General features: G+C 34.8%; 1 protein-coding gene across 1 annotated transcript; it reads left to right on the forward strand.

Annotated features, from left to right (window-relative positions):
• Positions 1-10,459: 10,459 nt before the first annotated feature.
• On the forward strand, positions 10,460-53,449 carry LOC139860064 (DNA-directed RNA polymerase II subunit RPB2-like). Its single transcript, XM_071848838.1, has 27 exons — positions 10,460-10,468; positions 10,705-10,757; positions 12,261-12,315; positions 12,408-12,512; positions 12,602-12,706; positions 13,010-13,106; positions 40,890-41,224; positions 41,344-41,565; positions 42,237-42,527; positions 47,900-48,162; positions 48,240-48,326; positions 48,798-48,918; positions 49,014-49,058; positions 49,167-49,304; positions 49,388-49,537; positions 49,627-49,734; positions 49,825-49,941; positions 50,151-50,306; positions 50,389-50,493; positions 50,602-50,727; positions 50,836-50,913; positions 51,006-51,101; positions 51,194-51,379; positions 51,555-51,608; positions 51,901-52,044; positions 52,124-52,423; positions 52,913-53,449. The coding sequence occupies exons 1-27, from the start codon at positions 10,460-10,462 to the stop codon at positions 53,447-53,449; spliced, it is 4,083 nt and encodes a 1,360-aa protein (XP_071704939.1).
• Positions 53,450-72,089: the final 18,640 nt, after the last annotated feature.

Raw genomic sequence — 72,089 nt, forward strand, 5'->3', positions numbered from 1 at the left:
ACGTATCAATATTGAGATTCAATATTGCAGAAAAGTACGTAGACTCAACGGAGATGATAAACACTAGATTGACCTCACCAGCATACCCCCGACAATACTCATAACCTCCTTAGTTATAACCCATAATTTCCTTAGCTATATCCCGCTCATAAAACCCGTTTTGAAAACATGCGAGCAAAACCTCGTCGTAGTATTTTATGTATAATAATACTAATAATAATAATAATAATAATGATGAGATTAATAATAATTATAATCTTAACAATAATAATAATATAAATAATTATAAATATATAGAGAGAGTTCGTGAGAATTGAGATAGGAAGAAAGAATGAATCAGAAAACAGCAAACGAGTTCGATTTATAGATGTTTCAGCAAACCACTCCCCATGCGATCGCATGGGGATTATGCTTGAGGGCCATGCGATCGCATGGGCTCTCCAGGCAGCTCACATTCGTTTAACGTTTCCCTGCCGACGGTTTTTATTTAATATATAATATATATTTATTTAATTTATATAATTAATTATATATTATATAATATTCGCGTTGTAACACCCTAGGTAAATCCCACATCGCCCACGGACATGAGTGATCATGGGATTATAAAGTAATACTCAAACTTAAATGACACAATGCGTTTTGGGATCACAAGCAGAGCGAGTGTGCGAGTACGTTGCGGTTAAGTGTGCTCGGGCGAGAGCACTACCAGGATGGGTGACCTCTTGGGAAAGTGCTTCTCTTGTGTGGTCGCCAAAAAAAAGCCGTGCGCCTGCAGGCAAAGCAGACAATATTGTGGTCATGTTAAGCTGAGGTGTTACAGAATGGTATCAGAGCCACTCATGTGCCGTTGGGGTGGTAGGGCAAACCTCATCGAGGACGATGAGTCCCTAAGGGGGGTGAATGTAACACCCTAGGTAAATCCCACATCGTCCACGGATATGAGTGATCATGGGATTATAAAGTAATACTCACGCTTAAATGACACAACGCGTTTTGGGACCACAAGCAGAGCGAGTGTGCGAGTACATTGTGGTTAAGCATGCTCGGGCAAGAGCACTACCAAGATGGGTGACCTCCTGGGAAAGTGCTTCTCGTGTGTGGTCGCCAAGAAAAAGTCGTGTGCCTGCAGGCAAAGCGGACAATATTGTGGTCATGTTAAGCTGAGGTGTTACACAAGTTTATAGTTGACTTGTAATTTTAGTTCCGATGACTTGTACATTCGCTCTCGACTTACGTTCCGGTTCCAGTTTCTTGAACGTCATTTCGTACGCTAAGAAAACTTGTACGTTACGTTACGCGACGTGTACCTTTATCAAAAATTAGACTTATTCAACGATGAATCATATTATAAGAAATATAACTTATATATTGGAGGGTTGTGGTCATTAGCTTTTATAAATTGACGTCTAGTTATATAATAATATTATTTTAAATTAAAACGTTTTATGACTACGTTATTATTACATCTCGTTATATTGTAAAGTATATATATATATAAATATATATATATATATATATATATATATATATATATATATATATATATATATATATATATATATATAAGTTTGAAATATTTATTTAATAATATAATATTTAGTTTTTCAAAAGTAATTATATTTCAAGACTCATTTATAATCGTTTAAATGATAGAATATATTATGTCATATTACGCTTACGTTTTTGAAACACAATATATTTTTGTAATTTATAATATAAAGCTTTAATTAAGTTCTTCAAAATTCATTAACAAGGTATCTTATAAAACGTTTTGATAATAAAGTTTTCTCTAGATTGAAAACGTTTTAGTACTAAATCAAATAAATATTATAGCTTTTGTTTTCCAAAACTAATATATATTTAAGAATCATTTTATTAAAAGGTTAAAATAATGGAAATTGTTATATCGTATTTGAAAAGTAAAATTTATATATAATAGGTTTCAAGTTTTTAAATTACTAAATATTGATGAAGCGTGAGATAAAGTCCAAAGGTTAAATGAACGTATGAAATCATTTTAAGGTAAAACATCGATATTTATTTTCTAAGTTATCTATATCCCATAACTTTACTTTCATCTTAAATAATATTAAAGTTAAATAGTTGACGTATATAAATAGGACATCGAACAGGAACTACACTAACCCTTGTCTAGTTCCCGTTAATTGACACTTTTGTTCTTACTTGTAAATCACTTTACCAATAATTCTGAATATCTTTAAAAAGAACAGATTTCTTAAATCATAATGGACCTTACTACAGAGACCCGTAATCATATCACAATAAATTTGATATCTCAATTATTTGATATTATCTTTTAATTCTGCCGATAAATATATTAAACATATATCGAGGCAAATACGTTCATGTAAAATATTATACGTTTAATACTTTGTTAACATTTTCAAGTTATAAAATATATATATATATATATATATATATATATATATATATATATATATATATATATATATATATATATATATATTCATATCCATTTATATAATGGTTCGTGAATCGTCGGAATTTGGTCGAGGTTAAATGAATGTATGAACACAGTTTAAAATTCTTGAGATTCAACTTAACAACTTTGCTTATCGTGCTGGAATAATATAAAGGTAAAGTTTAAATTTGGTCGAAAATTTCCGGGTTATCACACCTCAACCGCGTGGTTGAGCCCTCAAACGCGTGCTCAACCACGCGGTTGAGCTGTCAAAAGTGTGGGAGCTGTTAGAACAGTCCAGCTCGCTGTTTTCGCGTTTTTTGACCCCAAATCACTTTGCAAGATCTAACACCAAAACCACTTCAAAAAAAAAACATATAAACTATATAGAAGCTATTTCTAACAACAATTGAGCATAACAAACACTTACGATCAAGAATCAAGCATCAAAATCTAACTTTTATGTAAGACCCGAATAATTATTGTACATATGTTAAAAATGGTGTACATAAAGTGTATAATGTGTGCTGTAAATTAAAAAGTCACAGACTGAACTGAGCCTTGTGCGTGCCGCGCATGTTTAAGGGCACGCGCCGCGCACGGCACCTGGGGGCAGATTCTGTTTCTTTTAATTAGATTTAAATGAAGGGCAATTGGGTCTTTTTGCTTGGAGCCGGGATTAGGTCATTTATGGCCAGTTTTGTGGTGGTTGAAACACATTCAACACAACCACCAACATCATCTTCTATCTTACTTCAATTTTAGAGTGAGAAACACTTTGAGAGAGAGAAAGCTCAAATCAAGGAGGAAGAAGCTTGATTCGGGTCAAAGCTCGTGTATTAAAGTCGTTCATCTAGTCACTAGCTATGTTTTGATTGTGGTGGTATGTCCTAACCTTAATTTTTCTTACTTTGATTTATTTAAGGGTTAGGGTTTGGGTAAATGATGAACATAAAACCCATTGTTGGTGATTTTGGGGTTTTTTGGGTAAGATTGGGTCATGAGGACTCAAAGATGACTAACCTAGGGTTTTGAAATGATAAATGAGCTTATGAGTCTTAATTTGGTTAGTTGATTGCTAGCACACCTAGATATTAAGTAAGTGGGTGTTATTTGGGTATGTTGGTGACCCAAATGGGTGTGTTAATCTTGAAATGGGTCAAGTGAGTCTTGGGTGACCTAAGTTGTTAAATGTGTAAGAAAATACACTAACCTTGCCTTAATAAGTGTATTAAGACCATGTTTAGCTAGTGTTGGGGTTTTGGCGGAGTTGACCTAATATTAGGGTTAATAGTGCAAATGGGTCGAAATTGCACTATGAGTCAAAATGACACGAGGATGATGAGTGAGTTGGTTGACCAACTTGATTGTGTGATTGATTATATGCATAATATAATTGGTACGTTACATTGAAGGTTGCAAGCTCGGTTATCATTCACAAAAGGCATTAAGGTGAGTGGAGTAATTATACGTATATGTATATAATTTATTTACTTGTGTGTGTGGGTGGAATGTGGTTTTAAAGTTCGGGCGATCGATACCACATTGCACTCTTTATGTAATAAGGGTTTAAAGTTCGAGCGTCGATACCTTATTATCATGAGTAATGCGTAGGATATGGGTTTTAAGTTCGGGCGTTCGATACCCTATCCTCATGTGTGTGTGGCGTGAAATGTGGGTTTTAAGTTCAGGCGATCGATACCACATTGAGCGTAACAGGTAGTCATAAGTTCGGCCGTTCGATACCACTCAAGGGGCTAGTGATGCATACTAGCGGCATCTGCGTGGCTAACGGTTCATTCGCAAGAATCGTTCCCTTTGGATTTCGGTTAACCATGGTTATGTGTTGTAGTGTAGCATATTATATTGTTCGTGTTATGCTATTGTTTGTGCTAGCTTGTATATTGGAGATTTAGCGTTATGAGATAATTGTGTAAGTGTTTGCAAGTAAGTAGGTTATATATGTATGTGTATAATTATTGTATTCACTAAGCATTTTGCTTACCCTCTCGTTGTTTACCTTTTTAGGCTCCGACGTGGATAAGGGCAAAGGTATTTGTTTGGATTAGTGGCTCTCGGGGGATTAGCTTTTGGAAGTTCGACCAAGATTTAGGTAGTTTAACCCCAAACACCATGCTCTAAGTGTCGTTTGGAAATTAAACTTTTGTGGTCGAAACTTGTATTTTGTACAAAATTCGTAATTCGGGACGATGTGGGCCCGGTGTTGTAAAACTCGTTTTTATTTTGGGAATCTCTTATTTTTACTTATTATAACGTCTTGTGAAAGTCGTTTCATCTAAAAGTGTCGAGAAGTGGGAGATCTTTTTGCCCAAGTTAAAAAATCCGGACAGACCCTTTTTGCGCGCCGCGCACAATGAGGGTCGCGCGCCGCGCACCCCTCTGTATAAAAAAATTATTTTTTTTTGTTTTGTTTTCGGTTGGATAACGGGTTGGGTCGTTACAAGTGGTATCAGAGCATGGTCTAAGGGATTTAGGCGACTTGAGATAGGTGCCTAGACTTAGACTTTATTGTGTATGCGCTTTATGCGGGACTTGTAGGATTACGGGTCAGACAGGGATTGGTTAGTGCCTAAGTTTAGGTGAACTAACTTTGCGCTAATTGTTTTGTGTTGTGTTTGCAATCATCAAACGAGATAGACGTTGTACTATCAAGTTGATGCGACGTGCTCGCGTAACAATGACTAGCTACCATTGTTACGGGTTCAAATCGTGTCAAACAAGCGATGTACAATGATTGTTGAGCAAGATGGGTCAGTGAGGTGTGTATGTATATTTATGTCATGTTCTTTCGTTTCGTTAATTAACCTATTTCATTTTATAGAATGAAGATGAGAAACGGGCATGATACCGATAATGGAGGCCCGAGCGAGGACTACGAATTCACGGCCAAAGTAGAGGCCATCTTCAAAAGTCAAAAAGCGGAATTTGTCGCGGATGTTAAAAAGGTCTTCCAAGAATCGGTTGATGGGCAAGTAATCGAGTTAATCAATGAGCGAATGAATGCCGCAATCGTAGAGGCATTAGAAGCTAGAAACATTTATCCTCGTGGTGAAGGGGGTGATGGTAATGGTGGACATGGAAGGCGAGACTTCCATTATAAAAATTTCAAGGATGCTCAACCTCCTATGTTTAATGGGGTGAGAGATCCGTTGAAGAGTACATGTTGGGTTTTCGACATTGAGGGGGCTTTCCGTACCGCAGAATGTCCTCCCGAGAAGAAAATGAGATATGGTTCTAGCATGTTGCGTGAAGAGGCGAAGTTGTGGTGGGATGATAAAATTCAATTGTATGGTGAAGAACAATGTATGAGCTTGTCGTGGGAAGAGTTTAAAAAGGAGTTCTTTGATGAATATCGAACTCAAACCGACCTTAATACAATCTGGGATGAGTTACGCGATTTGCGACAAGGTTCGATGGACTTGGTTACTCTCAAGTCTACCTTCTTGTCAAAGACTCGCTTTTTTCCGGAGTATGTGGGTGGTGACCGAATGTTGATGCTAGATTTATATCGAACTTTAAGTGATGAGTTGAAACGTAAGATTAGTCGGGGAATGGCTAAGTCTTTTGAAGAGTTGTATGAGTTGGCTCGGGGTTTCGAACTGGAAGTCCCAAAAAGAAATGATTTCTCTTTCACTAAGAGAAAATTTGATGGTTCGTGTCATTCGAACTTTTCAAACAAAAAGAACAAGAAGGGTTCCGAAAGTGTTAATAGCGTGAAGAAGGGTGGTTTCGTAAATTTTCTTCCTACTTGCTATAATTGTGGGCAAAAGGGGCACATCTCCCGTGATTGTCCAAAGCCGCCTACAAACAAAATTACATGTTTCAATTGTCAAAAAGAAGGGCACCGAAAGACGGAGTGTCCATATTTGTATGGTGATCAAGTGAAGAGGTTAGAGAAAGCGGCGGGTATGGCTAGGGGATGAAACTATTTGATGACCAATGATGAAGCCAAGCAATCCAATGAAGTTGTCTCAGGTACTTTCATGGTGAACTCTAATCCGGTAAGGATACTATTTAATAGCGGTGCTAATTTGTCTTTGTGTCTCCAAGATTTATGCCTAAACTTAATAAACCGCTAGCTAATTTAAGTCATCCGGTAGAAGTCGAAATAACGGATGGTAAGACGGTGCTAGGGGTCGATGTGTGTAAAATTGTGATTTTATATTTGGTGCCGAAATTTTAAAATCGATCTTATCCCAATGACATTGGGTGAATTTGACATCGCCGTTGGTATAGATTAGCTCGATCGTTATAGAGCCGATATTTCATGCCATGAAAAGTCCATTCGTGTAAATACCCCAAGTGGGGGAGAGTTAATTATTCATGGCGAGAAACGGAGAAGACTTATACCATTATGCACTTATGCACGGGCACGTCGTTTCCTTAGTAGTGGTGGCATGACTTTTCTTGCCCATGTAGTTGATACTCGTGAAGAGCCCCATCCATTCGTGAAATTCCGGTGGTTAATGAATTCGAAAACGTTTTTCGGATGAATTACCGGGTATTCCAGCGGAAAGACAAGTTGAATTTTGCATTGAGTTAGTTCCGGAGGCTACTCCCATTTCTAAAACTCCTTATCATTTAGCACCAACAGAAATGCAAGAGTTATTGAACCAAACCCAAGAGTTGCTTGAAAAGGGTTTCATTCGACCGAGTGCCTCACCATGGGGTGCTATGGTTTTATTCGTGAAGAAGAAAGATGGTAGTATGCAGATGTGCATCGATTATCGGGAGTTGAACAAAGTGACGATCAAGAATCGTTATCCATTGCCTCGGATTGACGATTTATTTGACCAACTCCAAGGCGTGACGTATTTTTCTAAGATTGACTTACGGTCTGGCTATCACCAAATGCAGGTCCGTGAGGAAGATATTGAGAAAACAGCTTTTCGAACTCGCTATGGGCATTTTGAATTCGTAGTAATGCCTTTTGGTCTTACGAATGCACCGCTGGCATTCATGGATCTTATGAACCGAGTGTGCCAACCTATGTTGGACAAGTCGGTAATTGTGTTCATCGACGACATTCTTGTCTATTCTAAGAGCATGAAGGAACACGAACACCATTTGCACGAAGTGTTGAAGACGTTGCGGAAGGATAAGTTGTATGCTAAACTCTCCAAGTGTGAATTTTGGCTAAGGGAGGTTCAATTCCTTGGCCATATTGTGAACAAAGAAGGTATCCAAGTGGATACAGGGAAGATAGAGATGGTAAAGAGTTGGGAACAATCGACTACACCTACAGAAATTCGAAGTTTTCTCGGATTGGCCGGTTATTATCGTCGGTTTATCCAAGACTTTTCCAAGATCGCTTCTCCATTGATAAAATTGATGAGGAAGAAAGTAAGATTCAATTGGGAGAACGTGCAATAAATTGCTTTTCAATTGTTAAAAGAGAAGTTGTGTCAAGCTCCGATCTTGGTGTTACCGGAAGGTGTAGAAGATATGACGGTTTATTGTGATGCCTCATTAAATGGGCTTGGGTGTGTTCTAATGCAACGGGGTAAAGTCATCGCTTATGCCTCTCAACAATTGAAGGAACACGAAAAGAGATACCTGACTCATGATCTTGAATTGGCGGCGGTGGTGCATGCGTTGAAAATTTGGCGCCACTACTTGTATGGTGTCAAGTGTACGATTTATTCGGATCATAAGAGTTTGAAACATCTTTTTGATCAACGAAATTTGAATTATCGTCAACGTAGGTGGATCGATGTGGTGAAAGATTATGATTGTGAGATACTTTATCATCCGGGTAAGGCGAATGTGGTCGCGGATGCATTAAGCCGAAAGATTCAACATCCGGTGATACGAGTACGATCTTTATTACTAACGATTTTCTTGTAAAGCTTAGTGAGATACAAATTGAGGCTTTTGTTAACAACAAGCATGAAGAACGAATCATGGGGCAAATGGAGTTTATTACCTTAGGCCCGCATGGTTTGTTGTCCTTTCAAGGATGAGTATGGGTGCCTAAGATGGGTGATTATCGACAAGTGCTACTTGATGAAGCACATAAGTCAAAGTATTCCATTCATCCGGGCATGACGAAAATGTATCTCGATTTGAAGAAAGAGTATTGGTGGCCTGACATGAAACGTGATGTTGTTAAGTAGAACAATGCGTTACGTGTTTGCAAGTTAAAGCCGAACACCAAAAGTTGTATGGTATGTTACAACCGTTAGAGATTTCGAAATGGAAATGGGAGCATATTACCAAGGATTTCATTACAAAGCTACCAACGACGGCGAGAACCCAATTTGATACGATTTGGGTGATAGTTGATTGGTTGACGAAGAGTGCTTTGTTTCTTCCCATTCGGGAAACTATATCGTCAAAGACTTTGTCTAAGTTATTTATCAAGGAGGTGATATCGAGACCTGGGGTTCCTATATCCATTGTTTTGGATCGGGATACTCGTTTCACGTCTCGGTTTTGGAATAAGTTTCATGAAGATATGGGTACTGAATTGAAGATGAGCACGGCGTATCATCCTCAAACGGACGGTCAAACTGAGCGTACAAATCAAACGTTGGAGGACATGCTACGGGCGTATGTTATTGATTTCGGTGGTAGTTGGGATGAGCACTTACCTTTGGTGGAATTCTCGTACAATAATAGTTATCATACTAGTATCGGGATGCCATCTTATGAGATGCTTTATGGGCGTAGGTGTCGAACTCCGATTTGTTGGGGTGAAGTGGGTTAAAAGGAAATCGGGAGTATTGATTTGGTCTTAGAGACGAATAGCAAGATTGAGATGATTCGGGCTCGATTAAAGGCGGTGCAAGATAGACAAAAATCCTATGCCGATAAATGTAGGCGACCGATTGAGTTGTAATAAGGTGACATGGTGATGCTTAAGGTTTCGCCATGGAAAGGTATTATTCAGTTTCAAAAACGAGGAAAGTTAGCTCCTCGGTTTATTGGACCATTTAAAATTTTAGCTCGTGTTGGTGAAGTTGCTTATCGTTTGGAATTACCCGAAGAGCTTGTGGGGATCCATAATACATTTCATGTTTCCCATCTCCAAAAGTCTCTTGCGAATGATTCATCATGGGTGTCATTAGAAGAGATTGAGCTAAACAACGAGTTAAAGTATGTTGAAGAGCCAATTGCTATACTCGATGAAAAGGTGCAAATGTTGAGAAATAAAGAAGTGAGAACTTTCAAAGTTCAATGGCGTCGTAGTAAAGGTTCCGAGTTTACGTGGGAACCCGAAAAGTTTGTGTTGGTGTACCTTCCCGCTTGTCATGCGGCTTGGATCGCGAGGACGCGCTCCGATTCAAGTGGGGGAGTGTTGTAAGACCTGAATAATTATTGTACATATGCTAAAAATGGTGTACATAAAGTGTATAATGTGTGCTATAAATTAAAAAGTCACAGACTGAACTGAGCCTTGTGCGCTCCGCGCATGTTTAAGGGCGCGCGCCCCGCACGACACCTGGGGGCAGATTCTGTTTCATTTAATTAAATTTAAATGAAGGACAATTGAGTCTTTTTGCTTGGAGCCGGGATTAGGTCATTTATGGCCAGTTTTGTGGTGGTTGAAATACATTCAACACAACCACCAACATCATCTTCTATCCCACTTCAATTTTAGAGTGAGAAACACTTTGAGAGAGAGAAAGCTCAAATCAAGGAGGAAGAAGCTTGATTCGGGTCAAAGCTCGTGTATTAAAGTCGTTGTTCTAGTCACTAGCTACGTTTTGATTGTGGTGGTATGTCCTAACCTTGATTTTTTTTACTTTAATTTATTTAAGGGTTAGGGTTTAGGTAAATGATGAACATAAAACCCATTGTTGGTGATTTTGGGGGTTTGTGGGTAAGATTGGGTCATGAGGACTCAAAGATGACTAACCTAGGATTTTGAATTGATAAATGAGCTTATGAGTCTTAATTTGGTTAGTTGATTGCTAGCACACCTAGATATTAAGTAAGTGGGTGTTATTTGGGTATGTTGGTGACCCAAATGGGTGTGTTAATCTTGAAATGGGTCAAGTGAGTCTTGGGTGACCTAAGTAGTTAAATGTGTAAGAAAATACACTAACCTTGCCTTAATAAGTGTATTAAGACCATGTTTAGCTAGTGTTGGGGTTTTGGCGGAGTTGACCTAATATTAGGGTTAAGAGTGCAAATGAGTCAAAACTGCACTATGAGTCAAAATGACACTAGGATGATGAGTGAGTTGGTTGACCAACTTGATTGTGTGATTGATTATATGCATAATGTAATAGGTACGTTACATTGAAGGTTACAAGCTCGGTTATCATTCACAAAAGGCGTTAAGGTGAGTGGAGTAATTATACGTGTATGTATATAATTTATTTACTTGTGTGTGTGGGTGGAATGTGGGTTTAAAGTTCGGGAGATCGATACCACATTGCACTCTTTATGTAATAAGGGTTTAAAGTTCTAGCGTCGATACCTTATTATCATGAGTAATGCGTAGGATACGGGTTTTAAGTTCGGGCGTTCGATACCCTATCCTCATGTGTGTGTGTCGTGAAATGTGGGTTTTAAGTTTGGGTCATCGATACCACATTGAACGTAACAGGTGGTCATAAGTTCGGGCGTTCGATACCACTCAAGGGCTAGTGATGCGTACTAGCGGCGTATGCGTGGCTAACGGTTCATTAGCGAGAATCGTTCTCTTTAGATTTCGGTTAACCATGGTTATGTGTTGTAGTGTAGCATATTATATTGTTCGTGTTATGCTATTGTTTGTGCTAGCTTGTATATTAGAGATTTAGCGTTATACTTTGCGATGGTATGCTAATTATTTTGCTAGCGTATATGAGGTAATTGTGTAAGTGTTTGCAAGTAAGTAGGTTATATATGTATGTGTATAATTATTGCATTCACTAAGCGTTTTGCTTACCCTCTCGTTGTTTACCTTTTTAGACTCGGCGTGGATAAGGGCAAGGGTATTCGTTTGGATTAGTGGCTCTCGGGGGATTAGCTTTTGGAAGTTCGACCAAGATTTGGGTAGTTTAACCCCAAACACCATGCTCTAAGTGTCGTTTGGAAATTAAACTTTTGTGGTAGAAACTTGTATTTTGTACGAAATTCGTAATTCGGGACGATGTGGGCCCGGTGTTGTAAAACTCGTTTTTATTTTGGGAATCTCTTAGTTTTACTTATTATAACGTGTTGTGAAAGTCATTTCGTCTAAAAGTGTCGAGAAGTGGGAGATCTTTTTGCCCAAGTTAAAAAATCCGGACAGACCCTTTTTGCGCGCCGCGCACAATGAGGGTCGCGCGCCGCGCACCTTTCTGTATAAATTTTTTTTGTTCTGTTTTCGGTTGGATAACGGATTGGGTCGTTACATTTTACTCAAGAACACAAAAATGCCATTTTAACAAAGATTCAAGCATTAAAACTCATGATTCTTACCTTAAAAGATTCAGTAAATCACAAGGAACAAGAAGAAGTAAATGATTTGAGCTCTAGATCAAAGATTAAGAATTATGATTTGATTAGGTGAAGGAGTGAAGGTACGGTTGTGTGTGTAAGTTTCTGAAAAATGCAAGAGAGAGATAGACACAAGTCTTTTATTTGGGATTAAATTCTATACTATGCAACACACGGGTATTTATCAGTTATCTGAAATCTTTCGTACATCATCTGGCAACCCAAACGAAGTCCAAATTAAATAAACAAACCTGTTCTGGACCCTTGTCACAAACTATTCCTAACCACATCATCAAATAATCATAAATGTTAAATTAAAATAAAAAAATATAATAACACAACATATACTTAAGGGCAAACTAGTAATCTTACAGTTAAGCCCACTTGAGGATGTTACAGTATCTCCAAATCAGGATTGTCTTCATAGTCAACAAGTAAGTAATACCTATCGATTGGAACCCTTTTTGTTTCGATTACAACTTGATTTTGGTTGTTAGGGTTTATTTTTTATTTTATTTTTTTGCAGGGTTGGTTGATTGGAATGGCTGCAACTACTGTTGGTTTAAGTGCGAAAGTTGCTCAACATATTGAAGAATTTCTTCTAAACTATGCATACTCTGAAACATATTTTGTATGATCATTATAAATTATAATAGGGATATTGAAGTAAAACTTATGTAGATAGCACTAATAATTTGTACATGATGTTTTGAGCCGCAGAGGTGTCTAGAGGTGTCAATTGTCAATTTGCTGATGGCTTTCAACACCAACTATGAAGACGCAGGAGTACATGACTATTTTGTGTATATGTTGTTGAAGCCATTGGTATGACTGCTATTAATACGGCCTTATAATTATTAAAGCCATTGGTATGGCTGAATTGTTGAAGCCATTGGTATGGCTGCTATTAGTATGGCCTTATAATTTCATAACACTAAATCACTTGTCATAAAAGTTTTCATTGAACGTCAAATTTTGTTGTTAAGGTTTTGAAATATGGCTATTAAATGAAAGCTTACAAGAAGTTTGATTTTGGTGCTGCCAAGATGTATCTTAGAAACCAACACATTTTAGTTTCTAGGGTAGAGAAAATAAACACTTTGTTAGTTACTTTAATGGTTTTTTTAGCTTATGCTAATTGCAGTTTTTGACTTTCTTTTTTATTGTACTTTATGTGTTTGTGATGTTGTAGGGGATCAAATAGCATACACATTTTCTGCACAAGGTAAGCGAGTACCTATCTCTATAAATAAGATTAGATGCTTTCAAAAGTTGCTACACAATTATAAGGTTTGATTGTTTCAAAACTTTTTTTCTTCCCTCATTCCATTCTTTGTACGTGTTTGACCCCTTATCGAAATGTACACATTGTGTAAAGGAGATATATCATGAAGTTGGTTGCGATTGTAATGATAATCAACTGAAAGATTGGTATAAAGTTCAAGAAATTGAAGAAACCATGCGTCAATTATAAAGGCTATACTTATCTGAAGAACATATTAGGATTATTTTGACATCTAAGTTGAATAATTATAAATATATGGAGCGATAAATATTTGGAGGAAGTTGTAGATTTGTTTAGTCTCTTATATATTGTTATTTCATTTTGGTGTTCATATGTGATCTGAGTTAGATTGTTATTTTTTGTTAGTATTGGTATTTTATACTTTATTTTACTGGGTATTTAGTAAATTTACTACTAATTCTTACTAATGAATGAGTTCATATAACGAAGTTATTAATGGGTAAGTCATACAAACTAACTTAGCTTTCGAGTACTACACATCAAAGCGATGAATCGAGCCAAAAGTACAAAACGAGGCACCTGTATTCTTCCGTGAAGGAAAAAATAAGGCCCAAAGTGTAAACAATAGTGAGACAATTACATATGGTCGATAAAAAATGATATTAGCTTTCGAGTATTCAACTTGGTGGCACTTAACTCTGTAATTAAAAACTTATTTGTTTGGAAGAATCCGAAAATTATCTAAAAATTATATAATTATCTTTTAACAAACCCGTGATTTCACGGGTCTATTAACTACTTAATATTAATATCAATATTAATTTAATAATATTATGAAACAACCCATCCCATTTTTAAACTGGCCCGTAAATTTTTTTCTTAATTACGTTAATATTTAGGTCTCAATTATGTTTCCGAAAACATCTTTAACACAAATAATAAGCTCAACAAACTTTTAAAACATTTATTACATTAGTTTAAATACCCGAACGGGCAAACACGACCCGACTACTTTAATTTCCAACAAAACCGAGCATGGTGATTGGGACTACGCTACCCAATCCTAATCGAGTCCAAAAGCAAAATCTTCTAAAGCAGCCTAGCCAAGATCTCTAATCCTCACGATTACCCGAGCCGCCATCACGCGAACCTATAAAAATGTAAACAACGAGAGGGTAAGCTAACGCTTAGTGAGTGAGAATATACTACATACATATATATATATATATATATATGCATAAAATGGACACGACACACGAATAATCAAATAACACATACCGGAGCATCCAAGCATAAATCAAGCTATTCTAAGCATACCGTACGATCACTAAGCAACAAGCTAATAACATCAACAATAAAGTAAGTTCACCAACGACGATGTGAACAACGCCATCAAGCTACACCCGGAGGGTTAGCTACATCACAACGATACATTAATATATATATATATATATATATATATATATATATATATATATATATGTATATATATATATATATAACAAAGCGTAAACCGCCCAAAGTTAACCAATAGTACAAAGGAATGGTACTCGAATTTTCCATCGGTGTTCGTAACAACCGTTAGTGTACAACAACATATATCACTAACCCTTTGACGGAACGACAACACATATCCGTTCACAAACCGTTAGTGTACAACAACATATATCACTAACTTGGACAACACATATCCGTTCATAAATCCGTTAGTGTACAACGACATATATCACTAACTCGAACAACACATATCCGTTAATAAATCCGTTAGTATACAACGACATCCTGAGATAAATGGCGATCAGAACACAAATTAGTTGACAAAATGGGAAGTCGAGGGAAGTGGAGGGAAGTAATTTTTTTCGTTTTTTTCGAACTTTTTTTTTATGCATCAAGATCACATGAAAATATGAACATTTAAAAAAGAAACTTTGTGATGAATGTTATTATTTTGATGGTAAAATGCTCGAAGAAAATCCATTATGTGATTATATATATATATATATATATATATATATATATATATATATATATATATATATATATATATATATATATATATATATATATATATATATATATATATATATATAATGCTAGTATTGTTAAACTGATAATTTAGTGTAGAAATTATCACTAACTCGGACAACACATTTCCGTTCATAAATCCCTTAGTATACAACGACATATATCACTAACTCGGACAACACATATCCGTTCATAAATCCGTTAGTGTACAACGACATATATCACTAACTCGGACAACACATATCCGTTCATAAAACCGTTAGTGTACAACGACATATATCACTAACTCGGACAACACATATCCGTTCATAAATAAATACGTTACTCAACCACATCTCAGATACCAAATCCCACGCCATCGGGATTATCCATATCACAAGACTATGTGATATCGTAAACACAAAATGTGCACCTCTCCCAAGCGGTCAACCAAAACGCACAACCGTGCTAATTGGACCTATTCAAAAGTCCATCAAATTTACCTATATGTGAAGTGAGCTCTATAGCCGAGAATCACTTCACCCGATACGCACCCATCCTACACATACATATGCACATAGGATATTAACACTCACCTAGAAGTCTTGATGAATGCAACCGAGTAATCCACAACACGCCAATGGACAGTACCAATACCGTTAAAATGATGCCGTTGACGAGTAGAACAACTTTAATACTTGAGTCTTGACCCGAAACAACCTTCTTCTTCCTTAAAACCCACTTTCTTTCTCCAAAACTCACTTTCTCTCACTAGGGTTTGGAAAATGGGAGAAGATGGAGAAAATGAGAATGAGATAAGGTATGGAACTGATTTGGGGCTTAAAGCCCATCCATGATGCGAAATTACCAAAACATCCCCAAAATATCCATTAAAAACGGGTTAAAAATGTCAGTTCTGCTTAACTGTCGCGTTTCGCGACTCCCAGTCGCGTTTCGCGACACCCAAGAGGCGACACCACATACCCAAACGCGATAACTCGATCAGGAAGCCAGTCTTTCACCCAGTCGCGTATCAGTCCACTTTATCGCGTATCGCGACGAGCCAAAACGCGGTAAACACTACTAAAACGCGATGCTGGACCTGATGCACCCCAATTCCACTTTTAAAAACACTCAAAGTCGAATGTGGTTAACTAAATACGTCTAGATGATTAAATACCGACCCTTGGACTCCGTATGACGTCACCAAACGTCATGTTTAGAAAAACAGGGTGTTACATATTAACACATAATGATATTAATATCTTAATGATAAACGATAAATGAAAACAAAAACTTGGTGCTTTTCACGAATACACAGAACAGTTGCCGCAATATTTGACTTTCTTTATTTTTTTTATAGATAGATGATAGAAACAAACGAGAGTTTGACGGTAAATAATATGGAGTATGAAAAAAAGAATAAAAGAGTTTGTAGAGATGGCGGCAGTATATGTTGATAGAGTTTTGAAAAGGTGGATCGGAATAATTGACGGGGCGGCACCCTAAGCTCTGATTACCATGTTAATTTATGAAAAGGTTGTGATATTTTATTAACTGTGATGTCCTCAAACATACAAGCCTACAAGGCATCAGCGTATATAGACAAATACAAAGCAAACCTAATGGGCTAGGTAACTTGAAGACAAAGCAATGCCCTTATGAGCAAAGAAGATTTTTAGCCCCAACGACCTAGGGGTGAGGCATTTTCGGGGAGTCACCAGTGCTTGACTTTATTGATAATAGATGAAGAAGACATAGCAACTGAATCAGAAACAGATGCATGGGCTTACATAGATAACATATGACAAAATATAGATTAAATAAAACAGTATAACATTAAAAAGTGCAACACCCATTTGCACAAGCTTAGTTACACTTGTATTTGTTATGCAACAACGTTTGCTAACATGACTATTATTTAATTTATTATAAGATAAAATGATTAAAAAATTAAACAGCAATTGTAATTAAAATAAAAAATAACTTCCTTAAGATATATTGAAATTACATTCAATAATAATACATGTAGGAAATTCTATTTATAACCTTAGTTATGAAATGTAATAAAAACTATAATTAAATAAAAGACACGCGAAGGTCGTACAAATAAAAAAGAAACATGAAACGCTAACTTAGTTATATTTTTTGGAACCTTTGTAACAAATGTTTATTGAAAACTTGTGTGAAATTAGGCTAACATGAATGAATTTAAAAATGGCAACTAATTATCTAACTACATAAATCACTTATATTATAAATTAGACCTTTACTCATCCTGTGGTGGGTAATGAGCAACGACTATATACCAACATATATATTTGCTCTATGGCTGATTGTGATTGTCTTAAATAAGGGTGTTCATCGGTTTAGTTTTTGATTTGTTCGGTGTATTCGGTTTTGATGTATTTGGTTTTAATTTTTTATTTATCAAAACCGAAAACTGAACCGAACCGAACCGAACCGAACACTGAATTCAAAATTGAAACCGAACCGAAACCGAAAAGCGAATTCGGATTCGGTTCGGTTTCGGTTAAAACCGAAAATCATGAAAAGTTTCAGAACCATGGTAGTATAATTGCGGCGTTGTTGATGTCTTAGTTATTTACAGCCTAAAACAATGATGTACTATTAATATAGTCAAGAATTCGATGATTTATTAATATCAGCTTAATTGTGATGTTTACTTCTTCCGTTTTTAAGAAGAAGATTATAATAATTTGATTAACATAATTTTTGACATATGGGTAGGAACCTATATAGATGATTGGATCCCAAAATATAATAACATTAAAACATAAATATACAAATTAAATATAACAAAAAGTTTGAATTCGGTTTCCCATTTAACCGAATTCAGAATTTTTTCAAAACCGAACCGAAAACTTCGAATTCAGTTTCGGTTTTACTCGATCCGAAAATCGTTTTGTAACTTCGGTTTGTTATTTTCGGGTTGGATTTTGGTTTGGTTTTCGGGTTAAACGGTTCAAACCAAATACTGACCAACCCCTAGGCTTAAACCTTTATCATCTAAAATAAAATGACTTACAAATTAGTAGATTGAAAATTTACTTCGGTATAAGAGGTAAGCAACATAGAGGAGAAACTCATCACATGTAAAGTAACTGTAATAACCCGCCTTTTTCCGTTAACTTATTTTAACGCCGTCTTTTTTTTTTAATAATATCTTTCGTTATCTAAATTCGTATCTTCCGTTGAGTAGCATTTTTATAACATCCCGTCTTTTTCCATTTAATTATTTTAAAGTTCGTTATTTAATTATAACATCTCACGTTTACTCTACGTATTTAAGGTAATTCGTATGGTTAATTCACGCACCCGCTTTTAAACTCGAGGGACTAAACTTACCAAAGGACCAAAGATTTGACTAGGTCAACTAGTCAAACCTTCTCCTCCTCCACTCATTCACCACCTCCCAATTTGATACTTCCATCTTTTTCTCTCAACATCCAAATCAAAAAATCATCATCCATTTTCAAACTAGCAAGCGTTCTTCAAAATAAATTATATATTTGGAATACTTGCATCTTCCTCTTCGATTCCATACCAACTTCATCTCTTTTGGGTAACTTTCCAAAAACTCTAGATTTCTTGTTCTTGATGTTTTTTACTTATAAAAGTGTTAATTAGTGTCTATGGCTCAAGTCTAACATGAATATGTGATTTACTTGCTCGATCTTGTTATTTTGAGTAACTAGCACGAACTTGAAAATGGGTGTGTTTAATCTTGGGTTTTGGGTTGATTAAATGTTGTTTAAATTTTAAAGTGCATGTATTAAATGTGTTACTAGCATCACTAGCTTCAATTTGATGTGTAGGTTGACTTAGAAAGACTCCATTAACATGATTGATGAATTTATGATTTTTGGTTAGGGTTTGATAGAAGTAAAATGAACTTTTGATGCATTGAATGCTTTGAAATATTGTTTGTAGGTGTTTAGTTATATTGTATGCGTAACTACCTACGAAACAGCGCATTATATGTGTGCACTTAATTCCCGAATCATCAATGTGCATTTATGAACTTGAAGCATTTATGATGAACATTAAATGAGCATTCAACTTGGATTTGAATTTTTGTAAATGATGTTTTTGGTAAATGAAATGTGTTTAGTTGTGTTCCTCGTTAAATTACCTTTCCAACGATATAATATACATGTTTTGAATGTTTACGGTTCGTTATTTGCGTTTGAATGAATTTTGGTTCGAGACTTAGACATTTGAAACAGCCAGGAATCAGCTCCCGTGTAATGTCGCGGCGCGACCCATCCTTTGTCGCGGCGCGACGATTGCCGTGTTTGGGGGCTGTTCAACTTGACATTTATACGAAAAATTCTAGCTATGCTACGCACCTCCGATTAACATGTAACTTGTTCTAACATGCTTATATATGATTAATTAGCTCAGAAAAATAGTCCGAGGCCCGACCCGAACATGTTGACTTTTTGTTGACTTTGACTTGACCAAAGTTGACTTTTATTCAAACTTAACCAATACTTTGTTTAAACCATTCTAGTCTTCTTGTATACTTGATTCTTGCATAAAACTTGACAACTTGATTCACATGCTATATAATCGAGTCGTAATGAGCCATAGGACTAATTGAACAACTTTGACCAACCGTGTTTACCGTTACTGATACGACCTACTTCTTTAGGTCAAGACTAGCATTCATTCTTGCACACGTTACTTGTGAAGTAGCTTTTTACTTGTGCACTCAAGGTGAGATCATAGTCCCATCTTTTCAACAACTTTTATACTTTAAAATCATGGGATGAGAAACATATACGTATCATACTTTTATGCTTTGAACACAAGTACGAAAACAAACATTCCACGGCGAGTTAGAACAAAAAGCCTCAATTCAATTATCATTAGTTACGCTTGTAGGGTGTAAACGGGAACTTATGTTGTGTGGATCCATGCGGGCTTGACGCGCCCTCATTCGGACGGTTCGCTATCGTTAGCGGATGAAATATATTTTTGAGTATAGTGTATGTTCTAACACTACGTAACAGGGTACAAAACAGTTAAGTCTTGATAATTGGGTGCTCGCGAACGTACACCAACTTTTGGAATGCAAATGATTTGGATAATCAACTTTATGGAAATATTAAATCATGTGGTTCAAAAACAACGTTTACTAATACACCTATGATATTTCACCAACGTTTTTCGTTGACAGTTTTCTATATGTTTTCTCAGGTCCTTGAACGCTAAGTGGTACATGCTTCCGCACACTATTTTGATACTTTCTTGGATGTCGAGTATACATGCATACATGGAGCGTCTTTTGACTTTACTAAATTGTGTCGCATAGGTTTCATTTGTACTTTAAACGTTGTAATGTAATTAGTCGTTGAACTACCTTTGTAAACCATGAAACATCCTCACATTTGAAATGAATGAGACATACTTTTGGTCAAAAGTTGTTTTAAAGACGTATGACCACGTAACGGGACCTAAGTAGACGGCGCCGTCAATGACGATTTTTTTGGGTCGCTACAGTTTTAATATTTCCCGTTATTTAATTATAACATCTCTCATTACCCTAGCGTATTTAAAATAATTCGTTTGGCTAATTTACGCACCCGCTTTTAAACTCGAGGGACCAAAGTTGCCAAGGGACCAAACTAGTTGACTAGGTCAACTAGTCAAACCCCACCACCACCACTCATTCACTTCCACCTCCCTCATCTCTCTTTTCTCTCTAGTTCAAGAACACCCTTTTCTCTCAAAATCATTCAATCATCTTCTAAATCGTTTTTAGGAAGCTCATCACAAAACAAATTGCATATTTGGAATCCTCTCTTCATCCTCTACGTTTTGATACTAACTTCATCACTTTTGGGTAACTTCTCTAAAACTCTAGATTTCTCTAAATTTGATTTATAGACTTGAAATGGTGTTAGTTAGTGTCTATGGCTCAAGTCTAATATGAATATGTGATTCGTTTGCTCGATCTTGTTATTTTGGTGTAACTAGCATGAACTTGAAAATGGGTGTTTTAATCTTGAGTTTTGGTTGATTAAATGTTGTTGTTATGTTAAAGTTCATGTATTAAATGCGTTACTAGCATCATTAGCTACGTTTTGATGTGTAGGTTGACTTGGAAAACTTCACTATCATGATTATTGATTTTGTGATTTTTGGTTAGGGTTTGATAGACTTAAATATGAACTTTTAATGCATTGAATGCTATGAAACATTGTTGATAAGTGTTTAGTTGCAATGTATGTTTAATTACCTTTGAAATGGCATATCGTATGTGTAAATTAGATTCCCGAATCATGAAATGCATTTTATGAACATGAAACTTTAATGATGAACTTTTAACGATCATTCAACGAGGATTTGGTTATTTTAAATGATGATTTCCATTGATGAAATGTGTTTAGTTGTATTCCTCATTAAATTACCTTTCCAACGATATAAGATACGTGTTTTGAATGTTTGCGGTTTATTATTTGTGAATTGGTGAATTTTGGTTCGAGACTTGAACATTTGAAACAGCCCAAGAATCAGCTCGGGTGTATTGTCGTGGCGCGGCCAATCTTTGGCGTGGCGCGGCGTTTGCCTGAAAAGTGGGTTGTTCAATTTCTCGTTTTCACGTTTAATTCTAACTATGCTACGCACCTCCGATTAACATGTAACTTGTTCTAAAATGCTCATATATGATTATATAACTCAGAAAAATTGTCCGAGACCCGACCCGAACGTGTTGACTTTTTCATTGACTTTGACTTGACCAAAGTTGACTTTTAGTCAAACTTAACCAAAAACTTATGCAATCATTCTAATCTTCTTTTATACTTGATTCTTGCGTGAAACTTGACAATGTGACTCACATGTTATATATTCGAGTCGTAACGAGCCATAGGACTAATTGAACACATTTCGACCGACCTTGTGTCTTACCCGGTATTGATACAACTTACTTGTTTAGGTCAAGACTAAACAACTTTCATTGCACAACGTTTAAAATGAAGTACTTTGGCATGCAACTACGGTGAGATCATAGTCCCACCTTTTCAACAACTTTTACTCTTTAAATCATGGGATGAGAAACATATACGTATTATACTTTTATACTTGAACACAAGTAAGAAAAAAAACATTCCACATGCGTGTTAGAACAAAAAGCCTCAATTCGATTATCATTAGTTACACTTGCAGGGTGTAAGAGAGAACTTATGTTGTGTGGATCCATACGGGCTTGACGAGCCCTCATTCGAACGGTTCGCTACCGTTAGCGGATGAAATATATTTTCGGGTATAGTGTAGGTTCTAACACTATGATAACGGAGTTCGTATACAGTTAAGTCTTGATAATTGGCTGCTCGCGAACAAACAACCTTTTTGGAATGCAAACGATTTGGATAATCAACTTATACTAAATCTTGTGGTTCAAAAATAACGTTTACAAATACACCTATGATTTCACCAACATTTTTCGTTGAAAGTTTTCTATATGTTTCTCAGGTTTTTTCTTGGTTACTTGATACATGCTTCCGCACACTTTGACTACTTGCTTGGGGTCAAGCATACATGCATACGCTAGTGATAGCACCTTTGGATTCAAATTTAATGTTTACATGCATACGGTATTGATAGCATTCGTGATTTTCAACTTATATTATGTCGCAATTTAATTCAATTATACTTATTAACTTTTGTAAACTTAAACTCGTTGTCGAACCGTTTGGTAACTTAAAACTTTGCAAGTCATATACGTTTCAAATGAATGCGACATAATTTTGGTCAAACGCGTCTCATTTAGGGACTATGTGTGAAGACCCGTCCTAATCCATCCGGACGAAGTCCAAATCGATTATAAACGATTCACAACAGTTGATTACATCGCGAGGTACTTGACCTCTATATGATATATTTTACAAACATTGCATTCATTTTTGAAAAGACAATCTTTCATTACATCGAAAGTTGACGGCATGCATACCATTTTATAATATATCTAACTATAAATGACTTAATAATAATCTTGATGAACTCAATGACTCGAATGCAACGTCATTTGAAATATGTCATGATTGACTCCAAGTAATATCTTTAAAATAAGCAATTGCACACCGGAAGACTTCTGTCATACCTGAGAATAAACATGCTTTAAAGTGTCAACCAAAAGGTTGGTGAGTTCATTAGTTTAAAGTAAATAACATTTCCATCATTTTAATAGACCACAAGATTTCATATTTCCATTTCTCATAAACATACGTCCCATGCATAGAGACAAAAATATCATTCATATGGGTTGAACACCTGGTAACCGACATTCACAATATACATATAAGAATATCCCCATCATTCTGGGATCCTCCTTCGGACATGATATAAATTTCGAAGTATTAAAGCATCCGGTACTTTGGATGGGGCTTGTTGGGCCCGATAGATCTATCTTTAGAGTTCGCGTCAATTAGGGTGTCTGTTCCCTAATTCTTAGATTACTAGACTAAATAGGGGCATATTCGATTTCGATCATTCAACCATATAATGTAGTTTCAATTACTTGTGTCTATTTCGTAAAACAGTTATAAAAGTTTCGCATGTATTCTCAGCCCCAAAATGTATATAAAAAGGGAATAATGAAACTCACAATACTGTATTTTGTAGTAAAAATACATATGACGACATTGAACAATGCAGGATTGGCCTCGAATTCACGAACCTATATTATTTGTGTATATATATTAATACACATAATCGAAATCGAATAAGTTTATATATATAACCTATTAATGATATTATTTTTATATTAATAATATATTTATATTTCATATATTCCTTTTGTATAATAAAATATTTTGTTATGTTATATGTGTTAAATATATATATTTATGTATTTTATTTGTTTATTAATATAGTAGTTCTAATTATACTAAGTTAATTTTAGTAATGATAACAATAATGATAATAACATTAATAATATACTTATGTTGCTATTAACGATTCTATTATTTGTAAAAAGATGTTAATACTAATATTTATGAAAATAATAATAATATGTATTATTTTTATAATGATAATAATAATAAACCTTGTCATTATAACGATAATAATATTACAGTGTTAAAATAATAATAATTTCATATCTAATACTCATAATAATAATAATAATAATAATAGATATAATACTTATAATTATGATATTAATAATAGCAATACTAATTACCATAATAATAATAATAATAATAATTAATAATAAAAATTATAATAGTTATTAATAATAATTAAAAATAATTGAAGGGTTACAACCTTTGTAGAAAGCTTTAAAAAAAATACGCCACTGAACTCGCGACCTCTTGAATAACCAACAACACTCCTAACCATCTGGCTGTCTGTTAACTTTCTGATATAGTACCCAATATAATTAATATACCCCGTTTTCTATGTCAAGCCTGAATAGCCCAACAGAAAAACCTAAACTTTTGGATCTAGGCCCAACAAGAAAGGCAGCCCAACAGCAAACACTCGGCCCATGAATCAAATCATGGCCTGTTTTCTTAATCTGGTAACACGAATGGTAGGAAACAAAAAAAAAATTACACGCAAACACCACTCAATATTTCATCTTCATACCATTATCGTTATACTACATAACCGAACATCATCATCGTAACTATTTTGCATTTAACAGAAAACATAAAACTTGCTGGGTTTCGTGAAGAAGCAACAACAAAACAAAAAAAAAATTGAGAGAGAGAGAGAGGAGAGAATGAGAGACAGAGCAGTTGTGGGATGTCGATGGTGATTGTAGAGAGTGGTGGGTTAGGTTGCAGGATTGACGCTGATGATTGTTCGTAGGGTGTGATGACAACTTGAATTAAACCGAAAATATAAGGAAAGACGATTTGTTTTTGTGGTGATTTATGATGGTAGTGGTTTGTTGTTCAAACCGTAAACAGACAATAGAAAACTATCGAAGGATGTGGTGATGGTTGAAAGTGGTTCAATGTTTGTAGCCGTGAAAAGAAATAAAGAAGATGGTGAGGTCGATTTCCGACCAAAACAGTAAAATAAACACAGCAGCAGGAGCTGCAAACAGTAGTATTTAGGAAGTGTTTGTGTGGTGATTTATGGAGGAAAAAGAAGGTGGAGAGAGAGTGAGAGAGATAAAGTAACGGTGGGCTGTGGTGTTTAACGACGGTAGTAGGTGGCGGTTTGGTGATCTTTTCGATTGGAACAAGAAACAGAAACATAAACTGTAGCAATTCAGTTTAAACCGAAATAATGAATGTAGTAGCGGTTTCACGAGGTGGCTGTTGGTGGTGGTGAATCTTTAAAGGTGGTGGAGGTATAGGTGAGGTGATGGTCGATGGGTGTGATGGAGAAGGTGGTATCGGGTTAGCAAGCGATCAAGGAGGTGTGGGTTGTGTCCCTAGATGCATAAATATATGCATATATATATATATATATATATATATATATATATATATATATATATATATATATATATATATAATTTGTGAAAACATGTGTATATATTTTAAAGATATGTAGATAGATAAAAGATAGATAAAATGATGAACTGGGTTTGTGGTTAATGAATCAATGGTTCATGGTGATGATTTGTAATACAAGCTCGTGTCCCATGGTTAACGTAGACAAGGTTATATGGAGTATTAAGTTTAGTGGCAGTTATGTTTCTCCATTTCAAATTGCAACTAGGATGAGCTGGATATATCCTTATGCACATAAAATTATATATTTACAATTGGGATGGTTGAGAACAAAAACAGTAGCAACATGTGGGGTTTCTAAATATCTAAATGTATAATATGTAAATGCATATATATATCTATATCCACGACAATCATGAAGAAGTAAAACAGAAATAGTATCAATCATGAATAATTAGCAGCCTTCAATTTGTTATTTAATTACGACACTGACTGCTAAATCGTACCCGTTGTTAAATTAGTGGCGGATATAAACGTCTCAGAAAAATCCCAAACTTCTAAATTAAATGTCTTTATTTAATTAAGTCATTTTGGTATAAAATTTAGTCATTAATTTAATAAATAAAAAGTACATCGACTGTCCCTCTCATTTATGAGTAAAATATAAAAAGTGTTAAAATTAAATAATTAGCTCCTAAATATACTTTTAATAAGACCATAACGTATATAACTCATTTTCGGATCACCGTTTATTTTAAAATCATATAAGTTTGAATTAAACTTGCTTAATATCCATCGGGACATTAAACGAGTATTACAATCATTAAATATTAATTTTCAACATACTTTATTTATATATATAGATATATTTTAAATAATAAATTATTATAATACCCTATTTTTATTTTATTAATTTTTAATAATACTTCAAATTATATTTCGAATTATTATTTATATATACATACATACATACGTATCTATTTATAATTAATTGTTCGTGAATCGTCGAGAGCAGTCGAAGGTCAATTGAATAAATGAACATCGTTCCAATGTTTTCTAGACTCAACATTACATACTTTGCTTATCGTATTGAAATCATATAAAGATTAAGTTTAAATTTGGTCGGAAATTCCCGGGTCATCACAGTACCTACCCGTTAAAGAAATTTCGTCCCGAAATTTGAGTGAGGTCGTCATGGCTAACAATAAATATGTTTTCCTGACGAATATGAGCTGATAAATAGAGTTTTATCATTATTGAACAATACATATAAAATAATTCGATTACTCGAAGAGCACGAATGAAGCTATCACTAAATAGTGAAATGAGAAAGTAAGTTTCAGCATAGCTTTTGACTAGTCTTGGTTGAATTCCGGAATTCAAGGAATTTAAAGAAAATCTTCGAAATCTAAAAGATTTGATTCCTCGACGAATAGGGAAATTAAGATCTCTATAATTAAATACGGTGATCTGCCTCGATTACTCTGTCTGATATTTTCATTATAAATTAAACTCTTCCGTTCCATTATTCTCACCATTCCTATACTTTCCTTCCTAGTCCATACATCCAAAAGATTGTGAAAATGCTTAATCCAGTTCTAATCCTTGATATTTTCCTAATTATCATTTTTGTCATCCTTCTTTTCAATCTTCCATCAGAAGAATCTGTTTACTTCTACTATTACCTTGGGGTGATACTATTCTTAATTATACCGTGTCTTTATATTGCTATTCGTATTAATATCCACGGTTTGTAACCTCCGTGTTGTTATTGGGCTTTATATTTTCTCTTATATTTTGAAACTCTTTGCCTTTTTATTCTCCTCTCGTCCTCTAGTAAAGCGAGTAATGGTCCAGACTTCGTAAATATGGAGTTTCGGATGAACTTAATGTTCTAAACGAGAAAGAACGTAATAGCATGATTTGATTTGTCAAAATTACAAGAATCACTGAGAATAGAACTATCAAGAATATAGTTTCTTGATATGTTCAAAAATTAATCAGAATGAAAGAGTTATGTAACGTGACACATGATGACGTTATAATCTGTGAATCATCATGTTTCATTAGAAACTCAGCATGACTTACTGTAATATAATCACGTTGATCAAGTGTCATTATATTATACTAACTTATGCATCAGTTCTCCACATTACTTCAATAACATTCATATTTTTAAGCTCGAAAATTTACAGAATATAGAAACTAACAGTTTCTATATGATGTAACACTGATAGCACGAAGAGATTAATGATTTCAGATAAAAATAATTATGAAAATATCTTCAGAAATATGGAGGATATTTATAATGAAAGATATGATGATACCTTGGAATTTCTAATATTGAAGGATGATGAAGAAGATTTATCCGTAAGAGTTTAGATTCGGAAGCAAGGTATTCGCTAAAGATTTCATCAGAAACAGAATCATTTGGATTCTTTGAAGTCAAACTTATTCTTTGTGATTTGTCCACGGCTTCCTTCATAGTTTCGCATAATCTGCCTTTCGGTAATAGATTTTCTATTGAATGTTTCCAATATAATGATACACAGGAAGCACGAAGAGGTATATAATTTCGGACGAGAATATTTACGAAAATATCCTCAGAAATATCGAAGATATTGATGATGATATTTTGGAATTTCTAAGTTCGATGGTTGATAGATAAAGATTTTCCGTAAAATTTTAACATGACTACGGAGCAAGATATTCTCTACAGATTTCAACGGATCCAGAATTACCTGGATTCTTTGAATATAGGGTATGGTCCTTGTATTTGTCCTTGGTCTCCTTCTTGGTTAGCTCAATCCGTTTTCCAATTCCAACTTTTCTGAGCTTTTCCAACATACTATTCTTTATCATCAAACTTCCGATGATTAAGGTCGTTTACGGTTGTCTATAGTTTCTGATGCTTCATTCAGCTTTTTCAACATTCAGAGTATTGATTTGTGACTGAGTGTTTTTCAGAATTTCAGAATGAGATATCATAATTCTAAGAGATAAATATCATACATATAACTGTTGATGTAGATATGCTGTAAGTTTTCAAAGTACTGATTGCTGATTCCCGATAATTGATATGGCAGTTCTCATTACAAGATGCGGATGATTATATAATGGGGTTTCAATGAATAAATATAATGATTTGTCAGAGAGATTTAAGCCAAGAAGCAACGAGGTTGTTGGTACGTCTGCTGGTAATATGGTGGAATATAAAAGAATTTTCCGGTATCAAAAGGGTAATCGTATATATCAGCATTATAGTAAGGCTACTTCGAATGAAAAGTCAAAGTTGACTTGCTGGAGCTGTGACAAAATTGGCTACTTTGAAAAGGGATTGCAAAGTTATTTTTGCTAATAATTGCCAAAGGATCTGACGCGGCTACGTGTTAAACTTTTACTCAGTTGCCGAGAGTTTCTCAGGTGTGATACTATATACATAAATCTTTCCTTCCGTAGATGAAGTTCGGTAGGTTCATCCTCTCGATTGAGGTGTTTTCAAGAATCATGAAAGGTTTGAATGCAGATTGTAATCATCAAAATACAATTGAGGTTTAAGATGAAATCAAGTGGCAAACTTGAAGAATTATTTAGTTTCATATGTTATAATCAATATTTTAATTTTTTTTTTAATTGTCCAATCTTATTAGTCCACAGTCGATAGTCCAAAATTAACAGTCCAATAATTCATATATTGTTTAATATATAATATTCGAATTAATTAATATGTATCGTGACCCGTATTCGTCTCAGACTCGATCACAACTCAAAATATATATATTATTATAGAATCAACCTCAACCCTGTATAGAGAACTCGATCATTACTGCATATAGAGTGTCTATGGTGATTCCAAATAATATATATAGATGCGTCGATATGATATGACAAAACCTTGTATACGTGTCCCGATATTTAAAGTGCGTAAAATAAATAACAGAAATTAAATGACAATAAATAAAATTGCGAGAATATAAATTGCGATAAATAAACTGCGATAAATAAATTGCGATAATATAAAATGTAATACGGAATAAACAGTTAGCTAGGAACAGTTAGCTAGGATCTTGTTAGCGTGGATTCTTAACAAAATTTCATATTGGTAATTAGTCTGTTTCTAATCAATTTTTATTGTGTCCATTATTTCTTCATTATGCCACTTGTTGGATTCTGATAGGTCAAAATCCATATATGAAATTGAATGAAAATGATTATTCTGTGGTGAATCAGATTCGTATATCTGTGGATGTAAGTAGGATGGTAATTGACCGTTGAATCAGGTTCCAAGAATGTACAGTGTAACTTATTAATGTGAAATCTAAATATTCCTCGGGTATTACCTACCCGTTAAAATATTTTCATCATTAACAGTTTGTACGAAAGAATTTTTAATTACAATCTTTATGAAAACATACTTAAATATATATTTTCTTCAGATGTAATTATAGATTTAATGAGTTAATATAGTATTAATCTCATTTGATTTACCGTTAGAACTAAGATACATAATCTATAAAACATTAGAGATTACATAATCCCCATGTCGAACGAAGATAAAATAGATAGAACGATACGTAGGACGATGATTATGCTCATGGTACAGAATGTGATATTGAGGCAAGGATTGTTGATGATACAGGTGCTGTTACTGATGGTACTGTTGGTGTCGGTGATGTTGTTGAAGCTGGTAAGTTTTGCACCATGTTCTCCAAATTGATTACTCGAGCGCGAAGCCCGTTGACTTCTTCGATTACTCTGGGATGATTTTCGGTCGGAACGAGAGGATGAATAAGGTTTAGAATCTGATTTATGATATAGTCGTGGCAAGATATTCGGGAAATGAGGGTGAAAATGGTGTTACGAACAGGTTCGCCGATAAGTGCTTCAGGTTCTTTACCAAAAGGTGAATTCGGTTAGTGGAAGGGATCACCTTCTGCGCGTCTCTATTGATTAAGTCGACTACGACTCCATCAGATGAATTGGGGATGGATGATTGGTTGATTCATTCTGGTGACGTTGCTTCCGGAGCTTAAATGACTATCCATTCGGAATAACTGTCGAGATAACTATCGGAATAGCTGTCTGAATTCGAGGGACTCGAATTAGTTGAAGGATTCATCTCGTACGATCATATGAAGGATTTTCGATAAGAAATAGATTATAGGATGTAGATTAGTATCCTGCAATACATAATTTACATATGCATATATAATACTAAAATCTCATAAGTTACGGAGGAATCTACAGAAGCTATCAGACAAAGATAACAATAACAGATACGCTAAGATATGATTTTTTTTTTCTATACACTATTCATGCAGTCAATGCAATAAGATGTGTCTAGACTAAGAATAATAAGCAGGTAATTTACTGAGGATGATAAGCAAATGATTTCCGACAAAAATGATAAGCAAAACTTTTGACATGCAGACACGGTCGAAGTCCAGACTCACTAATGCATCCTAACGACTTATCAGTTAGACACACTAATGCAGAACCGGTTCACTAAGACCACCGCTCTGATACCAACTGTGAAGACCCGTCCTAATCCATCCAGACGAAGTCCATATCGATTATAAACGATTCACAACAGTTGATTACATCACAAGGTACTTGACCTCTATATGATACATTTTACAAACATTGCATTCATTTTTGAAAAGACAATCTTTCATTACATCGAAAGTTGACGGCATGCATACCATTTTATAATATATCTAACTATAAATGACTTAATAATAATCTTGATGAACTCAATTACTCGAATGCAACGTCTTTTGAAATATGTCATGATTGACTCCAAGTAATATATTTAAAATGAGCAATTGCACAGCAGAAGACTTCTGTCATACCTGAGAATAAACATGCTTTAAAGTGTCAACCAAAAGGTTGGTGAGTTCATTAGTTTAAAGTAAATAACATTTCCATCATTTTAATAGACCACAAGATTTCATATTTCCATTTCTCATAAACATACGTCCCATGCATAGAGACAAAAATATCATTCATATGGTTTGAACACCTGGTAACCGACATTCACAATATACATATAAGAATATCCCCATCATTCCGGGATCCTCCTTCGGACATGATATAAATTTCGAAGTATTAAAGCATCCGGTACTTTGGATGGGGCTTGTTGGGCCCGATAGATCTATCTTTAGAGTTCGCGTCAATTAGGGTGTCTGTTCCCTAATTCTTAGATTACCAGACTAAATAGGGGCATATTCAATTTCGATCATTCAACCATATAATGTAGTTTCAATTACTTGTGTCTATTTCGTAAAACAGTTATAAAAGTTTCGCATGTATTCTCAGCCCCAAAATGTATATAAAAAGGGAATAATGAAACTCACAATACTGTATTTTGTAGTAAAAATACATATGACGACATTGAACAATGCAGGATTGGCCTCGGATTCACGAACCTATATTATTTGTGTATATATATTAATACACATAATCGAAATCGAATAAGTTTATATATATAACCTATTAATGATATCATTTTTATATTAATAATATATTTATATTTCATATATTCCTTTTGTATAATAAAATATTTTGTTATGTTATATGTGTTAAATATATATATTTATGTATTTTATTTGTTTATTAATATAGTAATTACTCTAATTATACTAAGTTAATTTTAGTAATGATAAAATAATGATAATAACATTAATAATATACTTATGTTGCTATTAACGATTCTATTATTTGTAAAAAGATGTTAATACTAATATTTATGAAAATAATAATAATATGTATTATTTTTATAATGATAATAATAATAAACCTTGTCATTATAACGATAATAATATTACAGTGTTAAAATTAATAATAATTTCATATCTAATACTCATAATAATAATAATAGATATAATACTTATAATTATGATATTAATAATAACAATACTAATTACCATAATAATAACAATAATAATAATTAATAATAAAAATAATAATAGTTATTAACAATAATTAAAGATAATTGAAGGGTTACAACCTTTGTAGAAAGCTTTAAAAAAAATACGCCACTGAAGAGACTCGAACTCGCGACCTCTTGAATAACCAACAACACTCCTAACCATCTGGCTGTCTGTTAACTTTCTGATATAGTACCCAATATAATTAATATACCCCGTTTTCTATGTCAAGCCTGAATAGCCCAACAGAAAAACCTAAACTTTTGGATCTAGGCCCAACAAGAAAGGCAGCCCAACAGCAAACACTCGGCCCATGAATCAAATCGTGGCCTGTTTTCTTAATCTGGTAACACGAATGGTAGGAAACAAAAAAAAATACACGCAAACACCACTCAATATTTCATCTTCATACCATTATCGTTATACTACATAACCAAACATCATCATCGTAACTATTTTGCGTTTAACAGAAAACATAAAACTTGCTGGGTTTCGTGAAGAAGCAACAACAAAACAAAAAAAAAATTGAGAGAGAGAGAGAGAGGAGAGAATGAGAGAGAGAGCAGTTGTGGGATGTCGATGGTGACTGTAGAGAGTGGTGGGTTAGGTTGCAGGATTGACGGTGATGATTGTTCGTAGGGTGTGATGACAACTTGAATTAAACCGAAAATATAAGGAAAGACGATTTGTTTTTGTGGTGATTTATGATGGTAGTGGTTTGTTATTGAAACCGTAAACAGACAATAGAAAACTATCAAAGGATGTGGTGATGGTTGAAAGTGGTTCAATGTTTGTAGCCGTGAAAAGAAATAAAGAAGATGGTGAGGTCGAGTTCCGGCCAAAACAGTAAAATAAACACAGCAGCAGGAGCTGCAAACAGTAGTATTTAGGAAGTGTTTGTGTGGTGATTTATGGAGGAAAAAGAAGGTGGAGAGAGAGTAAGAGTGATAAAGTAACGGTGGCCTATGGTGTTTAACGGCGGTAGTAGTTGGCGGTTTGGTGATCTTTTCGATTGGAACAAGAAACAGAAACATAAATTGTAGCAATTCAGTTTAAACCGAAATAATGAATGTAGTAGCGGTTTCACGAGGTGGCTGTTGGTGGTGGTGAATCTTTAAAGGTGGTGGAGGTATAGGTGAGGTGATGGTCGACGGGTGTGATGGAGAAGGTGGTGTCGGGTTAGCAAGCGATCAAGGAGGTGTGGGTTGTGTCCCTAGATGCATAAATATATGCATATATATATATATATATATATATATATATATATATATATATATATATATATATATATATATATATATATATATATATATATATATATAATATATATATATATACATAGATATATATAGATATATATATATATACATAGATATATATATATATATATATATATATATACATAGATATATATATATATATATATATATATATATATATATATATATATACATAGATATATATATACATATATATACATAGATATATATATATATATATATATATATATATATATATATATATATATATATATATATATATATATATATATATATAATTTGTGAAAACCTGTGTATATATTTTAAAGATATGTAGATAGAATAAGATAGATAAAAGATAGATAAAATGATGAACTGCGTTTGTGGTTAATGAATCAATGGTTCATGGTGATGATTTGTAATACAAGCTCGTGTCCCATGGTTAACGTAGACAAGGTTATATGGAGTATTAAGTTTAGTGGCAGTTATGTTTCTCCATTTTAAATTGCAATTAGGATGAGCTAGATATATCCTTATGCACATAAAATTATATATTCACAATTGGGATGGTTGAGAACAAAAACAGTAGCAACATGTGGGGTTTCTAAATATCTAAATGTATAATATGTAAATGCATATATATCTATATCCACGACAATCATGAAGAAGTAAAACCGAAATAGTATCAATCATGAATAGTTAGCAGCCTTCAATTTGTTATTTAGTTACGACACTTTTCGCGGACTGCTAAATCGTACCCGTTGTTAAATTAGTGGCGGATATAAAGGTCTCAGAAAAATCCCAAACTTTTAAATTAAATGTCTTTATTTAATTAAGTCATTTTGGTATAAAATTTAGTCATTAATTTAATAAATAAAAAGTACATCGACTGTCCCTCTCATTTATGAGTAAAATATAAAAAGTGTTAAAATTAAATAATTAGCTCCTAAATATACTTTTAATAAGACCATAACTTATATAACTCATTTTCGGATCACCGTTTATTTTAAAATCATATAAGTTTGAATTAAACTTGCTTAATATCAATCAGGACATTAAACGAGTATTACAATCATTAAATATTAATTTTCAACATACTTTATTTATATATATATAGATATATTTTAAATAATAAATTATTATAATACCCTATTTTTATTTTATTAATTTTTAATAATACTTCAAATTATATTTCGAATTATTATTTATATATACATACATACATATCTATTTACAATTAATTGTTCATGAATCATCGAGAGCAGTCGAAGGTCAATTGAATAAATGAACATCGTTCCAATGTTTTCTAGACTCAACATTACATACTTTGCTTATCGTATCAAAATCATATAAAGATTAAGTTTAAATTTGGTCGGAAATTCCCGGGTCATCACACTATGACCACGTAACGGGACCTAAGTTGACGGTGCCGTCAATGACGATTTTTTCGGGTCGCACAGTTGGTATCAGAGCGTTGGTTGTAGGGATCTAGGATATGCATTAATGTGTCTGACAGAGTCGTTAGGACGCATTAGTGAGTCTAGACTACAGTCGATAGTTAACCATTGCATTCTGACTTGCATTTGCTATAGATAGCACTTACTTGACTAATTGTGCATTATACTTGAATCTTGTCATAGGTGAACTTCTTAATTGTACCTAACTCTCGTCATGCGAAACCGTACTCTGCCACTTTCGGGTGACACACGTGAATTCAAGATTTATACGCGTAAGGATGACGACGACTTCATCAGTTATACTAGTTCAGAAACTTTGTCTCCCAGGTTGTTATTCACCACTGTCCCAACTTACTAACCACAAGCGCTGTAAAGTTTCCACCACTATGGCAATCACTAACCACTACCGATGTTACACCGGTGATCTTCACTATCTACTACTTCTTGTTACTACCACACTACTCTAGATGAGTATCGTCATCACTGCTTATCACTACGGTTGTGTACTACTCGTTATCCTAATTCGTTACTCTTTTCATACCTAAAGACATTATTGTTTGACTTGAACCGCATTGACGTGAACAACCAGTTATACACTTCCCTCAGGAAACGCATCTTCAGAGTTGCACTAATTCTTTTGATTAAATACGAATCACGTTAGAAATGTCGTTACACTTTGTTCATTTTAAATCTTCACGATTACACGAACTTAATTCTATGGAGTGATGTGGGAATGGAGGTATGAGTTAGCATAATATAACGACACTCGATCAATGTGGTTATATTATGGTAAGTCATACCAAAGTTCTAATGACTCGTGATGGTGATTGGACTCGATCAACCTAATCACCACCATGTGTCATGTACATGACTTTATTTTTCCTTGTTGCCATCCGAAAACTCCGAGAATATTGATAACAACCATAATAAGGACACACCTTTGATTGTCGCCAAATCATATTGATGCTTCTGAATGAATGGCCAATTCTTTCAACTTCAAAACATAGGTTATACGTGTATACTATCTCGTTTTCACACAGTTTTATCGATAAACTACAAAATGCTTGATATGCTCACATCGAGGCGGAAACTTCTCTCGCATTACACTCGTACTTCCGTATAAGGAAATCTTTTATCTAAATTCTCAATGGAGAGAGAGACTCTTCACGATATACTAGTATTCGTCACGAGGGTGAATAGTTCTAACAAATATTTTTTAAGAAACCGACAAGATGGGAAAGACTTGTACAACTGTACATTATAGGAATTCTATCTCGACACGGTGTGTCGTTGTCATTTATTTCGGATTGAGATACTCGTTTCACTTCTAAATTTTGGAGTACCTTACAAGAAGCCTTGGGGACACGTTTAAACATGAATACCGCGCATCATCCATAAATCGACGGATCAAGCAAACGTATGATTCAAACCTTGGAAGACATATTACAAACTTGTATTGTTGCCTTTAGCCGATTCCTCTTACAATGATAGTTATCATTCGAGTATTAACGCCGTACCATTTCGAAGTTTTATATGGCCGCAAATGTCGTTCTCCTAATTATTGGACCGAAGTAGGCGACAAGCAAATCCCTGGACCCGAACTCATTCTTGAAATAACCGTTAAGATCGTTCAAATCCAAGAAAGACCCAAAACGACTCGTAGTCGTCGAATGAACTATGCCGATGTTAGACGTAAACCTCTTGAATTCCAAGCGGGTGACCGCGTAATGTTAAAAGTCACACCTTGGGAAGGTGTAATCCGTTTCGGAAAACGTAGAAAGCTAAATCCGCGATATTTTGATCCTTTTGAAATCTTGGAGTGTATTGGACCCGTTGCTTACCGTTTAGATCTTCCGACTCAATTAAGTTCCCGTTCATCCTACATTCCATGTATCAAACTTAGAGAAGTGTCCTGCAGAACAAGAACTTGTTATTCTTTTCGATGAGCTTACTATTGATGACAAACTCCACTTCATGGGAAAACCGGTTGAAATTATGAATCGTGAAACCAAACCTTAAGAACAAAGTAAAATCCCGATCGTCAAATTTCGTTGGGATGCCAAGATCAAATGAGAAGGAAGTACCCTCACTTATTCGTAGAATTGGCATCGCAAGGTCTCGAGGAAGAAACAACGACTACTACTTCCAACTAAATTTCGGGACGAAATTTATTTTAAGGTTGTGGGTAATGTAATAACCCGCCTTTTTCCGTTAACTTATTTTAACGCCTCATTTTTTAAAAAAAAAATAATATCTTTCGTTATCTAAATTCGTATCTTCCGTTGAGTAACGTTTTAATATTTCTCGTTATTTAATTATAACATCTCTCGTTACCCTAGTGTATTTAAAATAATTCGTTTGGCTAATTCACGCACCCGCTTTTAAACTCAAGGGACCAAAGTTGCCAAGGGGCCAAACTAGTTGACTAGGTCAACTAGTCAAACCCCACCACCACCACTCATTCACTTCCACCTCCCTCATCTTTCTTTTCTCTCTAGTTCAAGAACACCCTTTTCTCTCAAAATCATTCAATCATCATCTAAATCGTTTTTAGGAAGCTCATCACAAAACAAATTGCATATTTAGAATTCTCTCTTCATCCTCTAGGTTTTGATACTAACTTCATCACTTTTGGGTAACTTCTCTAAAACTCTAGATTTCTCTAAATTCGACTTATGGACTTGAAATGGTGTTAGTTAGTGTCTATGGCTCAAGTCTAACATAAATATGTGATTCGTTCGCTCGATCTTGTTATTTTGGTGTAACTAGCATGAACTTGAAAATGAGTGTGTTTAATCTTGAGTTTTGGTTGATTAAATGTTATTGTTATGTTAAAGTTCATGTATTAAATGTGTTACTAGAATCATTAGCTTCGTTTTGATGTGTAGGTTGACTTGAAAAACTTCAATAACATGATTATTGATTTTGTGATTTTTGGTTAGGGTTTGATAGACTTAAATATGAACTTTTAATGCATTGAATGCTATGAAACGTTGTTGATAAGTGTTTAGTTGCAATATATGTTTAATTACCTTAGAAACGGCATATCATATGTATAAATTGGATTCCCGAATCATGAAATGCATTTTATGAATTTGAAACTTTAATGATGAACTTTTAACGATCATTCGATGAGGATTTGGTTATTTTAAATATAATTTTGATTGATGAAATGTGTTTAGTTGTATTTCCACGACGCGGCCAATCTTTGGCGCGGCGCGGCGCGGCGTTTGCTTGGAAAGTGGGCTGTTCAATTTCTCGTTTTCACGTTTAATTCTAACTATGCTGCGCACCTCCGATTAACATGTAACTTGTTCTAAAATGCTCATATATGATTACATAAATCAGAAAAATTGTCCGAGACCTAACCCGAACGTGTTGACTTTGACTTGACCAAAGTTGACTTTTAGTCAAACTTAACCAAAAACTTATGCAATAGTTCTAATCTTCTTTTATACTTGATTCTTGCATGAAACTTGACAACGTGACTCACATGCTATATATTTGAGTAGTAACGAGCCATAGGACTAATTGAACACATTTCGACCGACCTTGTGTCTTACCCGGTATTGATACAACTTACTTGTTTAGGTCAAGACTAAACAACTTTCATTGCACAACGTTTAAAATGAAGTACTTTGGCAATAAACTACGGTGAGATCATAGTCCCACCTTTTCAACAACTTTTACTCTTTAAATCATGGGATGAGAAACATATACGTATTATACTTTTATGCTTGAACACAAGTACGAAAACAAACATTCCACATGCGAGTTAGAACAAAAAGCCTCAATTCGATTATCATTAGTTACACTTGCAGGGTGTAAGCGAGAACTTATGTTGTGTGGATCCATACGGGCTTGACGAGCCCTCATTCGGACGGTTCGCTACCGTTAGCGGATGAAATATATTTTTGGGTATAGTGTAGGTTCTAACACTATGATAACGGGGTTCGTATACAGTTAAGTCTTGATAATTGAGTGCTCACGAACAAACAACCTCTTTGGAATGCAAACGATTTGGATAATCAACTTATACTAAATCTTGTGGTTCAAAAAAAACGTTTACAAATACACCTATGATTTCACCAACGTTTTTCGTTGACAGTTTTCTATATGTTTCTCAGATTTTTGTTTGGCTACTTGATACATGCTTCCGCACACTTTGACTACTTGCTTGGGGTCAAGCATACATGCATACGCTAGTGATAGTACCTTTGGATTCAAACTTAATGTTTACATGCATACGCTATTGATAGCATTCGTGATTTTCAACTTATATTATGTCGCAATTTATTTTAATTATACTTATTAACTTTTGTAAACTTAAACTCGTTGTCGAACCATTTGGTAACTTAAAATTTTGCAAGTCATACACGTTTTAAATGAATGCGACATAATTTTGGTCAAATGCGTCTCATTTAGGGACTATGACCACGTAACGGGACCTAAGTTGACGGCGCCGTCAATGACGATTTTGTCGGGTCGTCACAGTAACCTTACGAACACAATAAGGAAGTTGATGGTAATAATAAAAATGAATATTTTATAGAAAACCCACCTATTTTTCACCTCTTGGATATGGAAGTGATTGTCCTATGTTTCCAGTTGTTCTTGATGCAAAGTTATCAGGTTATAACAAATATGATTTTGAATCGGATAAAGGTCAACATCTATCTTTTAACAAGTAATCAACCAATATACTTTTCTATTAACGCTTTCTTTTTTACGGTGTATACAAACTCAATACACAGTACCCAAACCAACCAAAAATGAAAAAGTTAGAATCATTTTTAAAAGAAATTATAACCCGAAACACAAATTACAAAACCTACAAAACATTATTTAAGTTCAAATTTTCAAACACTTCCTACCGAAATCAAAATTAAAAATTCACATTCGATAAACAGAAATATAACCTATTGCAATAAAAGTCATAAAAATAACATAAAAAGAAAATGGGAAGAAAGATACGCACATAAAATATAGCGAGACATGTTTCAATAAAAATTGCCCTAGGCATCAAAATAATCAGGACCAAACCTGTATGTAATGAGCTTGTTATGCATTGTCAGTGTAATTCATGTTACTTCTATTGTTACTGATGCTGTTGTTACATCACCGAAATTGAAACGATGATGCACCAAGTATAATCTATACACTACTAACTATGTTTTAAGGTATTGTATTGTACACACGATAAAACTCAGACTCTAATTTTGGAAATACTTACGCCTAATACATACATGAACACAAGTATGTAGCTTTGGGTATTACAATTCGAAAATTGATAGAGATTTATATTTCGTTAATGATTTCTTAAGAACTTTTGTTATTTAATTAATCAAGATCATACAACCAAAATCTGGACTGAAATGAGTTTTGATTAAAGAATTACCAATTAAAAATCAACAAATCATAAAATAAAAATTGACAGTTGATAAATAGTCAAGGGACCAGTTATGTAGTTAACTATAAAATTGAACTATTCAACCAATTTTCCCGGCAAAATTCCAACACAAGACCCTAAATCTTTGCAACTGAAAACAGAATTAGTACAAGGCTGAATCCATTACATTCTAAATCTTACATCAAGTAGGTAGAGGTTTCTGCTGTTTCTTGTTACCAAGATTTATATTATATAATATTTACATTTTAAAATATCTTATTCAAGTATCTCCAAAGAAAAAAAAAGAAGAAGTTATGTATGATGGTGGTTATTATGAAAATGATCAGTACAGTAATAGAAATAGAATTGATGAATCAGACCCTATATATGAAGATGATAATAGTAACAATAATGATGATGAATCTCATGAAATAGCTCAGGACGATGCGTGGGCGGTTATCAGTGCTTATTTTGAAGATAAAGGACTGGTTAGACAACAATTGGATTCGTTCGATGAGTTCATTCAAAACACAATGCAAGAAATTGTTGACGAGACTGGTGATATCGAGATTCGTCCTGAATCACAGCACAATCCAGGCCGCAGTGCAGATTTCGTCGAGGTCATGATTATTTTTTTTTAATTTTTTTTTTTTAATTTTTTTTTTTTTGTAATTTATAATAATCTAATAATGTAATTATTGTCTATTGTCTATAAATATTAAAGTGTGCTTTTGTGCAGACCATATATAGAATTAGTTTTGGTCAGATATATTTGAGTAAGCCCATGATGACAGAATCAGATGGAGAAACTGCTTCTTTGTATCCAAAGGCTGCAAGGTTACGGAATGTCACATATTCGTCCCCATTATACGTTGATGTTACAAAACGAGTGATTAAAAAAGGTCATGATTGCGAAGAAGTTGCTGAGACACAAGAGTTTGCTAAAGTTTTTATCGGCAAGGTTTTGAACTACTTCTCTTTAAAAATTGTTCAGTCCATAACTGGTGCTGGTTATTGTAAAATAAACCATATGGTAACACAAATAAGAAAAAATGAGAGAGCAACACGTGACAACTTTTGGGTGGTATGCAATCAGTGTGCGCAGTGGTAGATCCAAGATTTTTTTCGACGGGTGCAAAATGTTTGAAAGTTGAGAAAAACAAGAAAACGAGGGCAAAATATCAACTTTTTAACATATAAATACACTAAACATCTAACTTTAACACATTAATACACAAAAAATTTGGGTTCCGATTGAAAGGGCGGACCCCGGATGACCCTTCTATGGTCCGCCCCTGTCAGTGTGCATCCCTTTTTTGATCCATCTAAACGGATAAGACTTTTCTGTTCAAACTACTCGGGGAAGCGTAATACACGGACTAACCGAGTTATCCCGTGACCATTTCTGACCATTTTTCTCGTCAATCAATAGATGTTGTTAGTAAGGTTTTAACTTAGAGACCTCGGATATTAGGACCTAACCACTTTTTTGAGGCATGTTGATGCGCAAATAGCAACATGTCCCCATCTCATTATTTCTTCTTTATTTTAGCATAATGTTTGTTTTACTTGAACCAACACTTACCTCTTAGTAACTGCTGTATTTTTGGGTGAATGCTAAATTAAATGTAGGTCCCGATAATGCTTCGTTCAAGCTATTGTAGTCTATACCAGACATCCGAAAAGGACTTGACAGAGCTTGGAGAGTGTCCGTTTGATCAAGGAGGATATTTTATTATTAACGGAAGCGAAAAGGTTCTGATAGCTCAAGAAAAAATGAGCACAAACCATGTGTACGTCTTCAAGAAACGTCAACCTAACAAGTATTCGTACGCAGCTGAAGTTCGATCAGTTTCCCAATCACAGAACAAAACGCCAAGTGGGATGTTTGTTCGTATGCTGTCTCGTTCAGGTGGCGAAGAGGTAAATTAATTGTGAGTATTTTGTTAGGAAGAGGGGATCGCCTGGACGTTGGGAGATATAAATTTGAGAGAAAAACAACTCTATTACTCACAAGAATAGATTTACAGAGTATTACAAAACTCTTAAAAAAAAACTCTCAAAACTCACACACACTCTCTAGGTTGTGATTACACTTCTCTGAGTGATTTAGGATAATTTACAACTAAGCTTTGCACCTCTATTTATAGTAAAAATTCTATGGCGGTGGAATAGTGTGAACGGAGAAGGTTGGCGGCCGTCATCGTCATCAACTTTGCTACTTCCATATGAGTTGTCAAGGTTGCCTACTTTGAATATCTAGAAGATGGGCTTCTAGATTGTAGGCTGGAAATCTTCAATTCTCCCCCTCCAGCCGAATCCACAAACATTCCAGTTATGTCTCTGCATAACTCCAACTTCTCTCGAGTCACCACTTTTGTTAACATATCCGCAGGATTCTCCTTTGTATGGATCTTCACTAGTCTCAACAGTTGTCGATCAATTACCTCGCGTATCCAATGATAGCGAATATCAATATGTTTTGTACGGAATGGGACATGGAGTTCTTGCTCAAATCTAGAGCACTCTGACTGTCACAATGTACCTTGTACTCCTTTTGCTTGATTCCAAATTCTTGGAGATAACGCTTTAACCACAACATTTCTTTTCCAGCTTCTGCGGCAGCAATATACTCTGCTTCAGTTGTGGATAATGCAACACACTTTTGTAGTCTTGACTGCCATGAAACAGCTCCTCCTGCAAAAGTGTAAATGAATCCTGAAGTAGATTTCCTACTATCAGGATCTCCGGCCATATCCGCATCTGTATAGCCTTCCAAGATTGGATCAGCTCCCCCGTAACAAAGACATAGATTCGTTGTACCCTTAAGATATCTGAGAATCCATTTTACTGCATTCCAATGCTCTTTCCCGGGGTTCGAGAGAAAACGACTCACTGTTCCCACTGCGTGAGCAATATCGGGCCTTGTACACACCATTGCATACATCAAACTTCCAACTGCTGAAGAATATGGTACTGAAGACATCTCCCCGATCTCTTCCTTGGATGAGGGACAAGAACTCTTGCTTAACTTGAAATGGTTGGCTAATGGAATGCTAACAGGTTTGGCATTGTTCATATTGAAACGTGAAAGCACTCGTTCAATATACTTCTCTTGAGATAGCCATAACCTTTTATTCTTCCTGTCTCGGGTTATCTGCATTCCCAAAATCTGTTGAGCCTGTCCTAAGTCTTTCATGTCAAAAGACTTAGAGAGTTCCTTCTTCAGCTGGTTGATCTTCGTTGCGTCTTTCCCTACGATCAAAATATCGTCTACATATAGTAGAAGAGCAACGAAATCTCCTTCAGAAAACTTCTGAATGTAGACACACTCATCTGCTGCAGTTTTCTTGTACCCGTGACTCTCCATGCACGAGTCAAACTTCTTGTACCACTGCCTAGGTGCCTGCTTCAAACCATACAAACTTTTCTTCAGCTTGCATACGAGGTTATCTCCTGAAACCTCAAAACCTTCCGGCTGCTCCATGTAAATTTCTTCATGTAAATCTCCATGAAGAAAAGCTGTCTTTACATCCATCTGTTCAAGCTCCAAGTTCATACTTGCGACCAATCCAAGTATGACTCTAATTGAAGTCATCTTGACTACTGGTGAAAATATCTCATCAAAATCAATCCCTTTCTTCTGTTGGAATCCTTTGACTACAAGTCGTGCTTTGTATTTCACCACTTTTCCACTACCATCCTTTTTCAGCTTGAACACCCATTTATTTTTCAGTGCCTTCTTCCCGCGTGGAAGTTCTACAATCTCATAAGTTTGATTTTTCTGCAGAGAATCCATCTCATCCTGCATTGCGAGCAACCATTTTTCTTTATCCTTATGAGTTACTGCTTCATGAAAACTCTCCGGTTCTCCATCTTCAGTAAGTAGAAGGTACTCGGATTCTGGATATCTACTCGATGGAATCCGACCTCGTTCAGATCTACGAACTTCTGGAATATTCTGAGGAGATCCACCATCATCTTGACCTTGTGATGGTGCTGGAACGTCTGGCAGATGGGGTTGTGGCTCCCCCTGCTCAGCACCGTCATTTTCCTCATTATCTTCTACTTCTGGCATTTCTTCTTGCACTGAAAATTCATTTCTCATGAATGATTCCGCTGTTGCCTCTGGCACCTGAGCAGCAACATTTGACTTCTGAGATATTGTGGGCTTTTCAATATCTTCTATTGTCTGGCTTTCATGGAACACCACGTCCCTACTTCTGATCACCTTTTTCTCCTTTGGATCCCATAATCTGTATCCAAATTCTTCATCTCCATAGCCTATGAATATGCATGGAGTGGTCCTTGCATCCAGCTTCTGCCTGAGCTCCTTGGATACATGTGCGTACGCCAAACATCCAAATACTCTTAAGTGAGAGTATGATGGATCCTTTCCAGACCAAAGTTTCTCCGGAACTTCAAAATTCAGTGGTACTGATGGAGATCGGTTGATTAAATAACAAGCGGCTCTGACTGCTTCTCCTCAGAATGGCTTTGGCAGCTTAGCCATACTGAGCATGCTCCGAACACGTTCCATGATTGTTCGGTTCATTCTTTCTGCTATACCATTATGTTGAGGGGTACGTGGGACCGTCTTCTCATGTCGGATGCCATTTGATCTGTAATAGGCATCGAACTGCCTGGAAGAGTATTCACCGCCGTTGTCGGATCGAAGACACTTTAACTTCTTTCCTGTCTCACGTTCTACCATGACATGGAACTGTTTGAAGTAATCGAACACCTGGTCCTTCGTCCGTAAGAAATATACCCACACCTTTCGAGAAGTATCATCGATAAACGTCAGAAAGTATCGATTGCCGCCAATTGATTCAACCTCCAAGGGACCGCAAACATCAGAGTGTACCAGACTGAGTAACTCTGATTTTTTCGTTGAAGAGGAATTAAACGAGACTCTATGCTGCTTACCAAACAGACAATGATTGCAAGGATCTAGCGCAGCATCCTTGTCTACATTGATAAGCTTCTTCTTTATTAGGGTAGACAACCCTTTCTCACTCATGTGACCGAGTCTCTGGTGCCATAAATTTTGTGAAGCCTCCTTTTCTGTAACATTAATACTGTCTGTGCAGATCTTCACATGAGTCTTGTAAAGTGTGCCACAAATGTGTCCCCGAGCGAATATCATAGCGCCTCTTGACAATTTCCATGTGCCTCTACTGAAATGACTATCATAGCCCTGTTTATCGAGAGCTACTCCGGAAAGTAAATTCAGCCGAAGATCTGGCACATGGCGGACATCCTTCAAAGTGATTGTGCTCCCGGAACTTGTGTTTATCTTGACATCACCAATTCCGACAATCTCAGCGGAACTGGAATTTCCCATCTTCACAGCTCCAAAGTCTCCAGCTTTGTATGTTGTGAAGTATTCCTTGTATGGAGTCACGTGGTAGGAAGCTGCAGTATCTACCACCCATTCTGTGTCTTCTCGTGAGACGTGAAGGCATGTCTCATCATGGGTTGAACAATAAGCTACATCACCCGTGATAGCAACTAATGTTTCTCCACCCTTATTCTTCGGCTGTGAACTGCTTTGACCTTGTTCCTCTTTTAATCTATAGCAGTTCTTCTTCATATGTCCCTCTAATCTACAGTGATGACATTTATATGTTGGTTTTCTGCCATCAGCTGACCTGCTCCTGCTCTTACTTCTGCCTCTCCATTTATTTTTGCTACTCATTCGCTGTCTTCCCCGATTCTCTGTGACAAAGGCATGGGTCTGATCTGTGCCCATGTCCTTTCTCCTTGCCTCTTCACTGAATAGGGCATCCTTGACCATTGACATGGTAAGTTTGCCATTCGGTGCTGAGTTGCTGAGTGTTACTACCAGCGTTTCCCAACTATCGGGAAGGGAACTAAGTAGCAGTAGCGCCTGAACTTCATCGCCAAGCGGCATCTCTACAGACGATAACTGGTTGACCAAGTTCTGAAACTCACTGGTATGCTCGGCAACTGAAGTTCCACTTTTGAGCTTCATGTTGACTAAACGCCTCATCAGCAGGGCTTTATTCCGAGCAGTCTTGGCCTGGTACATGTCCTCCAACTTTTTCCAGAGGACATATGCGTCTGTCTCTTGTGCAACATGGTGGAAGACACTATGATCAATCCATTGACGGATCTGACCAATAGTTTTTCGGTTTGATTTCTTCCACTCTTTCTCTTTGGTAGAATCAGGGTTTATACCCTTCAATTCAATAGGATCGAACAAATCCTTACAGCTGAGGAGATCTTCCATCCGAGGTTTCCACAGCGTGTAGTTTGTTGCTGTGAGCATAATCATAGCTCCGGAAGATGATGTTGACTCTTCTGTGGACATTATCACCTTAAAAATAATTTTTCAACACAAACGGGGTTGAATTGTAGAAAACAGAGATCACCGTTACGTCCGGAACGGTTGAAAATGGTGGAATAGACACTTCGCGGCTTAAATTCCACTTACGGGGCAAAATTATAATTTTTATAAACTTCAGGGACCAAAAAAATGAAATTCTGAAAATTTCAGGGACCAAATTGTAAAATTTCAGAATTACTACAGTACCGCTACAGTACTGCTACAGTGACTTGCTACAGTGCCGCCGACTGCTACAGTGAATTGCTACAGTGATCGTCTTCTCCGGTTAAAATTCCGGCAACGGTCGTCTTCTCCGGCGAGATTCCGGCGAGTTGACCAAACTTTGACTGCGTTTTCTGGGCTCGTTATATCTCCGTTTAAGTCGCCGTTTTTTGCGTTGGACTCGGTTCGACGAGACGAATCCAATGGTACACTCAAAATTGAATTTTGAGAAAACTTCAGAAGACCCAAAAACTCAACCAACGTCTCTAACCAAGCTCTTGATACCACTTGTTAGGAAGAGGGGATCGCCTGGACGTTGGGAGATATAAATTTGAGAGAAAAACAACTCTATTACTCACAAGAATAGATTTACAGAGTATTACAAAACTCTTAAAAAAAAACTCTCAAAACTCACACACACTCTCTAGGTTGTGATTACACTTCTCTGAGTGATTTAGGATAATTTACAACTGAGCTTTGCACCTCTATTTATAGTAAAAATTCTATGGCGGTGAAATGGTGTGAACGGAGAAGGTTGGCGGCCGTCATCGTCATCAACTTTGCTACTTCCATATGAGTTGTCAAGGTTGCCTACTTTGAATATCTAGAAGGTGGGCTTCTAGATTGTAGGCTGAAAATCTTCATATTTTAACGAATAAATTATGGAAATGTTGACTTAAAGAGATAAGACGTTGGTTTTACCTTTTACTTTTTACTGCAGGGATCTTCGGGGCAATATATTCGTGCAACTTTACCATACATACGTACTGAAATCCCAATAATTATTGTGTTCCGAGCGTTAGGTTTTGTAGCAGATAAAGATATATTAGAACATATTTGTTATGATTTTTCTGATACTCAAATGATGGAGTTACTTCGTCCGTCATTGGAAGAGGCTTTTGTCATTCAGAACCAACAGGTTGCTCTTGATTATATCGGAAAACGAGGATCTACAACTGGTACACCGAAAGAGAAACGAATCAAGTATACATTTTATAACTCAAATATAAAAATACCTATGACCGTTCGATGTAGTATTTTAGTAAGTAACATACTTATAGGTACGCGAAGGAGATCCTTCAAAGGGAAATGTTGCCACATGTTGGTGTTGGGGAGCATTGTGAGACTAAGAAAGCCTACTATTTTGGGTATGTAGAGATTACTCATATCCATACCCGGAAAATGGGCCAGGTTGGGTCGAGACCTGAATAGGTTTGAGTCGAAACAGGTCATGAGTCAAACGGGTCAGATTTTTTAGATAAGTCAAACGTGTTGGGTCTTAATGGGCCGGTTGGGTTGGGTCAAGACCCGTTTCTCAAGATTTCTTGAACAGGTAAAACCTCTGGATATATTTTTAAAATCTCGTAAAGACCCGTTAAGACCCATGAAGGACCCGTTGGACCTTATATATAATTTTTATGCTTCATATGAGTCTAAATTGGACGCAGTCTTTAACTTTTTTTATGGACCCAATTGGTTGAATACCTAACCGGACCCATTTTTCAAGCTATGGGTCTCATTTACTGGGTATTCTCATATCATATATATGCTTAATAAAAAGTACATGTTGTAACGTGCGATGAACATGATTTATGAAATGTTGATTGATCGTTAAACAGTTACATTATACACCGGCTATTATTATGTGCACTTGGAAGAAGGCAACAAGATGACAGAGATCATTATGCAAATAAGAGATTAGACCTTGCTGGTCCTTTACTTGGAAGCTTGTTTCGTATGGTCAGCTTTTTTTATTTTATTTTACTATATTCCATAAAAAAAATTTCAGTTCAAAACATTGTGTTTCTTATAAGATTTTTTTTTAACTGATCCAGTTATTCAGGAAACTCACAAGGGACGTTAAGTCGTACGTACAGAAGGTTCATAATTTCTGCCTTTAGTTATCTTTTGTAAAAAAATATTGTTTTTTTTTTTTTTTTTTTTTTTTAATTTCTAATGTGTAATGATCATTTGACTGAATGATTCAGAGTGTTGATACTGGGAAGGATGTTAATTTGCAATTTGCAATCAAAGCTAAAACAATTACCAGTGGACTTAAGTACTCTCTTGCTACTGGTAACTGGGGGCAAGTTAATTCAGCTGGTACTAGAGCTGGAGTTTCACAGGTCAATTTTCTTTTTTCTCTTTTTTCTTTTTTCTTTCGTTTTCAAATTTAATTTAATATTTATAATGTTTGCTTGCATTTCAGGTATTGAATCGGTTAACATATGCGTCAACACTGTCCCACTTACGTAGATTGAACTCACCAATCGGGCGAGAAGGTAAATTAGCAAAGCCTCGACAGCTACATAACTCTCACTGGGGAATGATGTGTCCTGCAGAAACACCCGAAGGACAAGTAACATTCTTTACGTACCTCATTTTTTATTCGTATAAAAATTTTATTATAATTATATTTAATGTTAATTATTTTTACAATTTGTAAAGGCTTGTGGATTGGTAAAGAACCTTGCACTGATGGTCTACATAACCGTTGGTTCTGCAGCAAATCCTATACTTGAGTTTCTTGATGAATGGAGTATGGAGAGTTTCGAGGTCTTTTTCTTTTCTTTTTTTTCCTCATAATTTTTTATTATTAGAAGTAGAAATGGAGTAAGCTTATTGAAATATAATTGTTGGGTATAGGAAATATCACCTGCTGTAATACCTCAATCGACGAAAATATTTGTCAATGGTAGCTGGGTAGGGATTCATCGAAACCCCGAGCTGTTAGTGAGGACTTTGAGGCAGCTAAGGCGACAGGTGTCACATTCTGTTGGTTGTTGTTTGTTATCTTAGGCTGCGTTTGTTTGACTCTTAATGAACGGTTCAGCATAGCATTGAATGATCTATTCAATGCATTTGTTTCTAACATCTGACATTTAATTGAGAAATGATGTTGAACCGTTCATCAATTTGTGCTGAACCATTCAGAGTTGATTTACTTTTTATAAATGAATTTGCATTTACAGGTTGATGTAAACACTGAAGTTGGTGTGATTAGAGACATTCGATTAAAAGAGTTGAGGCTTTATACAGATTATGGACGATGCAGTCGACCATTATTCATTGTAGAGAAACAGAAGTTGCTCATAAAGAAAAAAGATATTTTAGCCTTGCAGCAGAGGGTATGTATGTATGTATTTCACGGTTTTACGTTACTCTTCCTATTTAAATAAATCTTACCGACAATTTTGTTTATAATCTAAGGAATCTGTGGACGAATGTGGCTGGCATGATCTCGTGGCAAAAGGATTTATCGAGTATATTGATACAGAGGAAGAGGAGACTACTATGATCTCTATGACCATAAATGTATTATCAACCGAAACTCTATATATCTCATGAACATGATTCATCGACAAATCATTGGATAAGTTTTTATTTTTTTAAAAATTTTCTTATTTATTTTTATACATTTAGGATCTTATACAATCAAGAATGAACCCGGATGATGCTTATTCTGAAACTTACACTCACTGTGAAATTCATCCTTCATTAATATTGGGTGTTTGTGCTTCTATCATACCATTTCCTGACCACAATCAGGTAATTATCATTTTTAAATCTTTTTTTTTTTTTTTTTTTTTTTTTTTTGTTGTAATTTTTCGGTGTTTAATTATTTGAATTTTGTATAATATATCTAAAATATCGCAGTCTCCTCGTAATACATATCAATCAGCAATGGGAAAGCAGGCAATGGGTATGTATGTAACTAATTATCAAACAAGAATGGTAAGATATGATACTCATTATTATGTAGTATTTTCTTCTTGAATGAACAATTTATGATTTTGTGATTATATCTTATGATTTATGATTTTCAGGACACATCAGCCTATGTTCTTTACTATCCACAGAAGCCTTTGGTGACTACTCGGGCAATGGAGCATTTGCATTTTCGACAGCTTCCAGCAGGCATTGTAAGCCGGTTTGATTACTTTAGTAGTCATTTTACATTTACTTTTCACTTTTAAATGTAAAATGTATTTGATGATTCTATTACAATGAACAGAATGCAATTGTTGCTATTGCTTGCTACTCTGGATACAACCAAGAAGATTCGGTTATCATGAATCAATCTTCAATAGACCGTGGTTTCTTCCGATCATTATTCTTTCGTTCATACAGGGATGAAGAGAAGAAAATGGGAACTTTGGTCAAAGAAGACTTTTGTTGTCCTAATCGAGATACCACCACGGTTATACATTACACACTATTGAATGCACATCTTTCGATATATATATATATATATATATATATATATATATATATATATATATATATATATATATATATATATATATATATATATATATATATATATATATAGCAAATGTGAGCGATGATCATGTATTCGTATGCTTACAATGCAGGGAATGCGGCATGGATGTTATGACAAGTTAGACGATGATGGCTTTGCACCTCCCGTAAGTACTTATTTACTAAATGGATAGGGTAAATGGATACGGGTTTCCCTGTTATGACTAAGTAGTTAATGATTAAACGGATAAACGGGTAAACAAATAAGGTTTTTCCTGTTCTGGCTGAGTAGTTAATGAATAAACGGGTAAACAGGTAAGGTTTTCCTAGTTCTGGCTAACTAGTTAATGAATAAACGGATAACGGGTAAACCGATAAGGTTTTCCTTATCCAGGCTAATTAACTAATGAATATTAACTACAATTGAACACCATGTTTATTTTACTTTTTGAATGTAAGGGTACAAGAGTTTCTGGTGATGATGTCATTATTGGTAAAACGAGCCCAATTGCTCAAGACGATAGTCAAGGGCAAGCTTCAAGGTATACGCAAAATGATCATAGCACGAGTTTGAGACACAGTGAAAGTGGAGTAGTGGATCAGGTAAGTTTATGAGTCGAAATCAACTAAACTAACCCCAAAAATGTTTTTTATTTCTTAATTAAACATGAATATATGGTAGGTTTGTTTGACGACAAATGCAGACGGATTAAGGTTTGTGAAAATTAGAATGAGATCAGTTAGAATCCCACAGATAGGTGATAAATTTAGCAGCAGACATGGACAGAAAGGAACAGTTGGAATGACGTATACGCAAGAGGATATGCCCTGGACCATCGAAGGCATATCGCCTGACATCATCGTCAACCCACATGCCATTCCGTCTCGTATGACCATCGGTCAACTCATCGAGTGTGTCATGGGCAAAGTTGCTGCTCACATGGGCAAAGAAGGAGATGCTACCCCTTTTACTGATGTCACTGTAAGCTTTGTTTATAAAAAAAGTTGGTCTAATTTCGACCCGTTTAAGGTAAAATAAAAACTTAAAGGGTCGAACAAGACCCGGTCAAACGCATTTCAAACCCGTACCAAATCTTTCAGTTTCACGTTTTGGGTATCAGTTTCGCATTTCAGTTTGCTGTTTCGCGTTTCAGTTTTCAGTTTCACGTTTCAGTTTTCAGTTTCGCGTTTCAGTTTTCAGTATGTCTAGAAAACGGGTACGGTTGGGTTTGGGTTTGGGTCTAAACGGGTCATTATATTAGTTAAAACTTATTATAAATAAGGGCAAGTAATGATAATTTTGCATATCTTATTAGGTGGATAGTATCAGTTTCGCGTTTCAGTCTTCCGCATGCCTGGAAAACGGGTCGAGTTGGGTCAAGGATCGGGTTTGGGTCAAAACGAGTCATTATATTAGTTAAAACTTATTATGAAAAGGGACAAGTAATAATAATTGTGCATATCTTATTAGGTGGATAGTATCAGCAAAGCACTTCACAAATGTGGTTACCAAATGAGGGGATTTGAGACCATGTACAATGGGCACACGGGTCGAAAAATGACAAACATGATATTCTTTGGTCCAACATATTACCAAAGATTAAAACACATGGTGGACGACAAGATTCATTCCCGTGGACGGGGCCCAGTGCAGATCCTAACCAGACAGCCTGCAGAGGGTCGGTCTCGTTATGGTGGTCTGCGTTTTGGTGAGATGGAACGCGACTGCATGATTGCACACGGTGCTGCACATTTTTTGAAAGAAAGGTTGTTTGATCAAAGTGATGCATATAGAATCCATGTTTGCGAGTGTTGTGGGCTGATATCGCTTACGAATTTAAAGAAAGTTACGTTCGAGTGCACAAGTTGCAAGAATAAAACTGAAATAGTTCAGGTGCATTTGCCATATGCCTGCAAACTTCTTATTCAAGAACTAATGTCAATGGCTATAGCACCAAGGCTTTTGACTAAAGTTAAATCGACGAAAGATCAGAAGATTCGATCGTAGGCAGGAATCATTTGAGGCCACATTTGGGCATTTGAGGCCACATTTGACATCTTGTTTACAGTTTATTTCTAAGATTATTAAGACTATAAAAATGTATTTGGAGTAGGAAAGAGTCCAAATTATTAGTTTTGTACGTAGTAAAATAGAATGTCCATGGTAAAATAAAGTCAGGGGCTTGCCTCTTAATCTGAAGTGCGTCTGATTCTATTAGAAAAAACCCATTTTTTAATTAAGTGACAAATTAAGTAATAAAAGAATAATAATTTTACTTACTGATTAAAAGTTGTACAAAAATATATTTTTAAGTGAAAAATAATAGACCTTCGGTAATAATCATTAGCAATCATTTTTATTACATGTCTTTATTAATTAGTAAGTAAATAAAAATAAAATTATGGTTGAGTTGATTACCTACTTTTTCTGAAGACCATGATAGGCTATTACTTTGTAGAAAAAGTGACTTATCATTCGATTACTTTTCTCGGAAGGAAAAACAAAAATATTGGAAATGGTGGACACCTGGCTATGATCAACTACCTTTTTTCTTTTTAACGGCGAAAAATATATATTAATAAGCCTTCATCGGATCGATGAAGAAAACAAACATATTACAATGGAAGATGCTTTTGAGCCAATAAATTGACAGAAATTGAAAGAACAATGGAAACCAAAAAACTCTAAAAGACACATTAAACCCAAAGATGAAAAGGTTTAAAAGCCCTTTAGATACTCGGCTTACTAAAAAAGAACATAATAAAATAGGCCCAACGATTACAGGCTCATAAGCCCAAACAAAGATGGAGAAAGGCAGGCACTTGACAAACAAAAACGCAGCGAAGATTCTTCCCCAAATTGAAATAAGGGCACCGTAACCTTGAGATCAAAACAATGGCTTGAACGAGACAACACCTTCAAATGAAATCACGAAGAATAACGTCTACAACAAACACCCCATCCAAACGAAATCAATTCACTCATGACAGAAAATGAAACCTTGGCGATTGAAAGAAGATAAAGAGGATAGAAACGTGAAGGCCAATAGAGGTGGAGATATTAAAAACGGTTTGGGTCCAGGTGAAGAAAAGGAAAAACACGAAATTGAAAGCGACTGGTAATTGGAGCACTTTTTAATTCTAACTTGTAAGAAATTTTGTTGGAAATAAATTGATGAGAAATTGATAGGAAACTATATGATTTATGATTGTTGTTTGGCGTTTCATCGTTAATCATTGTTTCTTATACCGCTAAGGATTGGATTTGAAAGGAATTGAATAGAGCACCCGCCATTTGGCCTTATGATTTGTTCCCGAGTGTTCACGAGGTTATTCTCATGGCTTTGGAATTACAGCGGGTGACACCTCGTTCACGATATCTTCCATAAGATCATTGAAGTTTTGCAATTCCTCTATGAAAGATAGCTTTTTAGCCCCAAATTGTTTGCCATTGATCTTGCTATTTTTGATAGAGGTTTCATGTCCTACAACATGATTGATCTCACTAGAAGTGTCGTAAGCTTGTTAAAGATCGAGTGTTTCGGCCAGCCAATTAAGATTAGAATCTTTTTTACTTGTTTTCTTTTTCCACAAAAACAGGCTCTTCGACATTGTTGTTTAGAAGACACCTTCTCTTAATTTTTTCACAGGAACTTCTGCAATCGTCGTTGATACATTGATCATTCGTTTCATGATTATCTTGATCAGAGACTTTCGTTGCAAAAGATACGTTTTTATGTAAGAATGAAGGGTAAGTAACAGTAGGAGAAGAGATGGAAGTTGAAGGTTTGGGAGAGATTTTTGGTGATGTGTTTGAAAGGGTAGGATAGTCATTTAAGTTGTAATTAAAAGGTGTCTTTGTTGTATTGGAAGAAAGGTTGTTTGCAGCTGGTCCTTTATTGGATAAGGGTGATTTTTGGACTTTGGTTTTTTTCGAGACAAAAAGGTTCTTTTTTATCTCATCTGCTGTTTTGCTTTTCTCCTTGTACAGTGCACTAGTTACATTTTCCATTGATAGATGTAACTCTTTTGGGGTACCATCAACTATTCTGGTTGACTTTTGAGGTGTATCGAAAACAGAACCTTGCTTCCCAACGGTATGATTTTGCTTTGTGGCAACGGTTTGAAATTGAACAAAAGCTGCTGGTGGAGATTCCGGTATAACTTGCACCGATTCCGGCGATGATGGATCGGACTTGCCTTGATTCATGTTCCTCTTTGAAGAATCTGCCAGGTTATTATTATAATCAATGATTAACTCTTCAGATATGATCTCAATAGAATCGTTTTGAATGATTTCTTCAATCCACAACCTACAAGTCGATTCGTCTTTCAAGGTTGCAGAGACAGAATTGCCGATTTGGTCAGGTTCATTGGTTTCGATCAAAGCATACATAATCTCCGGATTAACAAGATGGTGATTGTTTTGTTCGATATGAATTACTCTACCAATATTTTTAACCGCTTCGATTGTGCAATCGGGGGAACAACAATCAAAAGGTATGCCTCTAATTCCCACCCTTACAATTCTTGTGAATCTATTTTTTCTTTGTAACATTGGGATTATGATGTCGTAGGGGGTGTATACAAAATAGTATTATTTTTAGTGCGAAATACTATTAAATATGCTACAATTTTACACAAGTTATTTATTTATTTATCGAGTGGATATACTTAAACCTTGCTACAACACTTATAGGCAGTGTACCTAATCGTATTATAGTATAGTTTTAAGTAAGTCCGGTTCGTTCCACAGGGAGCTCGTGAAGTATAACACTATATTTTTTTTACACACAATAATTGTAAAAATACAAATATATATATATAAGTAATATTATTATTATAAAGGGGGGTTTTTTTACCGTTTAATGACCGGTTTGTCGATTTTAAAACTTTAGTCGCAGTTAAAACCAAATGTAAAATATTAAAAATAAATACAAGACTTAAATTAAAGCATAAAGTAAATAACGATAATGAAATTGCGAATAATAAAAGTGCGATAAAATAAACTTGCGATAATTAAAAAGTACGATAATTAAAAGTGCAATTAAATACAATAACAATAAAAATGAGATAATTAGAAGTGCAATTAAATATAAAATAAAGGAAATTAAATATGAAATAAAAGAATTATGCTTATTTAAACTTCCGTAATCATGATGTTTGACGTGTTGATTTTAGTTTTATGCCCATGGGTTAATTGTCCTTTGTCCTGGATTATTTAATATGTCCGTCTGGTTTTTGTCCATAACAGTCCATCAGTCATAAATATAAAGTGCGAGTGTCCTCGTCAAATTATGCTTATACCCGAAGTTAAATATTCCAACTAATTGGGGACTTAAACTGTAACAAGATTTTAATACTTTGTTTAATAATTACACCAGGATGTCGACTGAGTGTAACCCAAGGTTTTAATATTTTGTTATCAATTATACCAAGTGTCCTTGTACATAATTTCACCCCTGTTTTAATTATTCTAGTGGCTATTAATCCATTCCCGTGTCCGGTTAAATGAACGATTATTCGTACATATAAATACCCCGCCCATCGTGTCCGATTGAGTGTATATGGCAATTTATAGGGACGCCCAATTGTAAATCTTTATATTAACATTAACAAACTATCATTTAGTTAAACAAATATAAAGCCCATTAATAGCCCATAGTCTAATTTCCACAAATGTCGTTCTTTTGTCTAAACCCCAATTATGGTACAAAGCCCAATTACCCAATTTTAGTAATTAGCCCAACATCATGATTACTTCGTTTTAAATAAGCATAATAATAACTTAGCTACGAGACATTAATGTAAAAAGGTTGAACATAACTTACAATGATTAAAAATAGCGTAGCGTTACACGGACAGAATTTCGACTTACACACTCAAATGATCTCTATCATAAATCTTATTATTATCATAATTTAAAATTAAAATTAAGATTATTGTTATATCTGATTACATTAACATTATGATAGAGAATTATAAAATATAGATATTGATATTTGATATAGAAAAGGGATCGATATATATATATAGAAAGATAGATTTAGGATAGAAAAGGGTTGTCGGATAGATAGATTTAGGATTAGAAAAAAAATGTACCGATATCATAAAACTACATCGCCTTTTATAGGCAAAAGTATAAATTGAATTTTCACTTACGACCCCTGAACTATACTAAATTAACAACTTTTTATTATTTAATATTATTCTTATTATGAATTATTTAAATATTATATTTTATTCTTGTGCATAGTTGACTCATAATTTTTACACCGTTGCGTCGAGCGTTGAGAGTTGACTCATGTTCCGGTTCCGGATTTTCGAACGTCCTTGCGTACTATTTTATATCGTGTACTTTGCGTTTTGTAACTTGTACTCTTGTCATTTTTAGACGTTCTTCATCAATAATTTGAACCTTTTTGATTGTATCTTGTACTTTTGAGCTGTTTGGACCTTTGTGTCTTCAATTCGTCGTTTTCGCCTTTTGTCTTCGCACTTAATTAATACAAACGAATATTACTTGAAAATGGAACAATATCAACTAAAATCTTGTCTTTCTTGGGGAATAATGCTATAAAATATGTGTTCATTTTTGGCATTATCAATATTCCCACACTTAAGCGTTGCTTGTCCTCAAGCAATATAGTCGTGAAATAAAAACACTAGAATCACTTCTTTATTCTTCACACTTTGTACATCAGTGATTTCTATATGGCGGTATGAACAATGATAGTAACGTTGTGGTTTACAGTCCCACATGACTATAAAATTTAGATCCTTCAAAGAAATTGGATCTTTATGAAAACATTTGATCTTTTGAAAATTCATGCTAGATTTTACCCTAGACAAGTTTTCTGATTTGATCCATCATCGGTGTTGCAAAATATATTTGTGGATCAATATTTTGGCTAAAACTTTTAGGTTCGTGTAATCCACTGCTATCCCGGTATCGAATAGCACACATCCAGTTTACTTGTTCCGTATATTACCTTTCGGTGAACTACCGTCCGGTTGTAAAGGAAAGCGATGAACAAGAAACTGTTAAGGCAATGTCCCGTGACATGCAGATGATTATGGTCTTTTAACGTGTCGGATGCTAGAACTATCCTTGGTAGGAGCGATAGTAAAGATCATCCTATGATTTTTCGGTCAGGCACAAGGTCCTGTCTCCGACCATGCTATGCAACCACCGTTCTTACGGTTGACACCCGATTTGGTTCAGGTGACCTAATGAATTCCAGGTGAATTCCTAGAATTTTACGTTCAATGGTAATGAACGCATTGAAAATGGATTTTCAGAAAACAAATCGGTTTGCAATTTTGATCAAAATATTTTCTCGTTCAAGCTCGAGTTTAGATATCATCGAATTCCATGAGTTTGAATTCTCAATCTTTAAGGTCAATCTCAAGGATTGAGTAATATTAGTCTTAAAAGCTGATTTTTAATCTTTAAGGAGATTATCCTTTTCTGGGGATCTGATTCATTAGTCTTATCAAGCTAATTTGCACGGTGCCCCCCATTGTACGAGATAAATCCTTCTCATGGTTAGGATAAATCAGACCACTTGGCGACCCTGTTTAATGCTGAGGTCCGTGGATTTCCTGCTGATTTTAGTGATGACTTTTCTAGATTTTTCGTCAACCTACAGCTGATCTGGACGACAACTTCATGACCTAAATCAAGAAGCGCGTGTCTTTTTCGGAAGACTTTACTTCCTTTTAATGATGGAATTGATTCATCGTGTAGATCTATCTCTTCTTTTCTTTCATCGAATAAAACAGTTGATTATCGTTCCAAAACAAAAGTATTTTCAAAAATTTGTACAAAAATATGTGATATATGTTTTGAATAGTTTGGTAAAGTTTTCCCACACTTGGCTTTTATTTATGTTTTTCTTTGCCTTTTTCTCCTCTATTCCATTCTTAAATGAATTCTAACATTTTGGTTGTTTCTCAATTTATGTCCTTTCCGAGATAACGATAATTTCGGCTCAATGACCTAGTTTTCATCGTTCATAAATATGTATAAACATGATTTTGAATTCATTTTGTTGAAAATTTTGAAAAATTTTACTAGAAGTGGGTAGTCAGTATATAAGACTAGGGCTGTTCTTTGTCATCAGAGAGCACTAGATTCTAATACAACTACTGCGTTACTAGTATTTTTAATGGTAACCAAGTGTTTAAATCAAAAAATTTTTAAAATCCGAAAGAATTTAACCCCTTCCCACACTTAAGATCTTGCAATGCCCTCATTTGCAAGAAATCAGTAACAATTTAAATTATTGAGGTTGATTAGCGTAGAAAAGTGATTAAATTTTACCAACGTTTTCAAACATATTGGTTTTTTTTTTTATAATAAAACCTTTACTTTATAAAACCTATAATTAAATAAATTTTAAAAAATTTTTTCTTTTAAGAATGAGGGCGTTTCGGAACGATGCCCTAGTCCGTCCCTCGACAAAATTTTAAAATTTGTCATTTTCAAGCAATTGTTTTAAAAGCTTAGATTTTTGGATTTTTTAATTTTTTTGGCATACTTTAAATCAATAAGATTAAAAATAATGATAATAAAAGTTCTCGTCCCTCCCTCGGGTAAAGCAATTTCGGTTTAAAGACCTAGTCTTCAACTTACGACGAATTTTAAAAATCATATTTTTAACTTAATGAGATAAAGTAAATTTTTGTTTTTTTTTTAAAATTCACACATCTTAAATATAAAATTCAAAATTAATATTAAAAATTCACACCAAACTTAAAATTTGAAATGCATAAAATTAAAAATTCATATTTTAAAAATTAAAAATTCACACCAAACTTATATTAATTTTTCAAATATTTACATTTTTAAAAATATTGTTTTTACAAAGTTTACAATATTAATTTAAGATTTAAATATTAATTTTAAAAACATGGTAAAAATAAAATTAAAAATCTTTTTGGCTTTTTATCCCACTTTAATCAATCAAATATTATCAAAAATATGCGCCCCTCTTTTCGGTAAAGTAATTTCGGTTCCAAGACCTAATTTAACTCATGACGAATTTTTGAAATATTTTGGGTTGATTGATTAAAGATATTTATACCTTAAGAATAAACGTTAAATTTCGCAGTGATGTAATAAATTTTTGAATGATATCAATAATTTCGGTCGCCAAACCTAATTTTATTCAATACCAATTTAATACTTTTTAGCGAACAAATTAGCGTTTATTATCAAAAGGTTAAAAATAAAAATAAAAATAAAAACTGTACAGACATACCTGTGAAATAGATTTCTTAGTTATATGATCTATCTCATTCATAAGATAGTCGGTTTAATTGGTTTTTCATAGCTACATAGGCGTAACCTCGAGCATTCAGTGTCTTTTCTTCTAAACATATGAACGGTCCGTCTCTGCATAAAGTAACAAATTCGGTATTTGAATAGGTTTGATTATTTGAACATTTACCTCCATGTGACCATTTTCCGCATTTGTGACATCTTTCTAGGTGTCGTGCTCTTCTTTTCGCTGCGGATTTTGATTTTCCTTTACCAAATTGTAATTTATTATCTTCGCATCTGGATTCTTTTCTAACTCCGTCCATTCTTTCTCTGATTACTGATACTAATTCACTCGGTAGTATGTCATTATTACGTTTAGTGATCAAAGCGTGTAGCATTAGACAATGGTTTAGTTCACAGGCAGTCTTCATTTTGTAAAAACCTAAAAAAAAATAAAAATTCAGAATGGGGGGAGAAGACTAGTTCTTTAGGGTCTGCTAGGGAAAGACCATTCGGGTTCCATTTTCGAGAACTACACGAAAACAGACAATCTAACTCTAACAGAAATACATATTATCCTTTAAAGACTTGATTCTCCCCACACTTAGTTAGCTGTGGTGTTGAAATTGTGATTAACTTCGTTGTCGACTTCCATCGGACCATGTATGTAATGTTTAACTCTGTGACCATTAACTTTAAATTCAATCCCATTTGAATTTATTAATTCTATCGTTCCGTATGGGAAAACTCTTTTGACTATGAATGGTCCAGACCATCTTGATTTCAATTTTCCAGGAAATAGCTTGAATCGTGAATTGAAAAGAAGAACTCTGTCTCCTTCTTTAAATTCTTTTGAACTTCTGATTCTTTTATCATGCCATTTCTTCGTTCTTTCCTTATAGATTAACAAATTTTCGTATGCTTCATGTCTTAATTCTTCTAATTCGTTTAGTTGACTTAATCGTAGACGTCCAGCTTCATGTAAATCAAGATTACATGTTTTCAAAGCCCAAAATGCTTTGTGTTCAATTTCTACTGGAAGATGACATGCTTTTCCATAAACAAGTCTAAAAGGTGTGGTTCCAATTGGAGTTTTGTAGGCTGTTCTAAAAGCCCAGAGTGCATCCTCCAATTTAATGGACCATTCCTTCGGATTTGATCCTACGATTTTCTCTAGAATTCTTTTTAATGCTCGGTTAGTATTTTCAACTTGTCCACTTGTTTGTGGATGATAAGCGGTTGAGATTTTATGAGTTACTCCATAATGTTTGAGAACTTTCTCAAGTTGATTATTACAAAAATGAGTTCCCCGATCACTTATTAAAGCTTTCGGTGCTCCAAACCTTGCAAAAAGACGTTTTAAGAAGTTGACTACAACTCGTGCATCGTTAGTTGGGAGAGGTTGTGCTTCCGCCCATTTAGATACATAATCAATGGCAACGAGAATATATCGATTATTATGAGATTTTGGAAATGGACCCATAAAGTCAATACCCCAAATGTCAAATACTTCACATACTTGAATGACATTTTGTGGCATTTCATCACGTTGACTTATTTTTCCGGCCCTTTGACATGCATCACAGGATTTGCAAAGAAGATGTGCGTCTTTGAAAATTGTAGGCCAATAGAATCCAGCATCGTAGACTTTCCTTGCTGTGAGTTGAGGCCCATAATGCCCTCCTGTTGGTCCTGTGTGACAATGGTTTAAGATTTGATTGGCTTCTTCTCCGAATACGCATCGGCGTATTATTCCATCGGGACATCTTTTGAACAAATGTGGATCTTCCCAGAAATAGTGTTTTATATCACTAAAGAATTTCTTTCGTTTTTGGTACGACAACCCTTTTTCAAGGAATCTACATACTAAGTAGTTTGCAAAGTCAGCAAACCATCGAATTTCACTATAATCTATCTTCAATAGATATTCATCGGGAAAGTTATCTTGAATGGCCGATTCATTTAGAACTTCTAAATCGGGATTTTCATGACGAGAAAGATGATCGGCTGCGAGATTTTCTGCTCCTCTTTTATCTCGGATTTCAATATCAAACTCTTGTAAGAGTAAGATCCAACGGATTAATCTTGGTTTAGCATCTTGTTTTGAAAATAGGTATCTAAGAGCAGAATGGTCGGTATAGACTACCGTTTTTGCTAGAACGAGATATGATCGAAATTTGTCAAAAGCAAAGACAATAGCAAGGAGTTCTTTTTCCGTAGTTGTATAGTTCGTTTGTGCTCCTTGTAACGTCTTACTAGCATAATATATAGGTTGAAATCGTTTTTCAATCCTTTGTCCTAAAACGGCTCCCATTGCAAAATCACTTGCATCGCACATTAGTTCAAATGGTAGATTCCAATTTGGTGTGATCATGATCGGCGCATTAGTGAGTTTTTCTTTAAGAATATTAAAAGATTTGATGCATTCATCCGAAAAGATGAATGGAGCATCATTTTCTAGGAGTTTATTCATAGGAGTGGCAATTTTAGAAAAATCTTTTATGAAACGTCGGTAAAAACCGGCATGCCCTAGAAAACTCCTAACTCCTCTAACATTGGTGGGATGTGGAAGTTTAGCAATTACATCTACTTTAGCTCTATCCACTTCAATTCCTTCTTTTGAAATTTTATGTCCAAGAACGATGCCTTCTTTAACCATGAAATGGAATTTCTCCCAATTAAGTACTAGATTTGATTGTTCGCATCTAAGAAGCATTCGTTCAAGATTAGCTAGACATGATTCAAATGTATCACCGAAGACTGAAAAGTCATCCATGAATACTTCCATGCATTCTTCTATCATGTCGTGAAAAATCGCCATCATACACCTTTGAAAGGTTGCAGGGGCGTTGCAAAGTCCAAATGGCATTCTTTTGTAAGCAAAAGTACCATAAGTGCACGTGAATGTGGTTTTCTCTTGATCTTCGGGTGCTATTGGAATTTGAAAGTATCCGGAAAAACCATCTAGAAAACAATAGTATCTGTTTCCGGCTAACCTTTCCAACATTTGATCAATGAAAGGTAAGGGAAAGTGATCTTTTCTGGTGGCGTCATTCAATTTTCTATAATCAATACACACACGCCATCCTGTTACAGTCCTAGTAGGAATAAGCTCATCTTTTTCATTTGTGATGACAGTCATGCCACCCTTCTTAGGTACACATTGAACTGGGCTTACCCATGGACTATCGGAAATTGGATAAATTAAACCTGCATCTAGCAGTTTAATAATTTCTTTCTTAACAACATCTTGCATATTTGGATTTAGTCTTCGTTGGCGTTGCACATACGTTTTATGACCTTCTTCCATAAGGATTTTATGTGTGCAATACGAAGGACTTATTCCTTTAATATCATGAATCTTCCATGCAATGGCTGGTTTATGAGCTTTCAACACAGAAATGAGTTGTGATTTCTCATTTTCAGTAAGAGAAGACGATATTATTACAGGTAATTCAGATTCACCATGTAAATAAGCGTATTCCAAATGGTTTGGAAGTGGCTTTAACTCTAATTTCGGAGGTTCTTCTATCGATGATTTGTATCGATATCTGTCTTCTTCTTTTAGAATTTGGATTTCTTCTGTTGTTGGTTCATATCCGTTAGCTATAAGTGTAGCTAACATTTCAGCTTCATCAATTGGTTCATTACCTTCTCCTAAAGAACATTCTCCTGTTCCTTGTAATTCTGGAAATTCTTCTAATAATTCTGCATGTGCATCTATAGTTTAAATATAATAACATGTATCATCTGCAGATTGTGGTTGTTGCATTGCTCTATCAACTGAAAAGGTAACACTCTCATCCTCTATACTTAGGGTCAATTTCTTACCGAACACGTCTATCATTGCTTTAGCCGTGTTTAAGAATGGTCTTCCTAATATGAGAGGAACTTGAGAATCTTCTTCCATGTCCAAGACAACAAAATCTACTGGAAATACTAAAGTACCTACTTTAACTAGCATGTTCTCCATTATCCCTCTAGGATATTTTATTGATCTATCGGCTAGTTGTATGCTTATTCTTGTTGGTTTCAATTCTCCAAGGTCTAGTTTAGTGTATAGTGAATACGGCATTAGATTTATACTAGCACCTAAGTCTGCCAATGCTTCTATTGAACTAAGACTACCCAGAAAACATGGAATTGTGAAACTTCCTGGATCAGAGAGTTTTTCAGGTATCTTATTCAACAGCACTGCTGAACAATTTGCATTCATAGTGACAGCCGAGAGTTCTTCCATTTTCTTTCTATTTGTGATTAGATCTTTCAAGAATTTAGCATACCTTGGCATTCCTGAAATCACATTAATGAAAGGAAGATTTACATTTATTTGTTTAAACATATCCAAGAATTTGGATTGCTCGGCTTCAAGTTTCTCTTTCTTCATTTTACTCGGGTAAGGAAGTGGTGGTTGGTATGGTTTAACATAAGGTTTAGCCTTAGCTGTGTTATCTTCATTAACCTTTTCAACTATCGGTTCTTTTTCCTTATCTTGATCAGGTTGTGGTTCTTGTGGAGTAGGAATGGTTTCATCAGAAGTTACAGGTATTTCCGGTGGTTTAAGTGTTGTACCACTTCTTGTGGTAATGGCTTTAGCTGTTTCATTCCGGGGGTTAGCATTTGTATCACTAGGTAGACTTCCCGGTTTTCTTTCACCTATTAACCTTGCTAGGTTACTTACTTCTTGTTCCAGATTTTGAATAGAAGCTTGTTGATTTCTAAATGCTTGAGCATTTTGTTCATTGGTTTGTTTTTGAGATGTGAAAAATTGCGTTTGAGTTTCAACTAGCTTCGTCATCATATCTTCTAAATTCGGCTTTTTATCATCGGTTTGTTGTGGTGGTTTGTTTTGAAAATTAGGTCTTTGCTGGTTGTAAGTATTATTGGATACTTGTTGATTGCTAGGACCTTGTTGGTTGTTGTATGGAATATTTCGGTTATAATTTTGGTTTTGATTGTAAATCGGTCTTGGCGGTTGATAATTATTCTGATAATTATTTCCAGGTCTTTGGTTTATGTATGAAATATTCTCTCTTTGTTCCATTGTTAATTCAATACTGAGACAATCTTTTGTCAAATGTGGTCCTCCACACTGCTCACAACTAATTCGTATTGAGTGAATATCTTTAGTCATCTTTTCCATTCGTCGTTCCACAGCATCTATCTTTGCGGAAATGGAATCTAAGTCATGGCTAGAATCGGCTCTAGCTGCTTTAGATGATCTAATGATATCTTTTTCTTGGTGCCACTCATGTGAGTGGGAAGCAGTGTTATCAATAATTTTGTAAGCATCAGTTTCGGTTTTCTTCATAATAGAACCACCAGCTGCTATATCTATGTCTTTCCTTGTAGTGATGTCGCATCCTTGGTAGAATATTTGTACTATTTGACAGGTGTCTAAACCATGTTGCGGACATCCTCTTAACAACTTTCCATATCTTGTCCATGCCTCATATAGAGTTTCATTTGGCTTCTGTGTAAACGTAACAATTTCTGCTTGAAGTCTTACGGCTTTAGATGCAGAAAAGAATTGTTTAAGAAATTTGTCAACTAAAACATCCCATGTATCGATCGCCCCTTCAGGTAACGATTCCAACCAATCTTTGGCTTCTCCCTTTAAAGTCCAGGGAAATAACATGAGATATATCTGTTCATCCTCCACTTCTCAGATTTTAAATAGTGTGCAGATCCTATTAAAGGTACGTAGATGTTCATTTGGATCTTCCTTCGGCGCACCACTAAATTGGCATTGATTAGTCACCATGTGTAGAATTTGTCCTTTGATTTCATAATCTGGCGCATTAATGTCTGGATGAGTAATTGCGTGTCCTTGGCCAGTGCGTTTAGCTCTCATTCGGTCTTCCATACTTAAAGGTTCCAGATTTTCCATAATTGAATTTGTTGAATCGGTATCACTAGATGATTCTGATTTAATGGTTCGTTTCTCAACAATCTCTGTTTGAATGATTGGTCGTTCCGGGGGAAAGTTTAGTGGTTCAGGATCTACGAACCGTTCCTGAATATTCTCCGGATTCTCAATTGTGAGGTCGGGTTCAAAAAATGGATTATCGGAAATTTGAACTGAAGTACTTGGTCGACTGGATGACGATTCTAAAGAAAAATCAACGGCGACAATATTTGCTAAATGTCTTGATCTAGTTACAGGTGGTGAACGTACAAAAGGTGGTGAACGTCTTGCTCGGTGCATTCACTGAATATCCTATTAGTTTTTAAAAAGGAAAGAAAAATTATATAAGTTATCCAATCAATAGACTTTTCTGATTTTGCCCACGTTTCGAATAGCCAAAAGATGCAGCAGAGGGGCAGGATTCGTTTGGTCTCAATATAATTGAGGACTGTTTGGCTCCAATAACCCGGTCCACGTACAAATCCAACTATTACTACGAACCAGAAAATTTTGATGTCTATCAATTTAACCACTTAAAATAAATTTTCGTAATTTTAAGAAATTTAGAGAAGAAGTAGAAAAAAATCTAAGTCCTAAAAACTAGAATGGCGAGAAATAAGAGAGAAAAAGATTGCGCGTCGAAAAACGTCGAAAAATAAAAGGCGTCAAAAAAAAAAAAAAATAAGAAAGGAAAGCGTCGAAACTTAAAAGTCTAAAAAAAATTAAAAGTTGCGTCTAAAGGAATTAAAGCTTAAAAAAAATTCTATATCCAAAACGGCAATAACTTAATTAGGCACTAAAATCTAAAAATTGCGTCGTAAAATTCTAAAGCACCTAAAGCTTAGGGGGTATTCTTAAAAGAATAAGAAAACACACAAATTTAATATGTAGTTAAACAATTTTTTTTTTTTTTGAATTGTAACAAACTATTATCAAATATAGCGCCAAAAATGATAAGTTTATAGAATGTGGAGGTGCATACGAAATGATAATGATAAATAGAAAAATATCTAAGAGATAGAAAGAAACAAAATTTTACCTCGTCCGTATATATCCATTCAACATAAACACTTGATGTATATGTTCTATTTCTTTGACATTAAGATATTTCTTGAGTACCAACTTTTTAATGGGAAAAAAAAATAAACAAAAAATTAAGAAAACGATGGCTAACAAGTTTTGTCATCTTGTTTTTAATTTGGAATCAAGTAGTACTGATTCAGACAAAGAAATATATGGCCTTTAATCTAGATAGCGACAACAAAAAGAATTTTTTTTTTTTTTTTAGAACGTAGAGGAGATATGTGACGATTAATAATACTCCATAAAACTTGATCTCTCTTGGTCCCCTTTCCTTCTTGTGTTTCTCGCTAGAAAACCCAAAAAGATGGGGTTACGGCTCTTGATAGCCGAACAAAAAGAAAACAAAATATAAACCTAATCTAATTCTAATAATATGCTGCCTTTTTCGTACAGTGAATTAGAGATATATATCCTCCAAAGTGGGTGATGTCGGCTGAGAAAATATGATATTATTAGATTAGGTTAGTTTTAGTTGGATATTTTTATTGGTGATATTGGTGATTAAGGAGCCGCCGGTGGAACCCACAGAGAAGCAATTGTGGTGCTACAACAAAGAGAGGACCATCTCTTAATTTGTTTTGTTCGACAATCAAAGACAGGAAACAAGTTTGGTACTTTTTAATATTTTAATTCATATTATTGTATCACGGAACCAACTACAAAGTCGCCGAACTATATTAATAAAACAAAATTGAAACACGAAATCATCATATTGGGACACGATTTTTTTTTTAAATTCATTTAAAAATTAATTAAATAATTTGCTTTTTAAATTTAAATTTTGTGTGATATTTAAAAACTAAATAAAAATTAATAAAAATCTTTTTTTTTTCTGTGGCGTTTCGCTTCGGCTTTCCCCGGCAGCGGCGCCAAAAATACTTGATGTCGTAGGGGGTGTATACAAAATAGTATTATTTTTAGTGCGAAATACTATTAAATATGCTACAATTTTACACAAGTTATTTATTTATTTATCGAGTGGATATACTTAAACCTTGCTACAACACTTATAGGCAGTGTACCTAATCGTATTATAGTATAGTTTTTAGTAAGTCCGGCTCGTTCCACAGGGAGCTCGTGAAGTATAACACTATATTTTTTTTACACACAATAATTGTAAAAATACAAATATATATATATAAGTAATATTATTATTATAAAGGGGGGTTTTTTTTACCATTTAATGACCGGTTTGTCGATTTTAAAACTTTAGTCGCAGTTAAAACCAAATGTAAAATATTAAAAATAAATACAAGACTTAAATTAAAGCATAAAGTAAATAACGATAATGAAATTGCGAATAATAAAAGTGCGATAAAATAAACTTGCGATAATTAAAAAGTACGATAATTAAAAGTGCAATTAAATACAATAACAATAAAAATGCGATAATTAGAAGTGCAATTAAATATAAAATAAAGGAAATTAAATATGAAATAAAAGAATTATGCTTATTTAAACTTCCGTAATCATGATGTTTGACGTGTTGATTTTAGTTTTATGCCCATGGGTTAATTGTCCTTTGTCCTGGATTATTTAATATGTCCGTCTGGTTTTTGTCCATAACAGTCCATCAGTCATAAATATAAAGTGCGAGTGTCCTCGTCAAATTATGCTTATACCCGAAGTTAAATATTCCAACTAATTGGGGACTTAAACTGTAACAAGATTTTAATACTTTGTTTAATAATTACACCAGGATGTCGACTGAGTGTAACCCAAGGTTTTAATATTTTGTTATCAATTATACCAAGTGTCCTTGTACATAATTTCACCCCTGTTTTAATTATTCTAGTGGCTATTAATCCATTCCCGTGTCCGGTTAAATGAACGATTATTCGTACATATAAATACCCCGCCCATCGTGTCCGATTGAGTGTATATGGCAATTTATAGGGACGCCCAATTGTAAATCTTTATATTAACATTAACAAACTATCATTTAGTTAAACAAATATAAAGCCCATTAATAGCCCATAGTCTAATTTCCACAAATGTCGTTCTTTTGTCTAAACCCCAATTATGGTACAAAGCCCAATTACCCAATTTTAGTAATTAGCCCAACATCATGATTACTTCGTTTTAAATAAGCATAATAATAACTTAGCTACGAGACATTAATGTAAAAAGGTTGAACATAACTTACAATGATTAAAAATAGCGTAGCGTTACACGGACAGAATTTCGACTTACACACTCAAATGATCTCTATCATAAATCTTATTATTATCATAATTTAAAATTAAAATTAAGATTATTGTTATATCTGATTACATTAACATTATGATAGAGAATTATAAAATATAGATATTGATATTTGATATAGAAAAGGGATCGATATATATATAGAAAGATAGATTTAGGATAGAAAAGGGTTGTCGGATAGATAGATTTAGGATTAGAAAAAAAATGTACCGATATCATAAAACTACATCGCCTTTTATAGGCAAAAGTATAAATTGAATTTTCACTTACGACCCCTGAACTATACTAAATTAACAACTTTTTATTATTTAATATTATTCTTATTATGAATTATTTAAATATTATATTTTATTCTTGTGCATAGTTGACTCATAATTTTTACACCGTTGCGTCGAGCGTTGAGAGTTGACTCATGTCCTGGTTCCGGATTTTCGAACGTCCTTGCGTACTATTTTATATCGTGTACTTTGCGTTTTGTAACTTGTACTCTTGTCATTTTTAGACGTTCTTCATCAATAATTTGAACCTTTTTGATTGTATCTTGTACTTTTGAGCTGTTTGGACCTTTGTGTCTTCAATTCGTCGTTTTCGCCTTTTATCTTCGCACTTATTTAATACAAACGAATATTACTTGAAAATGGAACAATATCAACTAAAATCTTGTCTTTCTTGGGGAATAATGCTATAAAATATGTGTTCATTTTTGGCATTATCAGATTACTTCTAGGAACTCTAAAACGTTCATTGATGGGCCCAGGGTCATACGCTTGAAACTATCTGTGTCTTTACATTCTACGATGTATGCAAAAGAGCCCCATGAGGAGACTGATAGAACGGCTATAGAACGACTTTTCAGCCAATTGATTAACTTGCCAGCTTTAATTGGGTGTTTGTCGATAATCACGGTGGTTAGGTTTAAACGTGAGCAAGTAACTTGGTTAGGAGAAAGGTAAATGGGAAGTGGTGTGGAGGAATTTGTGTTAAATTGGACGAAAGCATCAGGCAAGTTATTTGTGATTAGTTCATTCTTGGCGAACCCCACATAAATGGTTCTACCGTTAATTGTATTGCCGTTAAGGTTGATTGCACAAGCAGCTTGGAAAGAGTTTTCAAAACGTACGAATGCAAAGGAACGATCTTGTTTCCATGAGATCCCAATGATAATACCGAATTTTTGGAAAGTGTTTTTGATGATTGTGGGATTGGTGAATCTAGACAGATTACCAAGGAATAAAGTTGATTTTTTTAAGGAAGTTTGGAATTGATCTGAAGACATTATTTGGTGGGAAGGGTTGATTACTTGGGCCAGATTTGGAGAAATGGTTGATCGGGATTGAGTTAGGGTATGAAGGTTTGAAAGTGGAGTTGTTATTTGGAAATGATGTGATGCCCCATACAAAACCATCGTGTACGAATCATCAACAACAGGATCATTACAAGGTTAAGTACTATATGCTGTAATTAAAGATGTTGCATTCACGATAAAAAGGTGATGTCATAACCGACATCAAATGTTTTACATTTCAAAAGCATGCTTCACTAAGTAGAAGCAAATAATAAGTGTATGTGACCACAATGGTCGTTACAAGTCTTAGTTCAAAAGTAGTAAAGTATGAATGCAGGATAAAGTAGTTCATGCGATGACAACTCTAAGCAGCGGGTGTCTACAGCACGACTAGTACACAGCGGAAGCTAACCTCAAGCACCTGAGAAAAACATGCTTAAAAACGTCAACACAAAGGTTGGTGAGCTATAGTTTAAGTATAACAGTATGTAAGGTAGGCCACGAGATTTCAGTGCTACAAAGAGCGTTTCAAAACAGTATGATAAAGTATATGTTAACCGTGGGCACTTGGTAACTAACTTAACGTTTATACCCCCTGAAAGTACACTTAGAAAGTGCGTATGTCTATGAAGTATTAAACACTCGTTAAATGCTAGCGCGCCTAGCCCGAGTGGGGATGTCAAACCCTATGGATCCATATCTAAGATTCGCGTTCACGGTTCAAAAACCAATGATTAAACGTTACCAAGCTAAAGGGAATGTTTATGCCGTTGTATAACCCACACATATATAAGTTTAAGTACTCGTGCCTAGTATGTAAAACATAAAATCCGCATGTATTGTCAGTTCCCAAAATAAGTTAAAGTAAAAAGGGAATGCTATAACTCACAATGATAATG

The sequence above is a fragment of the Rutidosis leptorrhynchoides genome, chromosome 7 (assembly GCF_046630445.1).
Source record: "Rutidosis leptorrhynchoides isolate AG116_Rl617_1_P2 chromosome 7, CSIRO_AGI_Rlap_v1, whole genome shotgun sequence".
Taxonomy (NCBI): Eukaryota; Viridiplantae; Streptophyta; class Magnoliopsida; order Asterales; family Asteraceae; genus Rutidosis; species Rutidosis leptorrhynchoides.

Coding starts and splice junctions, on each gene's coding strand:
- LOC139860064 (XM_071848838.1), top strand. Junction 12,707..13,009: donor ATATGTTGTTGAAGCCATTG/GTATGACTGCTA, acceptor TGGTTTTTTTAG/CTTATGCTAATTGCAGTTTT. Junction 48,163..48,239: donor CCGAAAGAGAAACGAATCAA/GTATACATTTTA, acceptor ACATACTTATAG/GTACGCGAAGGAGATCCTTC.